Here is a 60,948-nt window from a genome sequence, read left to right as displayed (position 1 = left end):
TCTTGGAACCTTTTTGTTTTCTGTCTAAATTTAATTCTGGGCAGTTTAAACACCCTTGGTTTTATGCAAGTGTTGTCCCTTAGTTTAGCACCTCTTCCTTCTTGAAGTATTTTTGAACAAGAGCACATATCCTCCTTCCAGTCCTTGTTTACTGTGATGAAACAAACCATGCTCTCTTCATCTTCCCTTTGGCAGCCCTCCTTTGCATCTGTTTTAGTCTGAATATCTCTTTCTCTAACAGCAGTGACCAAAACTATAATTATATTCGACTGTTGCTGTCTGCGCCCTGTGCAAAAGAATTGGTATTTTCAGATTGCTACTGGAATTGCCACTGGCAGGAAATACCTTAAAATCAATGCCTCGCATTACAACATTTAGAAGTTTTATTTTCTTTCTTTTGCTAATGAATCATCTTCCAATTGAGATCCCCTTCTGCACAGATAATTAGAAACTAAGACATGGCGTAGGGGTGATTTCTTTTTGATATTGCACGAAGGGAGATTATTTTATGTCTTTACCTTTTCATTTCCTGGTCTGGTCTCTTTCCTCCTGCCCTTTAAAATCAGAGCAAGGACACTACATCAATTTTGCAAAGATTGACATTATCACTTCCTAAATTAAAGTATGAACTTCTTGATTATTTTTTTTCCAGCATGCAAACCTGTCACATTCAGATGTGAACATTCACCTGGGCAGACAGACTTTGCTGTCTTCTCTGACAATGAGTAACCTGGTATGGTTATGTAGTATCTTCTGACTTTTTATTTTCTTAATTTTAGATTCCAAATTCACTCCGATGCCTCATTTTTCAGGCTCACTCCCATTTCCCTGTCCATGGAATTTTCTGTGGTGCATCGATACACATACTGATTTTTGTAGCTGTGAATTTGCTGACTCAATTTGTTTGGAAACTGGATAAATGCACATCATTCCCACGGGGACTTCTTCAAAGCAGTAAGATTCCTTTAACTTGATTTTCTGCATTATATTATTATTCCTTCCATTGTTGTTATATTTGTATTCTTCAGGGGCATTTTTTTTTTCATTCTAGCCTGTTTTCTGCTTGCATTCATGCTGCCCTGAACTCCCATTATTCAAAATATTCATGATCCCTCCTAGATTCACCTGTTAATTATCACGTTCTTCAGCCCATTGATTATTTAGCATATCCTAGTATTTGACCCACAACCAAACCATCTGCTATCAATAACCCATCCCCCCTCAATTTAAAAGATTTTTTCCTTGTCTATCCAGTTCCAATTTCCTTATTTCATTTTCTTCTGTTTTAGAGTATCACGTGGGACTCCACACCTAATGCCTCAATAAACTTCCTGAAAATAATTTTACTTTATACTCTGTGCTGTAGCGAACACATCCGTGATAGTTGGGAATCCTCGCAAGTTGCTGATATTTTTAAAGTAACTGGAAACTAATTACAGTTAGAGTGATAAATCTGTTGTGCCTGCGCATTTTAAAGTGGTTTTGAAGGGAGCACAGACTCCTAATTAGTGCCTGATAGTGCAGCACTGTCAATGCTGAGGATCAAAGAGTTTATTTTGAAAGGATTCGATACATGCATCCTGTGAATTTATACAACATGGCCTAAAACAGTCTGAATTAATTACTCTGTAGCTAAACTCAATTCTAAGTGTATTTGTAAAAAAACCCTACACCTAGGAAAAAGTAGTTACAGCAATAAACAATAGAGGAAAAAGGATTTCCAACAAAAAAAAGAGTGTAATTGCAAATCCAGATCTTCCTCTGAAATAAGCACCTCCTTCCCTTTCCTCAAGACAGCAATATGTACAAAAATTGGCAGTTTTTTGCCTTTTAAAATGAACCAAATCTTTTCACAGAATGAACCTCATTTAAACACAGACACTTCTTGTCTGTCCTATGATATTGTTTCTAAGAATTCACTTGTACCTTCCTGTTGTTGAAAATGTCACTTTACTGATGTCCAGTATTGCCATTGCTTACCACACCCCTCTGCTTGACATAGGCAAGAAGTTGCACAGAAATGAGTAGTAAGATTGTAGCATGCTGTAAATAATACTTCGCAACTTGAACAACTTCGAGAGGATTCACATATGAAAGTTAAAAGATAAAAGGAAATGCATAATTTATTATTCAGGTATCAACTGCTAAATTTCTCTTGCCTAGAAACACGTGAAGTTTGGCATCCAAAACTGAAGCTTCTATAATAAGCTTCTCAACTCGCATAACATTTTCAAACAGTTCACTAGTTATTTCCTTTATCCTCTGACAGGAATAGCAGCTCAAATGAAGTCTGGGGGCTTGGGATTATTTTCAAATAATGAATGAACCAATGTGAAGTCATTCCAGTGAAAACAATAAGCAGCAAGTCCCCAGAATATCAGTTAATTTTGATAATTTAATATGCCATTTATAGTCATCTAAACATCTTACTGAATACGGTTATATACAAAAACATTGGAAATAATAAAAAAAGAACTTAGATGTTATCTTTCAAATGTAAAAGTGCAATTAACACAGGAAAAGTGTTTCCAAGATGTTACATTTCTTTATATTAACTGGCTGCATAAGAGCCTCAACAGGTATATTGCCTACTCTAAAGCGAAAGAAGATTTTATTTTTTGTTAATTTTGAACAAGCCTGGTAGTTGATGAATAAAGTCTCACTGCCACCATAATTATGGTACATACATTGAAAAATGTACAGCACAATTGTTTTCATAATTTTCATTTTTTACCAACTTTAACAAATTTAAGTAGAACAACATTAAGATCCCTAAAGTTCAAAAAATAATTAACACCATAAAACTTTATATCAAGTTAAGTGTGCACAAAACAGCCATCCTGAACTGCTTTCACCAGAACTCTACGGACAGCTTTCCAGAGATGTTATTTACCCACAATAAACATTCTTCCTTTACAGTACTGGAGGAGTTTTCTGGAATAGGATTTACATTTACAATCTTTCATGCATTACATATTCACAATTTGGAAATAAAGGGAAGGCCTTCATACATGTCAGCCTTTAACCTTATCCAATCATGAAATTTCTGCAAAGTCGATTTTTCTTGTGTTAATATTTTTGCAGCTTTTTTCAGTTTTTCTTCATTTCGTTCTAAATAGCGAATTCCATCTGTCTGCAGCTGATTGAGTTTCTCTTTCCGACTTTCATCCAGAGGTATGTCTTCATTCATAAGAGGGTTAAATCTGAAGTAAGTATCTGGTGGTAACAGTGCATCCAGCATGGTGTGAACTTCTGTATTTAAAACAAATGTACGAAACTGTTACATTTACAGGAGAGAGAGACAGTCCTACAATCTGAACACCAAGTGCTTTGGAGTGACACAATGATTTTAAGTATGTACTGCTTTGCTAAGTAAACATCTTTCCACCATTGTCTTATCAAAAAAAAAAAAAAACACAAAACATAAAAAACCACCTTTCTCATTAGAAGTTTGCAAACAACACTATACATGTTTTTTTCTCTGGAAAATGTTTATCTTGTATTCTAAGACAACCTCAGTTACGATAATCGAGAATGATAATTCTAAGAATCTTAAAAAAAATAATCACAGTACAAATGCACCTTAAGACACTAACCTTCTGTATCAGTTGCGCTGCTGATAACATTTGTGAGTTTGGCTTTCAGACTGGTGTATGTGACATTTGTCTTTCCTTCACTCTCATATCGACCAGTACCCAGCGATATCAGACACTGCAATGGAACATTTGGCCAAAGACACTTGCACTCGTGAACTGCCAGTGCAGAAGGATTATTTAGAAGCAAACCTCCATCCTGTAAATTAAAAGTAAAGGTTTAGCATTATATATAATACATAGTCATGAAAGAAATCACAATGATAAACTAAACTTGCAATAGCATTAATATACAAGACTATGTCAGTGAAATAGGCAGTGATTTCCAACTTCCGTGCAACTGTTCTGTTTGTGCTATGCAGCAGGTTTCCTGCGCTTCTGGAGCACCTCTCAGGTCTCTGGTCAGTTCTGCTGGTGTCAGTGTTGTGTGGAAGAGGTAGGTTGAAACAGTAGCATTCACTGGAAAATCTGAATGAAGTCATGAGTTCATCTTCAGAAGATCTTTAAGCTAAGACAGACAAGCTATAGAGAATTCTTTAAACAACCCAGAAGTCTGCATCTGAAAACATTTATTACTTCTATTACAAGGTTATATTCTGTAACAAAATTCAAACCTGCAGATCCTAAAATAAAAACAAATAAATGACAAGAGCTAAGGATGCTCTATAGGCACAGTAATTACATAGGATGCTATAGCCTAGATTTAAGACTTGGAAAAATGACAGAACAGTTTAGGTTAGAAGGGACCTATTGAGATCATCTAGTCCAACCCCGCTCCTCAAGCAGGGTCAGCTGGAGCATGTTGCTGAGGGCCACATCCAGTTGGGTTTTAAACATCTCCACAAATGGAGACTCCAAACCTCTCCAGCCAACCTGTTCCAGTGTTTGACCACCCTAAGTCTTCTTCTGTTCAGATGGAATTTAATGTATTTTAATTTATGCCATTGCCTGATGTCCTTTCAGAGGGTACTACTGGGAAGAATGTGGATCCCTTTTATTTGTACACATGGGTAAGATACCCCACATAAGCCATCTCTTCTCTAGGCTGAACATTCCCAGCTCTCTCGGTCTCTCCTCCTGTAAGAGATGCTCCAGTCCCTTCATCAGCTTTGTGGCCCCGCACTGAACTTGCTCCTGTATGCGCTCTATTTCTGTTGTACTGGGGAACTGGATACAGTACTCCAGATGCAGCCTCACCAGTGTGGCAAGTAAAGATCATCTCCCCTGACCTGCTTGCAGCACTGTTCTTAATGCAGCCCAGGATGCTGTTGGCCTTCTTTGCCACAAGAGTGCATTGCTGGTTCACGTTCAGCTTGTCCAGTAGGACCCCAAGGTCCCTCTGCCCAGCTGCTTTACAACCAGTCTGTCCCAGCATGGGTTGGTGCCTGGGGCTATTCCACTCCATACACAGGGTTGCGTTTCTCCTTTTTGAACTTCGTGAGAATTCTCCAGCCTGCTGAGGTCCCTCTGAGCAGAGGCACAACCACCTGATGTACTAGTGACTCCACCCAGGTAACGCATGATCTGCAAGCTTCCTGCAGGTGCACTCTGTTCCATCATCAAGGTCATTATTGAAGATGTTAAACCTTACTGCCACTGGTACCGGCCTCTGGGATACATCTCTGGTGACTTGCTTTCAACTGGCCTTTGAGACACAAACCTCTTGGCCTGGCCATTCAGCTCATCTGCATTCCACCTCACTGTCTACAGTGTTATGGGAAATGATGTCAAAGGCTTTTTTTTTTTTTTATCATTAAGGTAAACAATATCCAGTGCTCTCCTCTTGTCCATCAAGCTAGTCACTTCATCGTAGAAGGCTATCAGGTTGGTCAATCACGAGATGCCCTTTGTACAGCCATGCTGACTACTCATGAACATGCAGAGGATTTTGGTTTAAAAATTTCTGTAGTAAATAATAGCAGAGACCAAGATTTTTTTTTTTTAGCTATTCAAAAATCTATGCAAAAAAAACTTCAAAATATAGAAGAGAAAGAATATGGACTACTATAAGCATTATGCAAAAGCTCCCTGAACTCCCTACAGCCTATACCTGACAACCACATTACAAGAAAAGGAAATAAACAAATCAACTTAGCTCAAGAAGAGTTTGGAATAAAAACTGTTTTGGAGTCAATACACGCTTTACTGAAGCTCCTTTTAACTACAGCTGTGCTAGATAAGTAAAAACAGGATTACTGAGCTTTGATATTTTTTTTTAATTAAGCTTCCATTTCAAACTACAAAAAGATCTTTGAACTGCTTCTGGACTACTGTCCACTTTGCTCAAAACACTGCTAAAATGAATAGTCTTTTCAGTGCCTATTATCCTTATGTTTAAATTAGATTTGATGAAGAAAACTAAATACAAGGATGTTTTTGTCCTTGATAAAATTCCCCATGAATCTTAATCTGAAATCTTAATACTTATCTTTGTGGTGCTTACTTTCTTTGTATCCTAAATGAAAAAATGCTTACCAAATAATTTCCACTGATCTTGTCAATATAATTTAATTAAACATGATTTTTTCCACCATGGGGAAGATTAGAGTTATCAAAATACATGATGTAGTTAATACTAGATTACTGCATTTTTGTCAATTTGACAAATAGAAGACCAAAGGAATGTAAACTACACATATCAAATGTGCACTACGATGACATTACCAGCTTCATGCAACTATTTCCATACTTCAACATTCTCCAATTTAGGTTTGTTGGACTAACAGTAAATATCCACTCCTAGTACTTTTTGGACACCTTTAATATAATTAAAGCATTTATAAAGCTATATGTAATTTTTGGCAAGTTAGGACTCAATAAGGAAGTGATTTCTTTTTCTTCACCTGCAAACAGATTACAATTGATAATCAATATTGTGCTTCAAATCAGCTTAGTCTGTTAAACAAAGATGTTTATCACATTGCTTTTCTGCTTACAATGATCGACTACTGAAGCAGTAAATAATGTTACTATAAACTGGACTTCTCAGGAATCAATGAGGAAAATACTTCAATAATTTATCTCAGAAAGCTCCAGAAAGCTTAGAACAAATTATGTCACAGGAATGAAACCTTCATGTAAAAAATATTGCACAAGTTGTAAAATTGGTTTCAGTGATCTCACATGTAGGTGAATTGTGAGGAAAACTATAAACAAACAAAAAATCCAGGTATAAGTTTAAAAAAGTGACTTTTTTGATTCTGAATAATTGCTTGCTTTCTTGATCTTCATGAAATTGCACAAAAACTCTTCCCTGAGAAATAAATTGACTATCGATATTGAAAAATATTGACTATCAACATGAAAGATCTAATTCTTAAAAAAGTAATAATGCAAAGAAATCATGACATGTGATTCTTCATGTTCATCCTTGGGACACTGGAATCCAATTCCAAGTGAGTCAGTCTGCACTTTCGTATATAAGATACACTGAGATCACCGGGATTTTCACCAATCATTGCTTAGGAATTCCCCTGCGTTCAGCCTATCAATTTATTTTGGAGAACAACTGGATTTATTTGGTATCTTTACTTTTTTTTCCTGATTTCGTTTAAGTTATTCAATAGTTATATAATTTTATACGAAGTGATATAAATTATTTATAACTTACCAATTAAAGCATTTCTATTTTAAGTGCTTAGCTTTTTAAAGATCAGTTAACGAATGTGCAGTATAACCAAGAGACCGAGTGACTGCTAGTAGTATGCAACGTCCCTTGAATAACACAATAGCTTCCTCTTCCATTATTACTTTCTATGACCTTTCTTGCCACTTTGAAAAGTTTCATACAGTTAAATAGCCGGAGATAAGTGATAAAATAAATTGGCCTTGTTTATCTTGTCTATGGGTACAGAGGTGCCTGTTGGCCAAAATCTGATTCTTGTCTCTGTTTCCAGAAGGAAGTAATTCAGTCTGGGAGTTGATTCCATTTCAAATGCTATACTTTCTTGGTACTATCTCTCGTCTTTAATCTGCCTATTTTTCAAGCTTAGATTTAAGTGCTCTACTTAGTAGGATGGAAGAACTAGGATCTACACAAGACGCTTCTGCACCAGGGAGGAATGACAAACCAAGCATGGCAATCCAGAAGGAAGAAGTTTCACCGAGGCATTTAAATGTATTGATGAAGGACAGTCATGGCTGGGGAACCATAGTGATAGTTTAAATTACACTGTAAGCTTCAGATGCAATTCCAGTTCTAGAAAGCAATGCTTTGTGTGGCCCTAAACCTTTTCAGTTCCTAATAAATTTGGTTTCTTTTTGATAGAGTAAAGCATTTCCAAGTACTGTGGAGCCCCTTTTACCTACATTACTAGATAAGAGCCATACCACAGCAGTAATCTGTGTACATATAGAAAAAAACAATATGAACCGTTTATTAGACACAATACTATATTATCAACACACATTTGCATTAATTAATATTAATGACATGTTAGGTTAAAAGCATAACCTGTAGGTCAAGTGAAGTGATTATTCCCTTTTATTAAGTTCTCATGAGGTCACACTGGGAATACTGCATCCAGTTTTAGACACCCAGTTACAAGACACTGAGAAACTGGAATGTGGACAGCGAAGAACCACTAAGATGCTTTGGGGGCTGAACATAAGTGAGAAGATAGGCAGAAATATGGGTTTGCTCTGCCTGGAAAAAGAGAAAGCCAAGGAAGAATCTAATAGTCTTTTACTATTAAAAATGGGAGAATACACAGCCAGACTCTTTTTAAGAAGTGCAGAACAGAGCACAGATAGAGAAAGCTGTAGCATCTCCATTCTGGGATATTTTCAAAATTCAGCTGGGTGAGGCCCTGTCCTGAGAAAGCTGCCCTAACTGTGAAGTTTACCTGCTTTGGAACAGGAGGCTGGACAAGACTACTTCCTGGGTCCTCAACCTCTCGATTTTCCTGAAGTTCTATTCTACTTAAAGAAATAGTACACGAAACATTGTAAAGGCATGTTATTTTAGCTGTAAAATGAACCCATTTTAAAAGCCATTCTTACAAGAAATTGAACTTTGTCAGTACTATCAGAAGTCTTATAAAAACAATATATATGCAAATATGCTTTTCCCACTTGCTGCTCTTCGTTTGGAAATGAACTGAAACTTACAGGAACTCTTTAAATGACTGAAGTGCTGACCAACATCCCCAAAAATGTGCAATTATCTGAAGTTCTGACTATGTGCTAGGCAAACAGCCAGAGTAGAGCAGTGCCTCACTCTTTGTTCTCCCATTCTTAGATCGCCTGTCCTTGACTACATTTCACCGTCTTCTCTCGTTTCATTAGTTCTCAGTGTAATTGCAATCTTTTTCACTTCCCAAACATACATGAGTCACCCCTTCCCTTTGTGTTCTGTGCTGCTACGGTCAGTGCGCTGGCATCTCCTGTCCACTTCTTCGTGTTCTGAACTCTGCAAAACCAATCCACGCTTAAGGCAACTTCATTTGCTGGCAGCACACTGAGCACAAAGTGCCACAGCAAGCAAGTGCTGAAAAAGGGTTTATAATTTTCCTAATGACAGTTAGCAGTAGAGAAGGCTTTAAAAATAGAGTAAAAAATAATTGAGGAATATTTAAGAATAAAATCTTAAAACAGAGACATGTATAAACAAGCTTGTTTGTGCTAGCAAAGCAATAAAGTCACTCAGACATTACTTTCAGTCTTTTGCCAAAGGCTTTCCAAGTGGCAAACATACAATTGTTATGCTTTACTCAACCTTTAATCAAGTAATTCCTAAGTGAAGTTTATGAAATGTTTTCCCTGCCCCATACAGATTTTTCTAGAACTTGCCCAATGCAAACATAACCTTATTTTTAGGGCCTAGCGTTGGTCAGCTGGAGTCTAAAGCTATAAGCTAATATTTTCTACAAGTGTATTTAAAGTTACAAAATAGCCAGGGAAGGCTCCCTTGTCATTTGTCTACCAGATCTAATTATTTAAAGCCCCCAAAATTCACTTTTTGTAGGCATGTGCTCCATGGAAATCTCTTTGCTGAAGATACAAGGCTTACACGGTTCTAGTGATAAGAAAAATCCTGGTTAAATACTGTCAAATTTTCCTTATTTATTTCATAATCAGAAGGGAGGTCTCAAAGAAGGCAAGTGCTCCAGACCACCTGGAGCCTGGTAACACAGAACCTGTTGAAAATCCTGTCCCATATAAATAAGTATGGTGAAAGCACATAAAATCACCACTCAGATATTTTTTTCAATAATTTAAATCAGTTGTTAAACTGATGTTGAAAAAAGTTTGAACCATACTTTACCATGGACTTTAACTGAAGTTCAGAATACACTGCATGTTCATAAGCTATCATTACACTTCTTAATTGTGTCAGATTCAAGTTGTGCCTTGCAATTGCTCCGTGTAACATCCTGTGTGCTGAAGTTTTGCTTAAGTGATGTTAAGCTTTGTGGAGAAAATAATTTAGCATCGGGTGAAGGATATATGACTTAGGAAAGCCAAGTCTGATATTTGGAAGCTGAGTTTGTTGGCTCTCCATAGTAACCATTTCACCTCACTGCCTATGCAGACATGCTTTGCATTTTAGTTCACTTTTACAGACTTGCTCTGTTGTTTACTTTCATTGTATTTGTGGAAGAACTGGAGACAGAATTAGTACAAAGCCATCAGAGGGTAAGACAAGACAGGCAAAGATTCTCAACAGAGTTTTGACAAGTATTTTTCAAACTCTATGTTTAAAATCAACATAAAAATCATGAACAGGCACAGATTAAGGCTGGGGCTTGTTGTTTCAAATGAGGAGTTTGAAGAGTCTGAACTTTTGCAAGCGATTACTTGGCTGAAAAATTAAAATACATATTCCAAAAGCATTTTACATCTATTCCAAATGCAATAGATAAAAGCATTTTTATCTATTTTCCATAGATAAAAAGGTATGTCTTGCTGAGGCAATAGCAAATTCAGTATGTTTACATGAACAGCAGCAAACGTTCCCAGAGTAGAAAACAGGAGATAGAAACAGGAGGTTTGTTTGACTATTTGTAAGATCTCCCATACCGATATCTTCGAGATTCAGATCCCAGTCAGTCCTCTGAGTGCACTGGGCATCCAGTGCTGGCATGACACTAGACAGAGCTTCATGGCTTGCTTAGGCAAAGGTCACTGGGCTACCAAATAACAGTTCTCAACATATACACTGTGAAAAAGGAGAGTGTGTGTATCAGATTTAGCTGGACAATATGCCAGCTCCCACAGCATTCAGTACAAAATACTGAATACAAATACTTCTTGATACAAAAGTTCCATGATTACCCTGGTTTGTTAAACATTAATCTAATATCGCAAACTTTTTGTATTACGGCTTTCCTTTGGTGAGTAGTCAGTCATGGCACTACTGAGGATGACTCGCAGAAAGCACAGGACATCTTTATGTCCCTGCACAAACTATTTTGACCCTAAAAATATTGTTATAAGCAGCAAACAGTGCATTAGTAGCACTGTTTTCTTTCAATCTTGGTGGTAACAATGGAAGGCAGTGCCAATATTTCTAAGACATCTCTAAAATGTACAGCGTACCAGAACAATTTGTTTTAGGTTCCTTCTAATGGTGGGTCTGGTTTACTTTCATACATGAAAGATGAGTGAGACAACATTTTTTTTTAAATAAATCAGATTATCTCCTGTACAGCACACAATGACCTAACATTAGCTCTTTATACGAATATCTCACACACTTTATTTACAAAGAACCACCCTTGCCTCATAGCCATGCTAACAGAGATGCCACTACGTCATCCGTGTACAATTTATAATGTCTTCTGCATAATGCTGCTTCCTAACAGAGGCCTTGCTTGGTGATGGATGTTTAATGCACTCCACTTATTCACTGAATTTCTAACTATTTCAGAATGAACAGATTCCATTACTTAAGAAGAGGCAGAAATGTTCCCTTAAATTTCCTCAAATAAATGTCTTATTCCACTTGAATTGGCTAATAGAAAAAATCTTTAGAAGGTGCTCATACAGAAAATTAAAATTAAATGCATTTGCATTTACATTGTTAAATGGCTCTTTGACAATTAAAAAGAATTTAAAAACTTCATTTGTACTTTTACTACTCCAGTCGTAAAAAAAAAATACCCTAGATTGAGATCACATCACATAAAATATACAAGTGTCTAATAAAGATTGAAAGTTTATTGAAAAGGTTACTTTTCGATACAACCGTTCTCCCATACAGTATGTATTTTTCTAAAAATTATCAATGCCAGACTACACTGTTTGTATACAGACAAATGTCATGCTAAATGCTTCTGAGAGCTACCAGTACTATTGCCATCACTAAATATTTATTAATGTATCACACAGTTTTTCCCCCTACATTACCCATGTTTGCTCTTGACATTTCTTTGGAATAAATGGTTTTCTGAGGGAGACTACTAGGTGATTATCTTAAATTATTAACTCATCCCAGCTAGTCATTAATTCACAGAAAGTGACCAGCTGTGCTGAAGACATTATTGAATTAATGTTTTTGTGTCAGATAAAGAAAATGTACTTGCAGTGTACTGATGAAGATTTACTAGATATTGGCAGACATCATGAAAGAAGAAATAAAATAATCAGATATTTCATTAAAAGCATAAGCCATGTACCACATTCAATTGTACTAATTTAGCAATGTCACTAGGATAGTATGTATTTAAACTGGTTCCCAAACAATGAACAGAGGATCATACAACCGAAGAAGGAAAAAAAAAAAAAGCTGACCTGTGGTTGAATCTATACTAGCCTTAAACACATACCCCAGCTTGAGAAGCATAGGCAGTGTTCAAGATGAGTTTTACCTTTCTTTCATACTATAACTCCAAACTGAGATTGGGTTTCACAAAATTTTATTGCAGAAAACTATGGTAGATATTTATATTATAAATACCACTTTATTCTTTGCTGACTCAAACATTAGATTTCATTTCATTGCAACTGGAACAAAGCAGGTTCATAACTAAAGGATTTGATCCTGAACTGTACAAAATTTAAGAAAAGTGCACTAATTATTGGAGATAATTGAGATGGATCAGGATTTGGATATCAACTACTCAGTATTTGTATCCCCAATGAGGGAGAGAAGAGAGAAAGAACTGCAGGAAAGGTTCTGCACTCAAACAAAGGAATAACCCCTTTGAACAACAGAATCACAGAGAAATCCTATGGAGAGGGGAAAGAGAAGTATTGAGGGTCAGAAAATGAAAAGGAATGAAAGATTCATGTTAGAACTTGTAAAAACATCGAGAAGTTTTTATGAGTAATCTAAAGACAGAACAGGGAACAATTTTAAAGTGCCTATAATTCACACTATGCTGATTTATTTCAACTGTTCTTTTCTTGATTCATTTTTATAGAGATGGGCACATTGCAAAGGCTGGAGAGTGTTTGTAAGGGTCACTTTCCTTCCCTGTGCTGTGGAAGTACTATGTTCACTATTAATAAAGGGATGATACAATACTTTTTTAAATGAAGTTTTTTTTTGCAGCTAACCAACAGTTTCCTGAGTCCTGTAGGAATTTACTCCCTAAAATTAAGAAGTAAATGCCTGAATGATGAAATATGCCACGGATTCATTGAAGGCTTGATACCGAAATTGAATCAGAATTTTTAAATTACGAAAATCTTGTTTTATCAAGCACCTTACATACCAGACCACTGTAAAGTGATTAAAGAGACTACAGCGGAGAATAACCAGATGGGACAAGTCCACACGTGTGAGGAACTCTTTGGCTGGGGACTGCTTTCTATCAGAAGTACTTGACAGCTGGTCTGGGTCTCATCCTCTTCACCGTTTTCTCAGAAGTACGTAACCACTAATCAAGTCTGCTACTACAAAATAAGAGGCTTTGTAAATACAAAGGCTTTGGAATAAATACTGAATGATTCTGAGGTCTAGGAAAACCCAAATGAGATGACACATAATGAAAAGTGCTCATAAACACAAAGCTGTGCTCTTCAGAACTAAATTGGGATCTTAAATTGTAATTCTATGCTCTATCTTCCTTTGAAAAGAAGAATTTCATGACACAGCTAAAACTTCTCCTAGAATACAGTGTTCCAGCTGATCAAATTAGCTTCTCTAAATTTTGCTTCTAGTTTAGAAATGCTGATTTTGAATCTGGTGTATCATTCGACTTTTCACAGTATGTCTTAGGTCACGCCAAAACACACTGAACAGTCCAGTTTCAAGAAACATTACCCCAACTGCAGCAGGTGCAATGAAGGACTATGAGAATGATCAAGGGAACATAGAGCCTATTTTGCAAGACTGAGACAGCTTGGCATACATAGACTAGCAAAATAAAAAAAGGATAAGAGAACTTTCCATATACACATCAGAAGTGTAAATACTACTAAAAGAACAGTAAATTAATCTGGAAAACAGTACTGGCACAAGGAGAACTTGTGTACACTTGCTATGAACAGAGAGTGAAAACCAGAATTTTGCTGGCCATTTAAAGATGAAGAAATATCATTCTCTAAATAACTTTCTGCTAGGGCATCAACAGCAAAGACAGCTTTACATGTTTATGAACTACAGTCATCAAATGCAGTCCATATACTTGGCAACTATGACAAAGGGCTGGATTTGACCCAAGGGAAACTGTTTTGTTCTATACTCTTATCTTTTTTTTTTCCCTCCTGAGGAAATGCCAGCTGAAATAAATCTAAAGGGTTCTGAAGCCCCAAATCTAAAATATATATGCTACTAAAAACAACAGTGTTTATACATAAACAGTGTTTATACAAAAAAAAAAAAAGATAAAGATTGGAAGATAAACAATCTTTGAAGAGATTTCCAGACGGTTTGGGATTTGCAAAATTAGCACTACAGATTAATCCTTACAATGGAAGAGAAACTCAGCACAGGAAATAGGGCTCTGGGTACCCCACACAGCTAATGTTAAGGGGCTTGGTATTGACCAACTTCATGCGCATTTTCTACACTTTACAAATTATCACCATCACAGTGGTAAGACCTGCACCCATGACTATCAGAGGGCAGTATCCTAAACTACTCTATAGAAGGCAAATAACAGCGCATGGCAAGTTACAAAGCATGAAGTGATTGCTTGCAGTACACATCAGACTGCCATATATCATAAACAAACTCTCCGTAAGGAAAGAAGTTATCGTGTAAAAGAAGTTATCGTGTAACACTACCTTGTCAGGCTTTCCTTTCAGTGATTATCAGGAGGCTATTTCAGATGGAAATACGCCCCCCTTCAAGTCAGCATTAGATGAATATTCAGCCTGGCAAAGTAAAAATTACAAGTGATAAAAACTGACAGCAAGTTGTCCTGTATGATCTCCTAAGAAACGGTGGTCAGCAGCATCAGAACTATGAAGAGCAACCTAAATTGACTGGACAAGTTTCTGAACTGACTCAGCTCTTAGTATTTCATTATAACAGTCTCCTCTGATTTTATAAGGTTTAGGTACAGTCAATGTTAGCTGGTAAACTGTGTCAGTAAAGGTATATAGACTCACAAGTCTAAACAAAAATATTTAAACCTAATACAGCTTCTTTGGGAGTGACTGTATTTTCTTTAAAAAGCACTCTGAGAATTACATTTACAATAACAAAGTATCACTGAACCATGATAGAATAAAATTACAATGCTTCCAAGTTAAATGCCTAAACGAAATACCCTCTCAATTTTGTTTCACTAAACAAATCTTCCAAAACCAAGCCACTTAGCAAGTCCCTGCAGGGAATCCTGTGGGGAGTCTGCTCTGCAGAGTAACACTGGCACAGTAAACAGCATTTTCAAGAAGGCTGGCAAACTGCATCATCAGCATCCACCCTAAGAGCTGCTAACCAACCCTACAGAATCTGTAAGAGAAGAAGAATTGCATGTATCCATGTAGCTAACGCATTCCAGTAAATTCCTCCATCCTTAACCAGTAGGAGATACTACCTCAAAGGCTGTACGAAAATGTGTATGGCAACAAGTAGACAGAGAAACAAAGAAATACTTGTTTCTATCATTGTGAGAACAAGATACACCTATTAAACCACAGCCTGTGTAAGCTCTGGTGCATACTGATCACCGTGGCATATCCTAAGAATGAAAAGAACTCCAATGTGACCTATATTCTATGTCTTCTTAGAGCCTGGGAAGTACCCTTGAATCTAATTTTAAAAGCTACCATGTAAAACCAATTAGGGCAGGATCCACTAAGCGAATCACTTTTGAAGCCTCTCCTGTAACAAGCTACAAAGATGAAATGGCTTGGCAGATTTACCATCTCATAAAAGGAGGGGAGAAGATGAAAAAATGCAGCTTCTTATTTTTCAGACAAGGCGAAACTTGAAATTTTAGTTACATGTCATTGTATTGTGTGTGTGTGTGTATAAATATATATTTGTAGGTCATATTCTCACCATACATACTGTTACCCTTGTACTAAAGCTCCACTAACAGACTAGCTGCCTATTTGTTAACCACTTCAGTATTCGATTTGCTCGAAGGTCAGAAAACGCGATTGTTTGAACACTCCTGTAAGTCAACACCAGTGTTTCATTAAATGGAATTGCATTGCAGCAATGAAATCATGGGAACGCACCAAGAAAAAGTCGTTTGTGTTAAACTGAGTATATTTTATTATTAGAGAAATACATGTCTTTGTTAAATTCCTCCCCCTCCTCCTCATTGCCCTTTTAATTAATCCTGCAGTGCAAATTTAGTTTTTGCTGTAAAACCAAGTAAATGAAGTGTGCATAATGATTTTGTTAAATCTTAAAACTGCTCTATTAATTAATTGGCAATTTGCTCAGCATACCACAGTCTACTGAAGTGACACTATTGAATAGCTAAAAAGGAAATGCTTTTTACACTACAGAAGAAAAGGGGAATCTAAGAAACATCATCCCTCTGTGAGAAGTAGGGAAAAAAATGACTTGTTTTAATGGGACTGGGGAGAGGTTTAGACTCCCTCAATACTTCTTAAGTAGATTTTAATATAAAAAAGGCTGACATGTGGCAATACAGCTTCAATACTGTGACATCATGACTTGGTCTCTCTTGACTTGCACGGTTTCTGGAGAAGCATGTTACAGGGATTAAATCCCTTTGAATACTAATGTGTTCCTCTTTTGAACCACAAAGAATATTAATCCTCCTCCCCTCATCTACCAACAGCTGCACTGGTTTTCCTTCTTGACAGGGTGGAACAAGATAGCATGGCATGATTGACCTGAATGTAAATATTGCTATTTGTTTTTCGAACTGCTTACTTGTTGTGGAAATTTAACTAATTTGCCATCAGGTTCTCAACAGCATGAACAAGAAGACAGTTTAGGCACCTAGAAATGCATTTCTTAGCAATTAGATCCAAAACAGTTATAGAAATAATTAACTTATTAATAAATTAACACTGAATTCTGTCAAACATTTAGAGTGGCTGATACAGGACGTCAGACTGGAATGTTCCCAGAGAAAGGGCATGCATGTGCGTACACAAATACGCATGCATGTATAAATATATATAGGTATGGGAACATCAGCGTTAAAGTGAACAGCCACAGTTCAGCTCAGGCATGATTCCAGCATATCTGGCTGGTTACTAGTTCTTAGTTGATGCATCTCAACTCTACACAACTCTTACGCATCCTCTTTGTGCAGTTTCAGGAAGGACACCAATTTCAACAAAAGCTAGATAACATAAAAGAGAATATGCAGACTTACCATAAAAAATAATCCACTTAGTTCCCATTATCAAAGTAAGTATTTTCATACATTTCAAGAGTCAGGTCAACTGCCACAGTGCCTTTCATTCATATATAAACATACAATTGAGTGATAAGTCAATACAAAGCTTGGCATCCATATAAAATCCTTTAGAGTCCCAAACTTCAAAGTAAGAAACCCCATCATATTTACCATTCTGGGTTTTCACAGACTTTTACCAGTATTTTTACCTTCCTCTATTCTTTAAAACATGTAGAAATATCATCATGGCAGAAGTAGATTATATATAGATTAATAAGGAACTAGCATAGTTTATATTCAGAAGAGATTACACTGATGAATTAATGCAAGTTTCCAATCCATTAAAAAATCCACAGAAGTACCATCACCTTTCTGACACCATAGTACAGCATGGAATCCTCTGGCATACAATTAATGCACACTATGATGATGCACGTTACAAGAGTCATGGTACCATTCAGAATGCCTAACACAGGTATGCTTCCTTTATTTCTGTAGTGCAAAAAAAGTATTTCCACATGACCTATTGAACGTACACATAATCCTTTCAATTCATCTTGGGTTCTTATTAGAGATAAAACCCTTGGTTAACTTATATTTTCTATTGAGGTACCATTAAATCCAAGAACATAAGTGTAACAGTCTGCTAAAGGCATGGAAGCTCTTCCCCCAGGGTAAAAACAGTAATTCAAGGTACCTTGATTGTGCGCTGGTGGAAATGAAATTTGAGATACAAATCTGCACACAAACTGTTATGTGGCAAGTTGTAGTAAAGCACCTTGCTAGCCTGTCCCCCATTAAAAAACAAGCACATCCCATGTGCTAAGAAAAATGCAATCTGAGGAAACAAACCCAGGAAGGCATGGAAGATGACATCCTTTGGACTCTACAAGAATTCAAACGCATTAAAATATCATGCTCAGGTGGAAGATAGATTTTTCAGATGATACTAAATAGAAAATTTAGCATATAGTTCTACTACAATAAGCAGGTTTAATACTGAAATCATACTCAGTTCTCTATAGTTTAAAAGGTCAACACCTCAAGAATACAAAACCTTGGGAACTCATAGGTGTGAATTTTGTAGAATTAATCTAATCATGTCCTAAGTCCTTGTTTTCTAGCAATTAAAATACATCAAATAGCGTTTTAACAAAAGAACATCAAGCTTGTGAAACAGTGTTGGGAAGGCTTGGAATGGCTTTGTCCAGAATCTCGAGTAAGAAAAAGTGAACTAGATGTCCTTCTACCTCTGTGTACCTAAGAATACCGTACCTGTCCTCTACTAACATTAGTCATAACTTGATGTTCTCTGGTGTAGTAAATTGGACTTAAAGTGAATACAGGTGGTATCAAATATCCACTTCATTGCATTTCACAAGTTTGGCAATTCAAAAAAAAAAAATTAAAGCAAGTAGTTATCTAAGCAATCTGTAGAAGTTAAACATCATACTGTTTAGTGGCTCTTCATATAGCAGCACACACAAACTTTGATGTGCTCTCAATTCAAAGAAAGAGGAGGCAGAAGGGTGAGAAGAGAAAGAAAAGTGCCTCACATAGCTTAACCCTGACCCATTCCAGCAGTTAAGGAGCAGCTTGGAACAACTCCAAAGACTAAAGCAGCTCCCTTTCTAGTTCTGCTTGGACAGATGGAAGATAACCATATTTCAGGGTTTCAGAGTATCTGATAACCATGTTTGAGGGTGTGAAACTCCCTGTTTAGCTTTACAAAAATAAAACAACTTATTTGCTTTTTTCAAAGCCAGTTTTGATTAAAATGCTCTAAACAAGGTGGAAAAAAGAGAAAGAAAAGGGCTCTAAACAGAACGGAAAAAGAGAAGATAAAGAAAATGGAAGTGCTCTCAATCTGGTTGTCGTAGTAGAACTATCCTGCCCTTCATGGGAACCCTTGTCCCACAAGTTGTATGGACTTTTTACATAGCTGAATGCAATTATTCCATCTCCTTCTGGAGGTTCAATCAACATATAGCTTAACTTTTGAAATTACTGTTTTCAAACATGGTATTTAATGAGTATTTAATGTTTTTGGAATGCACACACAAAATTGCCAACATATGAACAGTTTCCATTAATTAACATTTAAAACTAGACAAATTCATCAAATCTAAGTAATTTAAGAAAACTACATTACATAGTAAAAAGCTGTCTTATATGAAAAGAAACATACAAAGGCCTACAATAAACTCTCTTGTTATCCTTTCCAAAAGCCTCAGCAACTGCAACAATGTATGGAACAAAGAGAAACTGAGCACTGGAAAAAAAATATATATAAATAACATGTTGGATACCCTCAAACCTTAGTATGATGTATGACTATTAAATACATGCCTCATGCTACTTATGAGTCTAAAAGCAGTGTCCTACACCTTAAAGTATTTTTACCCTCTCATCTGGCGATTTAGCTCTCTTGCTTTATCAGTCTAGGCAGAAAATATGCAGACTTGCTATCACTTTCTTAAGAAGACAATTGTAGACAAGTTTTGCAGAACTGTTCTCCCAGGTATGCTGATTTTTTCAGGTTAAATTCTACCTGGTTTGCTTTTGTATCAGCTCTTCTGTTTATTGACTGTTAATATAATGAAACTTTTATTTACATTCCTTATTTATCTGCTAAACTTTAGTAATACTTATGCACACTATGTTAATGAGATTACAAAACCTTTTAATGAACACCATGAGAAATTGTGGATGTGATACAGGTACACTTATTACTGAAAATATGCTAATATTGCTTCCCATTAATGCTAAAGCCATCATATGAATTAGTATGATAGGAATGTAATGGATGTTTTCTTTAGATTTAAGTGATAGAATCCTACGCTGTCTTTGTCAAAGGTCTGGGGTTCAGTCATCTATTACAGTCCTTTCTGCCACAGACCTGAAATTATCTTTTCGCAAATAAACACTAATATTTTTAAATAAGTTATGTATTGTAAAAACAATTCCTTTAAACTCAGACTTATGGAACAATCAAGGGGCACTGGAGGACAAGAACAGAAAGATTAAAAAAACATCTAGTAAGTAAAGTTAATTTGCTTCACTCTTCACCACTCAGGGTCACCAACACGAGCTATAATAAAGTAATGTGAGGAATGTTTTAACAATTCGTGTCCATAAAGAACAGTCCTGTCTGCCTCTGGGCCCTGCACTGGCAATTTAATTCTTGAACCACAGATGCAGTGTGTCCCAGTCTCCCCCTCATTCTAGTCAATTTATCAAGTCTTCAGAAAATACTCCTCCCATTCACTATTAACAGGAGACACTGCTTTATCCTCAAGGGAATTTCTTTTGCAATTGTCTTATGATTTTAATCTAACTGCCAGAGCATCTCCTACTTTTTGCTGTTAAACTCAGAATCAGCGTAGAGCTTTAACTATCAGTACAAAAGGAATTAGAAGTAGCTCATAAGCAGAAGTTCACTAATAAAAGGAACACTGAAACACACAACTTGAATTTTTCACACCTTACAGTATCGTTAGATAGTAAGCCATACCATCTGTTTAGTGAAATAACGCTCAATGAAATACCAGTTGTAAGCAGGAAGTCAGAGGCATTTACAACCCATATAAAGTTTCCTTCCAGGCAGAAAAGAAAGGAACAGCAGAAGAACTTAAGTTCACATTAATAGCATTAAGATTTTTAAGCCAATACCCTTCTAGTTCTATAAGAGCTATGCAAATCAAAAGTTTCCTTTCTTACTCCTAACCCGCCCTAGATTTTCTTTCTGCTATGAAGGTATTTGCTTAGTTCTGATTCAGAAACTCAGGCAACTTTCTTTTCCAGAAATAATACTGGAAAATATTTACTAAAGGATGAGATTTCAACTTACCTGATGAAGATCATTGCCCAAGACATATTCCTGGAAGTAACCTGGTGCAGCAGATGATGCTCTGATGGCCTGCCATAATTTATATTGACAGCCTCCAATATAATGAGACTTAACCCCAGGAAAGTGATTGTAGTTTCTAAAAACAAATGCTTTGAGTGGTGTTCCTCTGTTTACAATGGTGCTTACTGCTGCTACCTAGGGAGTCAGAAGGAACAAAACTGAGTTATATTACATAATAATATGATAATGACAATTTCAGAAACTATGAAATTCAATTTATAAATTTAATGAGTCTCTGGAATCCTTTGTACATATTTTATTAACTTTTTTACAATACTTATTTAAAATTTAAGAACTTAAAAAAAAACAATCTCCCTAAAGAGAAAGCTTTTTTAAACCTAATATTGTTTCCACTATTTTGTTTCTACTAGTATCTATCCACTGACATTTAAACAAAAGCTAGTGTCATATATGCAATTAAAAAAAGTTCCACCTTCATGAGTAGCAGTTAATGCTAACACTAGAAAACAAAGCCATTCTTTGTTTGCTAGATACACATAAAAAAATAATCCCTGCATATTTATTTTGTTGAATTACTATTTCAAACTCCACGTAATTCAAACTGCTCTAAAAGAAAAATCCTAATGGAAGTGAAAAGCGCACTAGAAGTAGGCCTGTACAATTCTCACACAGTAACGAGCAAACAGTAACTTAGATATGAAATACATATGTAAGAAACATCAATCAATTACTTTCTCCTAGGAAACAATTACTTACCATTGCAACCTCTGTTAAAGGATTGCAGGAAAAATCTCTTCCAAAGGGGGAAAAAAATCTTTGAAAGACTTTCTTTCAAGTTTTTTTGTAAGGACATGTAAACATCATTAAGCCACATACATAAGTTTAAGTGAAAGGCCACAACTGCATTTCCATAAAATGCATGACTGCAGAATTCAGCACATTTTACAGATATAAATGCATGAGGTGGGAGTACCTATAATTATGGGTGAGTGTTAGAATTTGCAAGACCTTTTTGTGAGGATGTACCCAGACTGCCTGGCCCTGTTTAGAACAATACTCTATAGCAGACAAGTGGGTGTTCAATTCTATTTTGTGTACTGTTTTACTGAATATTTTTTTGTATGTGAAACATTACTCAACAACGCTAGCAGCTGATACTGTGATATCGCTGTATCCATTTCCATTATTCAGCTACGTAAGTAAATCATTTAATACACAGCAAGTTCACCTCCTTAAAAAAAGGAAAACAAAAGTATAACTTCTAAATAAAAATGAGAAGGAAAATGAGTGCATGATTTATATTATATCATTTGATGGAGAAAAAAGTTTCCTGTTTTGTCAAAAGAAAAGCCTGGTTCTCATCACCACAGAAGGAAACACTTTGATAAGTTTTCTATTAAGTTTTCCAAACCGATGCCTTTTTTTTTTTTTTTGGTAACACCCATATTCCCCGTTTCTTGAAGTGAAAGTGTAACTTGTAAAATGCTGGGCATCTTTTGGAAAAATCCATCTCTTCCTGAATTTAACAGCATCACAGAACACACAACCGTGTATTTTGACTTTACTGGCCCTGCAAAGAGTGCCAGCACTACAAAGTGATTACTGTGAATAACTAGTTTCAACTCTATTTATATTCATGTTTTATTACTGAAGAACATGGAAGGAAGCCAAAGATCCCAGTTCAAAGATAACTTTCAAGTCAACATAGAATAACTTCTCTCTCAGAAAGTTACATACCACTCCAGCCTTTCCATGTCCTTGTTTTAGGCATGGAGTAGGAACGCGATCAGTCAAGCACATGTTTCTATGTTTAGAAAAATGTGAATGTCTTCCATTTAACAGTAAAGCATTGAATATACTGCTATGACACCAAAACACCTGTTAATTGCAGATTGTTCTGAAATGTGCTATTATATTTCCCTTCTTTCTTCACACCCTATCCTTCACCAAAAATACCAATGCTTTCTCATCTTTCACTCTTGTGCTGCTGAATATAAAACCCCTCCAACTAAATGGTGCCTTTCAGATGATACAGAAAGAATAGAGAACTTAAGGCCTGCAAATGTGAATGGAGAAAACCTGGTAGTCCAGATAAACTGAAAAGAGACTCCTTCCTGTTACTACACAGTAAGATACTGCATTTGACATCATCTCCAGATCTCCATTTGATCTCCAGATACTAGAATTTTCTTGTATCCAAAACCAAATTTTGCACAACTTCAAGAGGCTGACCTAAGTACTCCTCTGCTTACAAACCTGAAACATACTCTATCTTACAGTGTTACCTAAAACCATGAGAAACTGCTAAAGAAATTAAAGTGTCTAGTTAATTTTTGTTCTTTGTAAGCACAGGTTATCTTATACAGATGCTTGCAGAGCTTATCAATACCCTTAGTATTTATCCAATATTCTTCTAGTGATAATACTCGAATCCTGTTAAGTACTTGTGAAGCATACAGGTTGTATTGACCTCAGAACATTGTACGTACCTTCGGACATTTGGAATTTCTTGCCGTTTCAATCAAAAGATTTGAGCCCATTTTTTCTCTGCAAATAAATGTAAAAAATTGAAAGTGCTCCATCAGCTTAGCATGAACAAAAGACATACATTTTTATAACCCCCAACTTCTCTAAGAATTTTGCATTTAGAAGAAACAATGCTTGGATTTCACTTTAATAATCAGAATTCCACAACAAATTTCAAGAGTTAATGAAGTTAACTTCAGTTAACCAGTACTTCATACCTACTAGGCTGTCGGAAGTAAGTCTGAAGAGTGACTGAAGTCTTGATTCAGTTACTCACTTCACTACATACTTAAACAAAAAATCAGTGCATTTTTGTATTACTCAACTACTTTGAAAGGACAGTAAAGTACTTCGCAGCATTTAAGAATCCAAAAATCAATAACCTCATTAGGCAGTTTTACAGGAATGAAACTCTCCTGAACTGTTTTACATTATGCAAAGATAGAAGATATGCACTGTTCTGCATGATTTAGAAGAAAGTTGTAAGCTTATTTTCCATGATAATAATTCGATATACATTTAGTATTCGTTTTTCAGGTGGAATTTTTTCCTATTCAGTTTTCTAATCACTAATTAAAAGGTAGCCCTCCTGCATAATGCAGGACACTGGAGAATATCAGCATACTAGTTAATCTCATAGCAGCATCTATTTCAACTTCCATTTGCTTAGAATCAAGATATAAAAGCCTATAGAGCGGGTGCTCATCCATAACAATTCAGGAGGCTTTCATTTAAAACAGCAAGTTGTTTGTTTTGTTTTTTTTTTCTCAGTATGAGAAAAATTTCTCCAGTTGTTTGTCAAGATAGTATGAGAGGAAAAAATGTGAAAAGACAAAAGAAAACAAAAACTGGAACTATACACCAGATTCTCCTTGTAAATGCAATTCAATACAGCATTACATAGACTGATGTACAGATTATACAGTAGGTATAATTTTCTTCACAAAGTAATTAAAATAACTGATTAAAACCATTCTTCAAATTGTAACAGCAGGAGCCAATAAGAAACGTTAAAGTAAGTTACAATAATATCTAAGACAATCAATTCCCTAATATACTGAATAAGAAGTTAAACAAAATTAGTTGTAATTTTCAGAAATGGAATTTATGATGTACCCCATGAATGAATTCAATATTAGCCTTAGCCTAATGCAACACTAGCTGAATTATTTTCAGCAAGAATACTTCCCCTGGAAGTAATCCCATCAAATGCTAAATGTAAGTTGCATGTCTATACATTGGAAATTTATACTCTATTTCAGGCAACACTGACAAACCTAACTACCATTTAAACAGGAAAAAAAAAAACACCTCAGCATTGCTAAGACTTATATTTAAAGAAAATACAAAGTAGTTTTCCCATGCAATTACTTAAAGTTAGATCTGAGCTTATTTCCATAAAGAGATGCTGTAAGACCTTTCAAGTTCTTTCTTAGTTCTAGGCTGTGAGGAAACCTGCATGAAATCCTACTGTTTCAGTGAAGTGTTGTGTAGGTATAGCATCTCCATTCAACACTGCAGAACTGGGTCAAAGAAGAGTAATTTGTTAATCACTAGATTTTATTTTTAATCTATGAATAATATAATTGCCTCACTTTTGTCCACTGTCCATGAATAGAGTCCTTTACCTCCCTCATGTTATATGCAGCTACAAAGAATAAGAGCATTTTAATTAAAGGCATATGAAATACTTCCACACGAGGTAATCCTGGTCTTTGTAAGACTGTTCCAGTTGGGCAGGGGAAGAAAAAGAAGTATTTATTTGCCTTGCCTCTTTTCTGGAAGAAAGAGGACCTCCAGATATCTTAGAAGAAAAGATACATGATATTGGTATCATTAACATTTAACTTTCCTAAAAATTTGTAAAATCACAAAGAAAAAGTGCTTGGAAGCCTATCTTCACTTCAACAAACCATCAATATTCTTAAACCTCAGGCAGCAGAAGTCACTGTAATTTCCAGAAGAAACACTTTCAATCCCATAAAACGCATTAACCACATTTCCAAATAAACCTGTCACTTCTTATCCAGAGAAGCTTTTTACCGTTTTACATTTGCTCTCAGAGTAAGTTGTTTCTGTTCTTTCAGAATCATTGTTAGCTTCCACTAAAAATTATAAATAACTGAGCTATTGTCATGGCTCTGGCCAGGATGGAGTTAATTTTCTTTGTAGAGGCTCACACAATATTGCTTTGGATTTTTGATGAAAACACTGGTGATAACACACCAATGTTTTTAATTGTTGCAGAGCAGGGCTTACACAGAGCCAAGGACTTTGCAGCTTCTTGTGTTGCCCTGCCAGTGAGGAGGCTGGGGGTGCACAAGGGACAGAACCAGGACAGCTGACCCAAACTGGCTATAGGAACATCCCATACCATGTGGTACCATGCTCAGCAATAAAAGCTGGAGTAAATAAGGAGGGAGACAGGGACATTCAGAGTGATGGTGTTTGTCTTTCCAAGAAACCATTACGTGTGATGAGCCCTGCTTTCCTGGAAGTGGCTGAACACCTGCCTGCTGATGGGAAGCAGCAAATAAATTCCTTGCTTTGCTTTCTTGCACAGCTTTTGCTTTACCTAGGAAACTGTCTTTATCTCAACCCAGGAGTTCTTTCACTTTTAACTTTCTGAATCTCCCCCCATCATTCCTGGGGAGACCACACAACAAGTGGCTGTGTGGTGCTGACCTGCCTGCCAGGGTTAAACCACAGCAACTATCAACATGACTACAAATGAATAAAAGTAATAGAATTTTTAATAAGCATTAGCAATTTCTTCCACTGATTTTTTCCCCCCCCCATATATTTATTAACACACCTGTATACATATCTCTGAACAACTATCTTCTCATTGCTAACTCTAACAAATTGGATATTTTTTCACTGCAGTCCTTACAGCTCTTTTCGCTTTTCAAAGGAAGGGGAAGGAGGCAAGAAAACTCAATAGAGCATCTAAAATTAAAAATGCCTACTACAGCACATTATTTCAGTTCTTGCTATGTCTCCTTAAAAAATAAAAAGGCACAGCATGTGGCTAGTAAAATCTGTAGCAGATTTGTAATGAGTCAGATGAAGCAGAGTTGGCAAACAGACAGGAATATAATCAGAAATCAGTGCACTAAAGCTTGCTTTATTCCCCAGAAACAGAAACCATTACATTAAAGGCTTTAAATGTTTTGGTAAATAGAAAACAGTTATTTCAGAAGAATGAGAATATAGGCTAATCTTTTTTCTTTGTTTTAAGAATTTGCTTACCATGGAAACAATAACAAAAATGAAAGCTCTCAAACTTGCATTAAAAATCAGGTTAAAAATAATTTATTTTTACTTACTTGAGCATTTTTTCCCAGATATCGCTGTCATAAAAGGCATGGCTCCAACCCATTTTGACTGTTCCAACAATTACATTCTGCTTAAAAACGTCTGATCCTAACTTGCGATACAGTTCTTCACAATCATCCAGAGGAATATGGAACAACCCCAACATAAAAGCTAATATAGCTCCTGAAAAGAAGTATTTTGAAGTGTTAAATATAACATGGAATAAGATTACAATGATGGATTACCATTAACATAGTTCATAGGTTAGCAGAACATCTATCTTGAAAAGGGAAGATTAACTGACATTTATATCACCAAATTACTGTTCAAATATCATAAACCGTGCTTTAGAAGGACCTATCTTTCATAAACAGAACGTAGAGAAATTGACAAATGACATTATTTTGTTTTGCAGATTTCATCATTGCAAAAACATACATGGCTGATAGGAAATTAATTCCACTGCTTTATTTGGAAAGAGAAATGAGGAAGAATAATCTATGCTGTAGTATTTAAAAGTATTTGGAGCATTGCTTGCAATCTTCCAAACTCCTTGATTGACTGAAGAAAAAATCTAGGAAAATTCTTTAAGACAACAGGAATTTTGCCTGTTCTTGAATACATTTGGTGGCAACCATTTACAATCAATCACTCAGAGAGACCTTGCAGAGGGATCTAGATAGTTAGGAGCATTGAATGATCATCAACAGCATGAAGTTCAACAAAGGAAAATGCTGGGTTCTGCACCTGAGACACAGCAATGCCAGACACAGACACAGGCTGGGAGATGAGTGGCTGGCGAGCAGCTCAGCAGAAAGGGATCTGGGGGTGCTGGTCGACAGCAGGCTCAATGTGAGCCAGCAGTGTGTCCTGGCAGCCAAGTGGGTAAATCTCATTTTATGATGCTTTAAGCACAGCATGACCAGCCAGTCCATGAGGTGATTCTCCCTTACAAGTAGCATTAACATGGCCCCACCTTGAAGACTGCATATAGTTCTGGTCTCCACAATATAAAAAGTATGTTAAGGGTCTTGAAAGCATCCAGAGGAGAGCACCAAAGGTGGTAAAAGGGCTGCAAGGCTGTGAGGAGAGGCTGAAAACACTTGGGTTGTCTACTCTAGAGGCTGAGGCGTCCTCGTTGCCCTACAACTTGCTGAGGAGGGGAAGCGCAGAGGCAGGTGTCGGTCTTTTTGCCCTCATAATCAACAATGGGATATGCAGGAATGGCACAAAGCTGCGCCAGAGGAGGTTCAGACTAGGCATTAGGAAAATTTCTTACCATGAGGGTGGTCAGACACTGTAATGGGCTTCCTAGAGAGGTGGTTGCTGCCCTAAGCCTGTCTTAAGTGTTCAAGAGACATTTGGAGAATGCTCTCAATAATAGGCTTTAACTTCTGGTTTAGCCCTGAAGTGTTCAGGCAGAGGCACTGGATCTTTGAAGGTCCCTTCCAAAAGATTTTTTCTATTCATACATACTGCCATCTAGTGTGTGCCTAAAAAAGGCATGACCTACCTCTGTAGGAACAAAATTTCCAAAAAGCAAGACTGCAGAATATCATTAAAAAGACTTTTGAAATTTACAATCAATACATTGCTAAAATTCTTAGGAATGTTAAACCGAAAGGGGTGTATACAACCTCTGAATCTAATTGTGCAACGCTGAGATATAACTAAAGTATTAAGAAAAAATAGGACTAAGGTCTTTCAAATTTGGAAATGAATGCAATACATTTGAATAAAGTTCAATCCAAAAGTAAATTCTTGAAATGGATTAAGAATAAAACACACATGCAGAAAGAACTACATACAGCCACAGATGGCTTTAAAGGAAACACCACTTCCAAGCTTCTTCCCTTCTCAGACCCCCCAATCATGATAGCAGTGTCAATGTATCAACAGTCTCCCAATTCTTAAGTGTAGCACACATCCTTAATTTAACCTGGGGCTACCTGTCACATTAAAGTTGTGTCAAGAGAAACTTACTTGACTGCCATATCACAAAATTCAACTCAGACCAAACATCTATCAGCAAAGTTTTCCAAAATAATGCAAGCTCTCTGCTACCTTATTAGTCCTCTTTAGTCTCTAGCACTAATTCTACAATATCATGTACTTACTATTTTCATGAATAGTTTCAAACTGAAGGGCAAACTTCATGCCAAATACAAGCTCATTGTCCTCACCACCACCTGAGAAAGAGCACCAAAACCCTCACTCTGTGTCAGCACACAAGTGGCAGTACGTATTATCAGAGTCAGGTTACATGATAAAGGGCTTTGCTGAAACCTGCTGCATGGTAACAAGACACTCACAGGAGAGCAAGCTTAAAATCAGAGTCCAGGCTCTATCTGATGGCCTAGTGAAAGAGCAGCTCACACTCTCAGTCTCGACTGTCAACACTTCAGGGAAAAAAAAAAAAAAATTAAAGCCTGGGAGTCTAAGAAGCATATCTTGAAGGACATGGGTCACTAATAAGACACAAGACAGATAAGAATATAACCTGAAAGAAGTAGTATTTCTTCCTTATTCAGCACTAATAAGAGTTCAACTGAAATGCTCTATGTTGACTTGTACTATGTTCTTCAAAAAACAAATGGACAAACTGAAAAAAAATCCACAAAAAAAAAGCACAACCACACATCAAGGAAGTCTGTTGACAAGGAAAGCCTGAATAAACTGGGTATAACAAAAGCCTTCATATACATAAGAGGCTAATGCAAAGAGAAAGAAAAACAATGTCCCTGGGGAGTCGGGACAAGAAGAAACATTTGAACTGCAACAGTAGATTGACATTACATTTGGAAGTTTTGTTGTCTAAAGACAGCAGAGCACAAGTTTTCTGAAGACATCTGTTATGATTCAGAGTCTGACAACTGTCAGCAGTGAAACATTCATAGCTGATCCATCCCCTGGGAAATGAGATAGCCTAAGGTCAATGTCAGCTCTATAATACCATGACTTGACTTATTTATGAGTTTTTCCTGAAACTAGATTTCTGTCAGAAAGGTGTTTAAAAAGCATTTCAAAACTGGAAAGAAAATATGAGGAAAAAAAGACTTTAATATAGAGACATGCCAACTTTGTTCCAGGAGGCTCCTAACTTGCAAATCACCAATGGCTGGGAGAACGCATAGGGGAACCAGCCCTATGTTTTTCTTGTGAATTCTACATTGCACAGGATTGACGTTAACTTTTCCTCCATAGAACAACATTCAGTGGCTCTCTCTGTTTCACAGGCTCGTGGATTTTCTGGTGCTTCCCTACCCAGGTATTGTGCTCAGCAGTAAGTGACCTAAGCGTGCAGGGCTCATTACAGCATCATTTCAGCGATCTTTCTGTGTGGCTGCCACATTTACAACCTATGACCAACAGCGTAGAGAAGTACAGAGAAACTAACTACAAAGGTTGATGTTGAAGTCACAGCACACTGATTTCTTAACCTCAAAGGCAAAACAGGTAAAGGATTATAAGAGACGTGAAAAGCACAGCAGAAAAAAAAAAAAAAGAACTGTAATGCACAAGGGGTATAGCATTTATCACTTAATACACCACTTCTGTAAACCATCATTCATCCAGCTGCAAGCTTCTGCAAATCCTATCGGTACACGAGCTGTCAACACAAACTGCAGTGGTAACGTACACAGCTAGCACGTGCTGACAAACATGCACATCCTCTCCCAGCCAGGTACTGTCACCTATTGCATGTGGGACTGGTGCAGACAAACTTGCTTGTAGAAACAAAGCTTAACAGAAAGAGTTAAGTATTAGCAGTTACAAACCCCAAGATCTGGTGAGAAGGACTCAGAATAAAGTTAGTTCTAATCAGTAGTGGGATTGAATTGAGTAAGAACACCGGGCTTCTCTAGCAAAGATAAAACATTTTTATCGTGATTGAAGATGACAGTTTCACTAACAGAACTTTTCTAATACCTTCCAAAAGAAACAACCCATCACACTGCTAAATAAGTTTATTAAGAATTTTTTCAGACTGTCAAAAAAAAGTAAACCAGGCAACGATAGCGTGTCTGCAAACAAATTCTGTCTAGCAGTCCTAACCATTCACCCCTTCTCTACTATTTTGAACCTACTAAACACATCTTTGGAAACATGGACAATGTATTTACCCACAGTGATCTGCATTTAATACATTTTAGAACTGAATTGTACTGGAGAATAAGTATATTGAAAAAGAATTTGGATTTCAAAAGGAAACTGAGTTATTGAACTAGAGCATACCTCATGTTTTAAAACAGTAATTTGCTGCCACTGGTCTAGCATAACATCTAAAAAGCAATGATAGTCTTCCTAAAATAAACTTATGTTTACAGTTTCCTGCTTCCGAAGGAGAAGCAACTTATCATTGAGTCACAGAGTAATTAAGGCTGGGAGGGACCTCTAGAGATTGTCCAGTCCAAACTCCTGGTTAAACAGGAGTTTCAACTAGAGCAGGTTGCTCAGGACTTGTTCATCCAAGTTTTGAGCGACTCCAAGGATGGATATTCCAGTCTGTTCAGGCAACTCTTCCCATCCTTGCAAGGAAAATGCAATTCCATGTACCTAATCATTGTTTCCTGTACTGCAGCTTGTGCCTGCTGGCTTTTTTCCTACCACTGTGCACCTTCAAGTATAGGCTAGCTTCTCTGTATTTTCACGTTAGCTGAAACAGCAATATGGCCTCCCTTAGCCTTCTCTTCTTAAGGCTGAGCAAACCCAGTTCTTCCAGCCTCTCCTCACACATTGTGACCTCCAGACCACCAACCGTCTAGGTGTGCCTGTCAGACACAATCAGGATGTCAACATCTGCAAATGGGGAGCCGAAAGAAAACATAAAGGGGCCAGAGACCTTTAATCTGCTAGGTACATCACAAGCTAATATGTGATTGGCTTTTTTTGCTGCAAGGACACACTGATGATTCATGTTCAACCAGTTCCCAACAGACCAGGTCTTTTTCTGCTGAGCTGTTTTCTAGCCAGTCAGCCCACAGCACGTATACTAGATGAGGCTATTCCACCCTAGATGGATGACTCTGTGTTTGCCTTTGCTGAACCTCAGGCAGTTCCTGTTAAACCATTTATCCAGCCTATGAAGGCTGATCTGGGCAGTGTCCATCACTGTATTGACCCCCTAATATGGTATCATCCATGGTCTTCATACAAATGTACTCTGTGCCATTGTCGAGGTCATTAATAAAGACAGGAAACATTACTGACCCACTATTAATCCACAGGGAATATCACATTTTTCTGTAAATGCCATAAACATTTTAAGACATTTGTAACTGTGCAAAAAATTGAGGTTTTATATTCACTGAAAAAATGACAAATCAGTTTGAAGTTTCAATCAAAAGCAAGCAGTATGTCATGAATAACCCAATGTTTTTACTTACAAGAAAAAAAACAACTTTAAAATTACACCTGTACTTTCCCAACTTACACTCAAAGTCAGAAACCTGGCAAATATTGCAAAATCTACATTTATCTTCAGATGTTCTTGCTATATTTATAGCAGAATTCCAACTTGAGGATTAACAGTTACCTGTGCTTACACCACAAATGTAGTCAAAAAGATGATGAACTGGCTTTCCAGTAAGTTCTTCTAGTTTCCGCAGTGTTTGAAGTGCAACTAAACCCCTGAAACACACAAAAAAAAACATACATATAATGGCAGTTTTATCTTATGCAGGTTTAATTATGCATCCCTTTGATTAATCAGAACTGATAACTGCAATAACAAGAAGCCTGAATATTTCAGGGAATAAAAAAGTATTGGTATCAATACTTTCCAGGCCTACACTAAAGAGAAAAAGAGCTGTGTATGGCTAAAGCTGCATCAAACCAAGCACCACCTTGCCAACACATCCTGCTGAAATCAGCCCCTCCTTGCTACAAATTATTTCCCTTAATACAAGTTTAAACTTGTAAACTTTTCCACAAGCACTTACAGTTTAAATATTATGATAATTATACATTGTATTAACATACTAGCCCCATATGTTTAAGATACTGCTATCTAGTGCAAACACCAGGTTTACAAAAAATTACAACTAACAAGAAAATCATATAATGCTTGAAGGCAACTCTACTTCATAATTATTTGTTGGCAGGATGCCAGCACGAAGAAGGCAAATTGAAAAGAAAAGTCCTTATAATATCACTGACCTAGAAATCTAACAGAAACATTACAACTTTATTTATACATGTAGGCAAGCATTCACATTTTTATTGAAAAGTAAACAGGCAAACATGCTTTATACTTCTGCCATAAGCATAATTATAATCAACTGCATTTACTTATTTGCCCAACGTTGAGTTCTACAGCTCACATGAGCCTGCACTTTTAAGTGAAATTATGTGACAGAAAACATTTTTGATCCTGTGCTGTTATCTGTGAACTATCTTTCTTTCTACTTTGTAGTCTACACTGAACTTTCAGAAACATCCAAGCTGACATTGTCACATGCTTACTCCTTACTGAAGGCAACTGATTTTGATGTAAATAAACACCATGGAGAAACAAAGTCAGCAAAACTATTTCTGCTATGACTTCATACTCCACTCTATCAACAAAAAGTTGTGAACCAGTAAACATTTGACAAGAAAATTTCTTCAAATGTGCCTGAAAACATAGCTTTTAATAAATATCAGATTTTAAACACTGCATATGCTTTCGCTGCTACTCTTTACAAATTGTGGTAGGTGAATAAATTCATGCAAAACTAGAGCACAAGTAACAGAGGACATGTGATACGTCCATTTAATAAAAGCAGATGTTGGTAGTAGGTAAAGAAATATAAACAAAAAGCTCTGCGAGAAGGGCTTTCACCATTAGCCTATTCATTCTTTCATGTGACTAGTCCTGCTAAGGCACATTGTCCTCTAGAAGGGTACAAGAACAGGTTTTGTCTTATTAAGCTGACATAAACATTAAAGTACAAAATACTACCAGCAATTCCTGCCAATTTTGAATTATGGAGATGAGCACTAAGTAAAATGACCATTTAATTTACTCATTTCCAAAACAAGAAAGGGTCAGTCCAAGAACCACTGATGCATGTAGCCAACAAAGTAATTTCAGAGTCCCAGGACTATTAATCCATGGAAATTTAAGTAAAAATGAATACAGAAGTAAGTACCTATGACTTGAATAGTCAAATGTAACAGAACCGTAAATCAGACTTTGCATGTTTAGGCACAAAACTGTCAAAGAGAAACTGAAATTCTATTTACAGTTACACTATGAAGAGATATACGAGCATATATTAAAAACAAGTTTTACCTTGTTCCTCCTCCATCAATAGCAAGGACTCGAATTCCCCAGCCTTTCACAGGGTCTGTATATCCAATTATTGCTAAAGTCTCTCTAACAGCAGCCTGAAGACTTTCGTCATTTGCTTGTCTCAGTCGCAGGAGGCATGGAATTACTTTTTCCTATAGTTATGATAAAAGATGTTTGTAGTTATCGAAATGCTTATACCAAAGGAATTCACACTCATATTCACTAGTTTCACATTTTAGAATTAAAGTAGTATATGAGTTACAAGAAAACTTCTTTAAGCCTGTATTTACCCATCTCTATATCTACCAAGGGGAAGAAATGACTCCAATATTATGTTGTACATCCCTTTTTGTTAAAAATAACCAGCTCTCACAACTCATCAATCAAGCTGAAATTAAAATCCTTCTAATAACTATAAAAGCTAAGCTTACTGTTGTTTTATTTTTTTTTAGTTATTTAACCAGCAGTTTAGTTTTGTGGACATTAATGTCACATTTCCCAAATAGAAACTCCAGTATTGAGCACATGAAGTACAACTCAAAGCACAGATTTTAATTATTAAATATCACACTGATTCAAAGTAGGAAGTGCCTTCAAAGTATATTAATATCAAAACAAAACTTAAAATTCTTCACACTGACTGTTAAATTTGGAATTATTATCACAAAGATATATTATAATCAACATGGGAGTAGTGAGTGCACTCTCTCATAATAAAATATTTCACAACTATTCATGTGCACGTCTGACCAGTGCCCAGCCAGGGTAATTCTCCTGGCCTGAACTCCATCCAGCAATTTTACAATCCATGTCACCCAACTGTCACATCTTGTGGAAAAACACATGGAACTGACAAACACCTGATTGGGCTAGAACAGCCTACCACCCACCTCCTGTCCTCACTGCATGCAGGAAAGACAACGAACAGAACTAGATTACGTAAAGTTCTTTGATTTCTACACTCCACTCCTGTCCTTTCTTTGAAGGGAGCATGCAAAGAAGCATCAAAACTGTTACACATATGTAGATCAACCGTACAGTACATTCCCGTCTGGTCAATTGCGAAAGAGAACACAGCGTACGACCTTCATCTACCACTAGAATAAGCTATATTATCTACCCACATGACAATGCTGTATGCTTCTAAATTAAACACAGCAATCTTAACAGCCTTAGGCTAGACTACTGATAGTTTGCATAATGAATCTACTTGAACCAGCTAAATAAAAAGCTAAAAGATATTCACACCATAATCTTTACAAGAAGAAAATATGCCTAGCCCACAAAAGCACAGAAGAAAGTTTTATGTCATTCTATAAGAATACCTCTGTCAGATATTTATTGCTTGTCTAAGCATAAAGATTATTTGCACCTTAATTGCAACTCCTCTGCTCTCTGGAAATTCCAGAAGATGATAAGTCAGTTCTTCAACCCTGCTGATACAGATTCTTCGATTAGAGGATCTTCGTAGGGCTTGAACTAAAGCTCGAGTCCTGTTATCAATACTCACTCGTGCAATGATCTAAAACAGATAAGAGTTATACAAAGAACATAAAGCTACTCTAAAATATGTATACAATTTATCAAGACTAATTCCAAAAGGTTATTTTAAGATTTCACAGAAGTCCTGGACAGCATGTCGTACAAGCATGTCTTAAACAGAAGCAGGCCTTGTTTACAAGGAAATAAATAAAGAATTCTTAGAACAACCAGACACCAAACAAACTGGCGTCAGGATTTCTGACTGGGAGAATTGTCAGGGCAACTCCAAAATGATTGGACCACGAAACAGTATGTTACTGTCACTGCAGCCAAAAAAAAACAACTAGAGCTACAATGTATATAAATATGAACTATATGTATATACATGTAAATACATCTATACAGACACATTCTTACATAAAATATACCTATGCACAGAAATAATATATGTAAAAACAGTAAACAAAGACTTGCCTTTTCTCTCTGAATGGACAGATGCTTTTCCCGGTCTTCTGCTGTCTTAGTCTCTTTTGCTTTGTCTTCCTCATCCTTCTCAGACCCTTCTTGCTCTATCTGTTTACTCTTTTCTGGTGCAGCAACTTTTGTTTCCGACCTTAACTTGGGCACCAACCCACCAATGTAACTGTCTACAAAAGCTTGTACGCTGTTACTGGGATAAGAAAGAAAGTTTGCAATACTTTTCTTAGTGGAAATTGGAAGAGCAGTACTTGTCTTTTCAGCATCCTGAGTCTCTGTTTCAGGAGACACAGTAGCTGTTGAAGTCACTGTCTTTTCTTCAGTAATTACAGTATTTTCTGATGAACCAAGCTTATTTGTCACTTCACTTTTAGAGTCCTGTAACAAAGCATTCCTCTTTTTATCTTGATCCATAACGGAATTATTACTGAAGTACCAGTTGATATGGTCAGCTACAAAGTTGTAAGTCTCTCCAAAACTTGTAGAAAGGTAGCTTATGTGAAAAAGTTGGGTTTTAGAGGCTGAATCTTCTGGAGTATCTTGATGAGCTCCACTTGAGTTTTTTAGCATAGACTCCAAGCTTTCGTTTGCATCAGTGCATTTCCTGGCAGCTAGGCCTCTGTTGCAATCCTCCTGAGTTCTGGCATCTGAAATTTGTTTACCATTTTCCAGACTGGCACTGAGGTTATTTTCATCTGCATTACTTTTAGTTGTTTTTCCTAGAGTACCTGAGTGTGACTTTAACCGAGCTATCCGCGACACCAGTTCACTGTGAGTGCCAGACACAGCCTTTGAAACAGACTCTATGGTATTCTTAATTCGTGACATGCGATTGTTCACTTTTGTAAGTCCTTTGGAAGAAGAAGTCAACAGTTTAGAAACTCTGTAGTATAAGAAGTCATGGCTGTAAATGTGCTTGTTATACCAAAATGTCCTGCTTCTGGCCCATTTACACTGAGGCTCGCTTGTATGGAAAACTCTAAGATGAACTCCATGATTTATCCTCCAGAAGGCTTTAGGTCTATACAAACACAGGTACTTGGTTCTTTGCTTCCACCAAAGACTTTTTGGGTTAATCACAAAGAACAAATATGTATCTAAAGACAAATGAACTGTCATTACTTATAAATAATTACACCTTTCCTACGTTGCTTGTCTGCTTCATTCCAGAAAATATATTTCAATAAATAAGTCCCATATCATGGTGTTACCTGGAAAAAAAAAACAAAAACAAAATAAAACAGAAACTAAACAATGGCAACTCCAAACCAGCAACAAGTTAGACTGCAATCTTATAGTTGTTTAAAGTAGGTACAGCTTATTCATTGCTCCAATAAAGACAGATAAACATTGAAATTACGTAATCTTGTGATACCGAGTGCTCAGGACATTCGGTAGTGTCATTCCAGCTATTTAATTTTAACGCAATCTCCCTAAAAGGCCAGTTTATGTTCATTTTGAGGAATCACAGAATCATTAAGGTTGGAAAAGACCTTCAAGATGCAACAGCTGTCAAAACCACTTATTAGCATATAGTAACATGCCTCATTGGTCCTCCCAGTAAGCAGAAAGCTAAAAATCACTTGGTGGCACAGAGCAAACTGCTCGACAGCCCTCCCAACGAGCTGCACCTCTCCTTGGCACCTTACCTCGTGCCAAGAGACTGCCTTCCAAGCGGAGATGACATTACACTGCCATGAAGGACTCCTCCGAGGGCGAGCGGGCACTGGTTCTCTGCACGACCCTTCGGTACAGAACCGCAGTTAGGATGGACGAGGCCTTTACCCTCCTCAGAGCCCCCTCATGCCCCTCAGAGCCCCCTCAGGCCCCAGCCCCACACCCCGTTGCCCACCTCAGCCCCAGCCCAGCCCGGCGCTCCCTCACCCACGTTGTCCCGGGCTGCTATACACCCCCGGGGCGGGCAGCGGGGTTTATTTATTTATTGTTTTCACCCCTCCCCTCGCAGCGAGGCCGGACCCGCCGGGCTCCTGCCAGGCCCGGCCCCCTGCCCCCCGCCGGCCGCCCCCCACCGCGGCAGCGCAGGAAGCAGCTGGGCCGCGCCGCTGCGCATGCGCCGTGCGCAGCCCGCCGGAAGCGGCTGAGGCCAGGGTGGGCGGGGCGGTGCCAGGCGGGGAAAGGGCAGGGCGGTGGCGGGGAGGGGTGGTGCGCATGCGCGGGGCGGCGACGTGCGGGGCGGCACGGCCGTCACGGGCGGTGGGGGGGGCGTCGTGAGGGGAGGGGGCGCTGTAGCGGGGCTCCGCCCGGGGTGCCCGGAGCTAATGGCGGTGGTAGGGGAGGGCGGTGAATGCCTGGGGTGGGTCGTGGGGTCCTTGCCCTGGTCGTCAGAGAGGCAGCGGTTCTTATAGGGATCTGGATTCCAGTCGCCTGTCTCTGCTCTTACTGATTAGAAAGAATAAAGTGAATTTCCTTTCCTGGTGTTTTCTTTCCCCGGGAGAATTTGTGTCACTTGTGTGTTACAGTTAGTGTCAGAATCAAATGGATTGAACTTCCTCCATCACATCATCCTCCAGCTCCTGAATACTGGATGAATCACAGAATATCCCAAGTTGGAAGGGACCCAGAAAGATCATCAAGTCCAACTCCTGGCTCCACACAGGACCACCCAAAAATCAGACCCTATGTCTGAGAGCACTGTCCAAACACTTCTTTAAGCTCCAGCAGGCTCGGTGCTGTGCCCACTGCCCTGGGCAGCCTGTCCCAGTGCCCGATCACCGTCTGGGTGCAGACCCTTTCCCTAAGCCCCAGCCTGACCCTCCCCTGTCCCAGCTCCATGCCGTTCCCTCGGGTCCTGTCGCTGTCTCCAGAGAGCAGAGCTCAGCAACTGCCCCTATGTTTGCGGGGGATTATAGCACACTGAATAATTTGTAGTTTTGACCCCTTTTTTTGCCCCCTCTCAGATTTTTATGAATCTTAAAGAGTACCAGGGCAAGACACAGAGGCAGTTCTCCCAAAGCACTTCACCTCAGTGAAGTGCTCAGTGGCTCTGAGAGCTGCTTGTTGGCTCTGAGAGCTGCTTGTTGTCCAGAATCTCCATGGCACAGCACACCAACAGGTCGCACCCAATTACTCAGATCTCTCCAAGGTCTTCTTCAGGTAGCTGCTTTCTGGACTGTGTCAGTCTTCTGCAGGTGTGGTCTGCACTCCCTGTCCATAGATGAATACCTATCTGTATTATTTAGTGATGGCCTACTGCTGGCAAATGTTTTTAAGACCTGTGGGCTATTCTTTAGTTTGTTGTGTGATTTCACTATATATTGTAAGGTTTGTTTTTAAACCAAATGAATCATTGAATCATCTAGGTTGGGAATGACTTAAAGGTCATCGAGTCTAACTCTCAGCCTGACCTACTGAGTCCCATCACTAAACCATGTCCCTCAGCACTGCATCCATCCATCTAAGGATAGGGGCTCCACCAATTCCCCGGGCAGCCTTTCCCAGTGCTTGACCACCCTCTCCACTAAGAATTTTTTTCCTGACACTTGTCACTTGAGAAAAGAGACTGACACCCTCCTCACTGCAACCTGCTTTCAGGTAGTTGTAATGCAGGTAGCAGGTAGCCCATTGTTTTGTGAGTTTCTTTAGGTAAAGGCCACTTATTGCTATGAGAACACACAGTACTGGTAGATTTTAGGCTATGGTACAAGAGTAGTTTCTTTGCCAGGGGTGTTAGGCTAAGCAGCTTCCCTTGCTGCACCTGCCGTTCTGCATGCCCCAGGACTCCTCCTTGTTTGTCTGCCTGGTGAATCAGGGTGGATCTTGTACCATGGCTTAAGAAGCAGTTGCCCATCTAAAGCAAGAGTCTGAGCTGGCATTTAGTAGGATAAATTGCATTCTTATGGTAACAAAGAATTACGCAAAACAAGATCAACAACTTCAGTAAGAAGCAAGTTTGGCCACAGGCTGCCCGTGCATATCCTGCCTTTCTTTGACTGGCAAATTATGTGGTTTATAATGCGGTCCCTTTTACCTTTACATAGCTCTGAACAGTCACCTTTTTCCCATAAGGTCTTTGTAAAATTCCTTTCTGTGCTTGCTCAGGCGTTCATTTTACCACAGAGATATGTACAACATGTATATACCACTGTGATTCATACCTGTCCTAAGGAAAAGATTCAGGGATTTCACATTTCAAGTCTAATTGCAAACCCAGACATTCTTGCCACACAGGTCTCCCTGAGGATGGCTGTACCTGTCTGATCTGATGTGTTCAGAGGCCTGTGATTCATCAGGTTTGCAAAACAACCACACAAATCAGCAAAAGAACTAAGAAAACACTGGACAAAAAGGCATACATTCATGTATTCCCATGTACAAATTCTGCGTCCACACCTTCTCAAACAGTTTGAGAGCTTAGACTTTTCTTTGCTGTGGAGGGGACCTTAAGAAGAGTTGATTTCAATTCATTTATCTAAAAGATAGACAGCTCCACTAGGCTAATTTTGTGAGTTCTTCTTATAGTTAAAGGAGAGTTGATTCATCCCATTTGACTAACTGCCTGCTTTTTAGGTAAGAAAGGTGAGTCTATCTGAAGCATGCAAGTGGCTATCTCCACTTACAGTACTTTTTATATAATAAGTAAATGAACACATTTATCACATTTTAAGATGTATTTTAATTTTAATAGGATGTACATTAGCTATTTAAAAATTACTTTTGCTTCAATACTTTCTATGAAAAGCCTCAAAGAAGGATTTGTTGTGATTATCAAAATTTTGTTTGCTGATCTCTATTAGATTGCATTCCCAATGCTTAAACTTTGTCAGAATGGTCGCTTAAATTGTGACTGTTTCCAGTTTAGGATAATACTTAAAGTAGTTTGATTTTAATTAGTGCTGTTCCTGTAATTTATTTCTATGTTTTTTTAAATAAAGTTTTCAAAATGTTTTCCCAATGTATATGCTCATGCATGTTTTTGTAGATAAGATGCAAACTGTAAATCAAATTATAGCTCAAAAATTGTGGTAAATCTTCCTGCTTTAATGAAAGAAGAATTGTTCTTTGATGTATGTGATTTCTGACATTTCAAAGCCAGACTATTGTGTCCATTCTGTGCCCATTTATAGTTACACTATACTTTTAAATTTCAAGAATTATTTATAGCATTCACAATTATATGTATGCCTTGGACTGCTGGTTGTGAAGAAAGTCATCATGCATTGCATCGTGAGGCAGTTGGATAAGAAATGGGTATTTACCAGAAGTAATTGCTCCAAACTTTGTCTTTCTAGGGTTCTCTTTTCTGATCTACGATATATGAAAGTTTTCTGTTTCCTTACAGTCTCCTTCACTATAAAAGGTGGAACAGATACACTGAAATGAATACATTCTGGAATTCCTTACAAAATTAAATTTTACTCTTCATTGCTATTTGACGGGCATTTACATAGGTAACCTGAGACTATCTCAAGGATATAAAAAGGGTCTGATTTTTACCCCAGATGGAGCTCTCCCTCTCCCTCTCCCTCTCCCTCTCCCTCTCCCTCTCCCTCTCCCTCTCCCTCTCCCTCTCCCTCTCCCTCTCCCTCTCCCTCTCCCTCTCCCTCTCCCTCTCCCTCTCCCTCTCCCTCTCCCTCTCCCTCTCCCTCTCCCTCTCCCTCTCCCTCTCTCTCCCTTTCCCTCTCCTCCATCTTCACCTATCTCCCTCCTCCAGTGCTGCACTTCTTTCTTATCCTAAGCAAGTTGAAGCTTCACTGAACCATTGGATTGACTCCTAACTCTTGGACTGATTCCTCAACTCCATGACACTCCACATCCTGTGGCATGGATCAGCACCAAAGTGAGGCTCTGCCCATTACTTTGGACCCCTATTATATGCCATTTGGGCATATACAGACTTTTTTTTTTAATCACTTGCTGAGTCGATTATGGATGGTATCCTGGAAATGCAGCACAATCATCTAAGACACTCAAACAAACTGAAAAAAAAAATATCCCAAGGATTTCAAAGCACTAGGACAAATTAACATAAATTGTTAGAGTAGTATTCTACTAGTAATGGTATCCAAGATAACTGCTTAAATGTAACATCTTAATTAAGCCTTAGGGAAAATGCAGTTTTTTGTTTTCATCAACGTAGCATGACAGGCAGAAGCTGTGTAGTGCTCCAGTTTTTTCAGCTTTCTAAATGCAGAACACAGGCATTCTGCTTTTAAACACTAGATGGCAGACAAAAATGAGAAAACATTTCCCCTTTTTTTTGGAGATACAATATTGAAAAAATAATTTGTGACTTGACTGAACATACACTGAGAGTTCTCAAAATAATAAGAACAAAGACTATGGGACACAGATACTTATGACAGCTTGGACACTTCCTGCAGCCTTTCATTTGGATATATTTTTTTTTGGCACAAATACTGCAAAAAATCAAGTGGAACATTTCTACATTATTTTCTTATTGCTTTTTTATCTCAGTTACATCCCTTCAATATTTTTATCTTTTCAAAGAATGACAAAAAAATCTTGAAACCTTAAGAAGGCTTAAACAACTCAACCAGAAGAGAAACTTTCAGAGACAACTGTCCCTGCCAGGTGGTCTCATGGTTGTGTAATTGCCTTCAGTGTATTCAGGAAGAAGGCAATATAAAACCTTATATAAAACCTAGTATTTTTAATCTTACATAATTTTTCTAAACTAAATAGGCTGCTTTGCTCCTTATTGAATCTCAGAAAGTAATACAGAAGTGACATTTATTAAGGAGGCAGCTCAATTTCATGGAAATTGCTGTCATAAATACCATGTCATCAGTTCACCTATCAGCCAGTTAATATTTTGGGCTGTTACCCCATTCCTCTCCCAGATGTATCTTCCAAAAGAAGTGTTTGGCAATTCCTTTAGCACGAGGATCAGAGTCCCTGAGAGTACGTCCATGCTCAACCATTTGTCAAAATGTAAATTAATCTAGCTGTAGCACCACATGAGTGCAACTGCTCGCAGGCTGTGGGCTGCTGTCTGCACCATGGAGACAGCATTTGCTCTCTGTGCATGCACCAGGTTCTGTTAGCTAAGGTGAGAGTCCCAGATTGCTGTACAGGAACCTGTATTGCATTGCCTGTTATGCATAGATGGGTGGTTCATTTGTAGGTCTGGTAACCAGTACAGGCTTCATCGTGGTGTGCATGTACAGTACTAGAGCTGTGACAGGTCACACCAAGTCAAACCTGATCTTTCCCTCTTCGTGCTGCTGCTGTAGCTGCACAGGTTCCATGCCAGCCTAGCTGCCTTCAGTGATGCAGCGTGCAGTGCATGCAACCAAATAAACTATAATCAGAGAAGACTTCAGTTATTCTCATTGTGTCTTTCCTATTGGGGTTGTTCCAAATGAGAACAGTAAATGTACTGGAGCAGAAGGTAAGTGCAAAACTAAACATGGTTTTTCTGCCTCACATTTAGGAAGTCACCTACAAGGATGGCCATAGCTTCTGGTCTTGGTTCTTCAGATTCTTAAACAATAAATTTTGGTATAAAATGCACATACAAGACCAAACACCAGCATGGCCTTCCCGTTCCCATCAGAGTGTTTTAGCCACAAGGCTGTAGAGTTGTGTCCCTTTTTCATAGAATTATGGAATAGTTTGAGTTGGAAGGGACTGTTAAAGATTCTCTCTGGTTTCCAAGGTTTCTTCTTGGTTCCATGAACCTTCCATTCTTTTCTGCATAGTCATCTAGTTTCAACAAGAGGTGAAGAAAGCATTTTATGTTCCACATTGCAAATAAAACAATAAACAAGAAATTATCTTAGGGAATCAGAAGTATGTATTTAAGCCTTTTCAGGCTGAAAATAGCACTGAACCTATTCTCTTGCATCACCTGGACAAGTATTCTATTCAGGATAGTGTTAGACTAGATATTGTCAGTGCCCTTATTCCTTTTCCTCTTTTCTCCTATTCCTGCCATTCCTCCTCTCTCTACCCAGGGATCTTCATTTTTTTACCCCATTTAAAGGAATTGGATGAGTCCCAGTGTGCTCCTTGAAGGAATAGTTGTAAGACACCTTTAGAATTACAGCCTCTGTGTTTTCAGTAGGTAAAGATACTAGACTCTTGTTGGGAGTTAAGACTCTAGATTATAGTTTGGATATAGGATTTCAGCTATGCCTCCTCCTGTTCATTTTCGTACTTTGCTACTTCCAAGCAGTTTCCTGCTTCCCACACAATATAAGGAGTTTGGATCCCTAAATCAGGGTTTGCAATTCTATTGATATATAAAGTTCTTTATAGTTTATAGCCATCTCTGATTTCCTGTGTCTCCACAGCTCATAGTCAATGGTCTCTGGCCTTGACCAGAGCTTTTGTGCATTCTACAAATCAAGCCGCTAAAAATAAGAATGCAGTAATCAAATAATTATATTGTAATTATGAATAATGCAGGAGATTACTTAGAATTTGTAATTCAGTCCCATGCTAGAGGTCATATTACAAATCCTTTGCAGCCCACTGTGATTACTATAATAGTTGCTCTGTTATTTTTCAGCACTCGAGAACTGATAGAAGTGAATTTCATTACTGCAGCATCTGGTTGAGAGATTGTGTAAGTGTCAGACAACACTCTTGGCATGAATGTAAGAGGTCAAAGCACACAGTCTCTTTAGGTACACTGGAATTAATTCACTGTCCTCATTGTTTGCTATTGCTGATTCAGTATTGTCTGAATCAGACAATGAGAAACAGACTCACTGCTATTTATTTTTAATTCAAACATTGAAATGTCTGACCTTTGCACCAGGCCACGAAGTACTATACCGGGTTCCATCTTAGCATTTCTCCCTTTGTTCAAAAGATCTGTTTATAACTTCTCATCTATGGAAGAAGTACTTTGTCAGTCTTCTTCAAAACCATTCCATCTGTAAACCAGAGCTCCTTCTCCTGAAGTTACACATTATTTCTCCATTTTTCTTAGCTCTGTCGAGAGCCTCAGTAAGGTTCCTGTGGGTATCCGTATCTGTCAATTGTTTTCCACAGCACTGGTGGCAGGTGAGCTGGCAGGCCATTTAGTATCTTAATGAAGAATCCAGACTGTCTGGAATGCAGCAAATGAAAAAGATAGGTTTTGGAAGAAGCCTACGTACCTAATTTATAATGATTTATTTATGTCTCAACTTAAAGTAGCCTGATGAAAGTTGTCGAAATACTAGTAAAAGCTTAGTATTGTACCACTAAACACTATTTATTGAAGTTGCACAAATTTTTACAGCTGCTATGAGAAGAAGGTGTTATTTAGAGAATGATCTACAAGCTGTGGAAAACAATTCTACCACAGCAATTCAATTACGTGAATTAAGCAAACCGGTTATAGTCTTCAGGCCAAGTGGGACTCACACTGCTGTCAGTAACAGCTTTGAAATCAGAAACATGCACAAAGGATGAGGTCAGCACTGTGAATAATAAAGTTTAAAGTTTTTTTGAAACAGGTTAAAAAGTTATTCTTTCGAACATAATGTCCTCAGGGATTAAAAAGAGGCACGTAGTAATTTACGTAGTTAGTGTTACTGTTCTGTGACGAGTACCTACAATATACGAGTTACAAGTCAGAGGAGGTCAATACCTATTGTTTTTTCTCCAGCTTTAATGCCCATGGCAAATTTCTACTGCACTTAGTTTAGGAGAGTCTTGGTCCAAAATATTGCCTAAGAGTAATAATAGTAATTTGATGTGTTTCAGTCCAACATTTTGAGGATTTAAAGACTTTTTTTTTTTTTTTTTTTTTGTTATGTAGCTTTTGGTCTTACTGAAGTAACTCTTCTTTCCTTTAAATGCAGCATTAGCACACTCATCTGAACACAGTTTCACAAATGAAAGGCATCCAGGCTGTGTATAGGGGAGCAGCTTTTGCACACACATACATTTATAGGCACACACGTGCACACATGCACACGAAACATAAGCATGTGCACAACTAAGAGCCTGGTCCACTTTGAAGGGTTTGAATTTCAATTTCACCATATAAACAAGTTTAGCAGGACAAAATATTTTCCTATGTTCACTACAATGTTAATTTGAAAATTTAAGGTAGTTTGTAGTCTATCTGGATTGAAAATTGATGAGATTTTGGGTTGTTCAGATGTATTTTCTAATAGTCTTTTGGCTTTCCTAAAAGTTCTGCTTCTTGCTCAAAAGTTCTTTTGTCCAAATCAAAGCTTAATTCTTTCTGAGGAATAGAGTTATTGACACTATTCCTCATTTTGTGTCTTATCGTGTTGTGACAAGCGTTAGCAGCTGCCTGTATTGCATAACTGAATGCATTCTTTCTGCAATATTGTTTTCAGTATATTTTTCTCTGTCTTTAGTTGGCACCTTTGATTTCTCTGTTGCGTTTGAGGCTGCTTTACTTCCATAGTCCCTCTCTAATAACTTCCTGACTATGTAGGGCTGGAGTGAATCATTATGCCTGGTCCAAAGAACCTTGTGTGTTATGTAAGTATTAAATTAGTGGTGTTTTTCTTTGTTTGGTTGGTTGGTTTTGTTTGGTTTTCACTTGTTTGTTTTAAAAAGAAACCAGAACTGTAACAATACAGCAGCAAAATGGTGTACAAAATTTTAGTCTGGTAAAGATGACTTAAAATGAAGTAATTTATATGCTAGAAAGAATCTAGAAATAAACCATGTTTTAATATTGAAAAATATTAATTTACCTTGTTCTAAACACATCCATACTACAGGCTAAATCCTTGAACAGTACTTATGCAATTTTCACTCATCTTGTAAGTGAAAGAATCCATGTGCTAGAAATTGTACTACTTCCAAAAGGAGTTTCTTTTTTTTTTTTTTTTTTTTTGCTACTAGTATACATTTATACATTTACACTACTTAATGCATTTTCTAGAATGTATTCTCTGTCACTACAGCAATTTCATGCAACACTATGCTAAATCTGTTTATGTCCCCTGTATTACTAAGTAAATGTTTTATATAAAAATATATTAAGAAGTCAATATTTTTACTATATTTTTGATAACTGAATCTTTCACTGCACACTTGTCTTTTCCACCTTACATGATCTAAGGCAGTTGTTTTTTAGATTTGGAGGTTTTAAAAGAAATGGAATCACATCATCACTTAGGAAATCAGTTTTGATTTCTCCAAAATCCTTTGGTGATGTAGCCAACTACGCAAAAATTTACGTTTCTTATGTAATTGTTCTTTGTGATTTAATGAGTACAGTAGTATCTAGTAGCTCTTTAGATTTACAGAATATCACAGGGAAAAGAGCCATACCTGTATTTCTTAAATCAAAAGCAGACAACGGTGTTTTCCACTTGATCTTTTCTTAAATAGGAAGTTTTTATAACTTGTTTATGGATTCCAGAATAAAAGAGTGCAATCCTATAATATTCAGAAGTTGTATTTAATAAATAATGTCTGCCATGAGATGAAACAGCTGATGATCTTTAGAAGGCTTTTGCTGTTGTTGTTGTTGCTTTTAACACTGAAATGCATGTAATTCTACGTCAGCATATATTTCGTGCCTGGCTTGGCAAAGAATATCTGCAATACATTGAGCAATTCATGCAGTTTTTGGAAGACAGATATTATTTATTCTGGCAAAGATGTTTTTCAGGAGTGAGCTTATACCAGCCTATAAATGCTTTAAGAACAGCTACAGAATTAATGGAACAAAATTCTTCTCAATGGTGGCAGATGATGCAACAGCAGCCAATGAATGAGTCTCTGAATGAGCATTATGAAATAATTCTTCACCAAGAGCACTGGAAGAAGCTTCCCGTAGAGGTAGATTTTCTGTACTTAATGGAATTCAAGACTTGACTGAAAACTGTGTCGGACCTGAACGAGTGATAGGGCCACTTCAATAGGTAGTTATACTCTGGAGGAAGACCTCAGGATGTCCCTTCCAACCAATATTTCTGTAATTCTATGATTTTATGATTAAGGTACTCAGGCTAATACAATCAGTATTGTAGCCATAGGAGAAGTTATGGCTGAGGTTTGCCTAATGCTACCTTTGAAAATATCTTCTTGAAAACCAAAGTGTCTTGAAGTCATTACCCAGCTACAGGTACAGAAAAAAAATGTTTACCTGACTTAACATCTTATATAGCCTCAATAAATTAGGATGGATTACCTGACAGTACCACAGATATAAAGTATCAAATGCTAGAGGAAAGATAAAGGAAGGAATGATTGTTTGAATAATGTTGGAATTTTGCAAATCACAGAAATAACAGAACAGTGGGCTATATATCATTTCCAAGATAAATTTGAGAACCAATACACTGAAGAAAGTCCATGAAAAGATTTTAGAAGTTAATTTTTTCCACAGTCCTTACACAATGGTAGGGTAAATTCTATGCTAGATGAATCTTGGGCAATGTCACTAAGGAAACTTAAAGGGTACTCGATACCTATGTTTAAGCACTTAGCTGAAGGCTTGATATGTTTTTTGTCTGTGATGGGAGTTGAGAAACATAGCTCACATGTAATCTGTAGGTCAGAGGAAGTAGTTATTCACCTTTAATTAACACTTTTTATTCTGTGCCTTGAATACTGCCACCAGTTTTGGAGTCCCAGTACAGGAAAGATGCCGATGAGTTTGAGTGAGCTTGGCATAGGGCCATGAAGATGTTTGGAGGTCTGGAAAACGTAACTTGTTAGGGGAGGCTGAGTGTGCTGGGCTTGTTCTCTGCATGGGGGTGAGGAGGAGAGAGGTGATGCTGGCTCCTCTCTTGAGTAAAGCCCAACAGTAATGGATGTGGTCAAATAGCTGTTTTAGTAAGGTAGGATAAAAGAGACTACAGGTAGCAAGTAAATCTTAACTCTTAGTCCCTTCAGATGTTGGGAATCCCTCTTTTGTGTAGTATCAGAGAGCTCTTCCCCCAGCATGCTGCACACATCCTGTCTGTGAAGAGGTCCCTCCTCTCCTTCATGCCATGGAGCCTCATATTTTATGTAGCAAATAATCATATATCTTCTGACAGTCTGGAACATCGTCTGCATCATACCATTCACCACTAAAGCATGGGCCTTAAGTGCAGGGCCCAGTAGAGCATATAAGGAAAGATTTTCCACAGTGACAATAATTGTTCAGAACAGGCTACTCAGGGAGGTTGTGGGATCTGTGCTCTTGGAGGTTTTTAAGACCTGATTGAACTGGTCTGAATTCAGTGTTGACCCTGCTTCGAGCAGGAGGTTGGACAAGAGGCCCGGGAGGCCTTCCAGTCTGAAGGACACACTTCAGACGTGTGATTCTGGAGTTCTAAGCAGACACCTCATTTAAGTGCATTAATCTGTGAGCTGAATCCCTCCAAACAAGCTAGCTGACAAACATTAGATGAGAGCCCATACTGAGAAAATCAGCAGAAGTTAATTAAAATGTGTCTTCCCAGACTACTGAAAGTAAATAATTTAGGGAAAGAATTTAACTTGGACAGATATGGTTGGGAATGAAGCAAAGCTGGGCAACGGGAGAAGGAACTATCGGAGTAAAAGAACAGCTAAGACTGCTTAAACACTTTCATCTGTTATTCTGTTTTCCTTTTCTCAGAGAGTTATATTCCCAGAGTGGAATCAATTTCAGTATAACATTATCCTAAATGTCAGCTAGCATGGATGAAAAAACTGGAAAGGGCACAATTATAAAGTTATGAAACCATTAACATATATTGAACTAATTATATGCAAGATGGAGTGGAGTCTTACATCACTAGGACAGTTTGTCCGAGGAGCACCACCTCCCTTTCTATAAACACAGCAAAGGCCGACGTGTTGCAGTGTGCTTGCCCTTCAGCCCATGTCCACATACTGACACCCATTACAGCACATGTGCTGCCCAGACGGTGTGTGCTGTGGCTGTGTGCACACCTCTGAAGAGCTGCGTGTTCCCAGGGATCTTGTTCTAGGTGTAGGTGATAAAGCACATTTGCTCGAAATACATCTACCCATACACTAAGCCCTGTGAAAATCATACAGATTTGATTCTGGTACTGTATGCTGGTTAGTCTTTTGATACTATCCCAGAAGTGACTCGTGTTTCATACCGTAGTCTTTTTACGTATGATTCCTTCATCATCTTTCAGATCACAAAGTGTAAATTTAACTTCCATGCCTGACCCTGGGCTTAGTTTTTATTCAGCATGTTCCTGCTTCAACCCACTTAGTCCCAGCACTGCCTGGATGTAGATGTTTACCCTGTCTGCTGCTAGAAGAACAAAGATCACACCTGGCTTTTTGTTAACTCATGGAGTGAGGATGCCAGGGTAAATGATTTTGAAGCACACACCTGAAATTTTGTTTCCATCTGAAGCCAGAGTTGGAGATCAGCCAGCCTGCTCTGCAGCACAGTGTCTGCAACCAGAATAATTGCCAGGGATTCTTGGGCTGTGGCCAACTCAGTTATTCTCCTGGAAGTTACCGAGTGGAGGGAGTGTGAGGGTAAGTGCAAGAACATTTGTTCCCTTACTCTCTTGCCATGCTGTTCTCTGCTAATTGGGATGGATTACAGGCCGGGGGGGGAACTAAAAAGAAACAACCTTAGCAATCCGAGTTTGTTACAAACCGGCCTCCAGTTATGAAAAAATAATAATAATAAATCAAGTATATTAGATTAAGTTGTTACGATTCATAGCCTTTGCAACATGGTCATTAAAAAAAGCTGTTGTAGACTCACGCAGCTGCAGCAGTGTTCAGATAGATTTGGGATAAGGATTGTAATAGCTGCCGTCAGTGGCGAAGTTTACCAAAGCTGTTCTGCTTGTCTGTTGCCTGCTCTCATACTCTTACTCTTGCTTGAGATATTAACATCAGTCCCGTGCTGGGATGGAAGGGGCAAAAAGACAGAGAGAAAAGGGATCTCACTGCTCTTATAAACCTTTGTAGTTCAGCATCCTGTTTATGAATTTTGCCCTACCCTTGTTGATATGTGAACACATTCGGTTTCAAGATGTCTATTCAGCTTTCAGCTGCTTTTATAACATAGTCATGATCACAAAGATAAATCAGTGTAGATGTATAGTGTACTATACATACAGCGTGTATACTTTTAACCTTATCAGTTTCCTCTTCAGAAGAACTTCAAATTACCAGTCCCCTGACCTTATCCAAAAGGATATGAGTGCTCTAGCTTCAGACAAGGTTGCGAACCAATATGTGTTATCTTTCATATTGAATTAATTCATTTTATTAAATCCATCTTTTTGTGATTAAGAGGACAGACTGAGGGAAGAACAAATGAAATTAAATCAAAATTGTTATTCTTATCTGCCACTACCAATATGCAAAAGTTACACTGGAAGATCGAAGAACAATGGAATTCTTGTGGTCATGATATGCCTTACTCCACAAAGATAAAAAGGATCAGATAGTGAAAAATGACCTCTCAGCCTTTAGCACTAGTAGTATAGAGACCCTAGGAAACTGTTTCCTTGTACAAACCTTTTCCTCAGTTGGATTTCCCACTGAATTTTACTTATTTTCCTATTAAATTCTCAGTAGACTCACAGTCCCAGTAAAAGTAATTTATTTCACGTGTTATTTCTCATTTTGCAGAGAAAAAAAAAACACAAAACATCCATGCTTAACCCCTTTCTTGAAATAATAAGATTATTTTTAGGGCAGTTAAAGGTTTTTTTTTTATTATTATTATTATTTTTTCTTCCCCCTCACAATAAGGTGACTTAGATACCCCTCCTCCAAAAGGAAAAAAAAAAAAAAAAAAGCTATGGAAAAATATATCTCTTTGTCTGTGCTGCATTTAGGATGTGGTCTTGCCCCAGGAGCCCAGAGAAGTGCAGTTACGATGCATCTGAGCTCAGGGGCCCAACTTTCCGTCTACGTCCAAACATTCCTTCTGATTAAGCTGAAGCACACACTCCTGGGTTGCGTAAAAAATATCCGAGCGAACTCTCATGAGTAATATCATTTGAGCATGATTTTGGCCGCAGCTATTTACAAGTTCGGCTTTTGACTGAAGTGAGTAATTTAATTATGTCGAGCCTGTGAAGTTCTCCTTTTATTTATGTATTTCACCCAATTGTGTGGCTCGCGTTGCTATTGGCTCGGGTCCCTGCAGCCTACCAGATGACTCTGGAGTTACATAAGGCTCGACTCGGAGCCTATATAAAGCCTTTTTGCACTCCAGCAAAGGCAGAATTTTATCGAGACACAAGTCCAGTGCTTTGGTTCACACAAGCAGGAAGAGATTCGCTCGAAGATATCCTGAAACCTGAACCTGTGCTGGTTTATTCGCCAGCCAGCACTTCACAGCTGTCAACCTGAGTCGCAAGTAGCAGCTACTGTGAGTAGCTTCCGTGCACTATGAAGAATTTTTCATTTCCTATGCAGGATAGCACACATCAGACTGAAAGTCCTTCTACTCACAGATTCCTGAGTTTGACAAATAAGTCAGATCCTGTTGGAAGACCAGAGAGAGATGAGCAATTAGCTCAAGTAGAGATTGCTGTACTGGGGGTGATATTTCTGACAGCGTCTGTGGGCAATTTTATTCTCATTTTGGTGCTGTGGAGAAGAAGAAAGAAGCTCTCTAGGATGTATGTATTCATGCTTCACCTCAGCATAGCTGACTTAGTGGTAGCCTTTTTTCAGGTACTGCCTCAGCTTATATGGGATATTACAGATGTTTTCATAGGGCCAGATTTCTTGTGCAGAATTATCAAGTATCTACAATTGCTGGGCATGTTTGCCTCCACTTACATGATAGTGGTCATGACAGTGGACAGATATCAAGCAGTTTGCTACCCTATGGTCACTTTCCAAAAGAAGAGAGCTCTGTGGAACATTCCCATTTGCACCAGCTGGTCTATATCCTTGATTCTTAGCCTACCACAGGTATTTATCTTTTCTAAGACTGAGATATCTCCAGGCATCTTTGAATGTTGGGCTGAATTTATTCAACCATGGGGCCCTAGGGCATACGTGACTTGGATTTTTGTAGTTATATTCTTCATTCCCTCAGCTGTCCTTATCACATGCCAGGTTAAGATTTGCAAAATAATCAAAAGAAATATATATGTGAAAAAACAGAATGAATATGAAGTAACAAATCAGAAGCAAGTCCTGCCATCCCGAGCAAGCAGTGTGAACTGTATTTCAAAGGCTATGATCAAGACTGTAAAAATGACAGTGGTGACAGTTGTTGCGTATGTTCTCTGCTGGTCACCTTTCTTCATTGCACAGCTGTGGTCTGTGTGGTTCCCAAGTGTCATTACTGAAGGTAAGATACTCTCCATCCTCATTAATAATTTCATAGCAGGCTAGCACATAGCTTTACATGTGGACTTTGTTTTTGTGTAAAAGTTACCTGTGATCATTTGGGTATGATTAAAAATAAATTACTGTATTATTTATCTACTGTATCGAATTAGATACAGAGAACTTCATATATTATGTGATGAAAACATAATGTAAGTAAGTGTGTTTTGTGTGGTGAATGATTCTGTGATTAACAAACAGCAGTGAAAGTAATGCTCTGACAAGGGTTTAGTTCAGACTTTTGGAGGTTTCAGATGGTATAGCAGCAGTATTTGGGGCTCTTGAGATGAAAAGAAGTAGCTAATTATTCAATGTAATAAAATAAATATTTTTATTTAATGTATAGAACAGTGGTGTTCTAAGAAATCTGATTTTTTTTTGAATATTGAAATCATGTTGATGAGTCTCTGTAGTACAGTACAAGACAATTCAAAGTCATGAAACAGCTCTTTATATATATATATATATATATATATATATATATATATAAAAGCCTAGTGGATATATCAAAGAACATCATGCTGGAAACAAGATTAATCATGTCAAACTTATACTTGCCTCTTTGTGGAAGGCAGGCTCTCTGTAGGTGAGATTGTTTAAGTTCACCTATTGAAAATTTAAAGATATTAGCCTAAAATATATAAATAATAGCTCTGTCTGATAAAAAAAATCTGATCTTTGTTTTAAGAATTCTTTCTGTCAGTGTGAATTTGAGTATTACCCTACATATAGTTATATCAATGTATGTGTTTGTCTGTGTCTGTGTAGCAGGTTAGCAATAGCTTTTAAATGTAATGCAGCTATCAAAAAAGAGCTATATAGAACTATTTAACTCTGAAATGCATACAGTGCAATGTGCTTTATACCCTAGACAGTTACAAATGGCATTGAAAAACTGGTATTTTCCCAGTATTACTGTAACATTAATATATGAGCAGGTACACCAGAAAGCAGCAGATTGTGAAAATGTTACTTACTTGTATGAATGCTTTATTTACTGTTATTCCTTTAACTACTTCATTCCAGGTTCAGCATTCACCATTATCATGCTTCTTGGGAATTTAAATAGTTGTACCAACCCGTGGATTTACATGTATTTTTGTGGCCACATCCCATATTGCACAAATAAGCAGCTCGAGAACACCTCAGCTCAAGAAGAGTCGGTGATCACAGGAAGCATTCATCTTGTAGACAGAGACCCTGAGGAAAACATTACTTCTGCATAAATGTTGAATGTTTTTTCTTGTTTTGTTACATTTGCCATGTTTGCAGGACATATCAATATTTTACCATTGTATCTTGTTTTGTGGATAAGGAAGCTGGAAAATTGCCTTTTGTTGTATAAATGTATTTTTCTGCAGTTCTGTAGCATATGCAGAAGTTTCTGTGTTGTGCAAACTTGAATCAATACTTCCATCACCACTGTGTTATCAAAATGAATTCTTGCAAAGACTGAGAAAGATACGTTAAATATTTCAGATATTTTGTGTCATAAACTACTTCTGTGATTCTGGGTTTTTAAGTAGCAATTTTCTATAACTTAACCCAACAAATTGAGACATAGTTGGAAAGGAATCTGACATAATTAGACTTGAATATGTTTTAAAATTGTACTTTGAATTGTTTGTGATTCCAATGTGATTGGGGGACAGCTTGACAAATCTTGAGAAATAAGCAGAAAGTCTTTTTTTTTTTTTTTTTTTAATACCTGTTTTTATTAACTCCTTATACACATGTATAAAATTCTGAGCAGCTTACTGTCCTTTTATAAAAAAGATTTCAGTTTCCTTGTGACACTGACCACCTACTTCAGTGTCTGATGCTGTTGTGAATCACAGAAGGTCAGCAGCACAGTGACGTTCCAGGTTTGTGGCTTCCTATTACAAAGCCATCAACACGGGATTTTATCTCCCATGCATTTCTTGATGTGCAAGCAGTTAGCTGAAACTCTCCACACATATACATATGTATAAATGCCTTAAATAAAAATATGCACTAGGAGTGTACACTCCCATTTGGCATTCTGTGTATTTTTATGCAGGTTGTATTCAGATCTATTTGTTCTGGCATGTGATTTTTTGACAGAATGTGCTCAGAACCCCTTCAGGTTCAAATTCAATCATTTCACCTTTCTGGTAAAAATAAATCTGCATATCTTTATTTCAAAACACCATTTGCTTGCTAGTGTGTGGGTGTTTATGCAGGTAGCTATTTATTCCCCTCCCAATGTCTACAATGTAATCAGAGCAGAAAGGAAGGAATATTAGCAAGGTTCTTTCAGGTGAGACCAGAGCTGCATGCACAGAGATTCTTGGTGATGCTTGCATATCATCTGCCCACATTATATCAATGCTATATCAGTGCTATTCAAGCATCATTTTTATGACTACTAGCATTCTCAATCTTGTATTTAAAAGGAAAAGCAAAAGATTTTTTTAATAGCCTTTAAGTTGTACTCAAACTAATACTGCGTAAATACTGATTGAAATGTGAGAAACAGCAATGTATAATAATAGTTACACTTCAGGTTAATGTGTGCTGATATGATTGAATATCCTCTCATTTCTATTTCCCACATAGGCCAGAAAGCGGTACTGCTGTTCTTTAGGGTGGAAAAAGCTGGTATATCCTAGTCCAGATGGCTAGAAAAATCTCCAGCAAGAAGGAAGAGAAAGAGGCTGGGTGAAGATAGCGCCAGAGTCAGACAGGAATGGGATGAATCTGTATAAAGACTCTGTTATAATTTATTTTTTTTTTTTTATTCACCATTCCGCCCCCCCCTTTAATTAATGTTTACTAATTCTACCCCTCAACATGGTCCCAGTTAGATCAATTACCAAACTTAAGTCACAGTTTCCTTATTTGGGGTACCAAGGTCCAAAATTTAGTCCATACTACTGATGGGATATTTGTTGCATTAAACCATTCCCTTTCCAAGACTTTATTTCAAATAAGCTCTCAGATATGTTGTTCCGGTTGACTTAATCCAGTGGTTAAATAGAAATGCTTCAAGGAATGACCTGTGTTCTAGTTCCACTGAATTTGCAGCAAAATTCATTGAAAGCCTCAAAAGGTATATATTTTCATGGAAACAGGTATTCGGATTATGTGCAAATAGTCATCCAGATCCAGAACTGACATAAGTCACAGTACTATCCACAGACTGCCATGGAGCCATTTCAGTTTACACCAGCCTATCTGGTTTCTGAAAGTGAAAAAATGTAACTTCTGCTGCTTACATTTCTGTGTTGCTCATATAGTTGTTATTGGATTTATAAATATTTTGGTAGAGCTTGATTTCTCAAATAACTAGCTCAATGTGTTCTACAAAACTCTTAGAGCAATATTAGACGTCAACATTTCAGTTATCTTGATCATGTACTGAATGAAATGCCACAACTTCTTTAAAACAATCAATGAAGGATCACTGTCTGTAATACTTAAAACAATGATATTTTAGGCCTTCAAGTGCTTTATTTCTCATTTTTTAAATCTTTTTCCCCCCTTCACCCCCTCTCCCCTCCCAAGGATCAGTCCAGCTGCTAAGAATAAAAACAAAGGTTATTGTACCATAGTGTCAAACTACAGGATATAAACACTTCTACATTTATTCCATCAAGATGTATTTGAACAGCAGGTATTCCTGCTTATTTATTTATTTATTTATAGCGAAGTGTATTGGGCTGCATTTTCTGGATCCTGATCATTATCCACTCCTTTCCTATTTGTCTATGCTTGGGGGAAGATAAACTAAAATAAGCTCTACAAGGAAGAACCCCTCAGAAGACACAGGCTGCCCCCATGGCTTGCCTTGCCATGATGGAAATTCCATAGTGATAGCTTTTTTTTTTTTTTTTTTTCCCCATTTATTTTTCCCCTGATTAAGTTATTTCTTTAGTTTTTAAAGAAGAAGACATTTTAAAATATCAAAAAAAAATCCTTTTGCAAATTTTTGCACAAATATTTTCTTAGGAGTTATATTTTGATTGTCTTGTGCTCTCATTTTTCTTTGTGTTTTGATTCTTTAGCTGGACTGTATCTTTTCTAATTCAATGTCACAGATTTCCAATAAGCATCACAGTGTCTCATTATGAGGGATGACTCTGAGACATACCTGTAGTCTGGCCAGGATGTTTAATCCATACAGGAGAATCAGAGACTTGAATATACAAGTCTCTGCAGGCACAGTGGAAGCACATGCAAATGAAAAAAGCCAGTTATCAGATGAAAGCATTCCTCATCAATGCTTAGATTACAATTTCTTGTGTAAATAATTTCCAAAAGAGAAATGCAAAGTTTGCAAGTTCATACCCTTGACGTAAATTGCTATGTTGTTGATACATGCAGTGCGGTATAGCTTCTGGTTATCTATTTTTTATTTTGTTGTTGTTTTGTTTTATTTTTTAACTTGTCAGGGTTTTGCTACCAATGAGGAAAGGCACAGTTCAGTAAAATACTCAAGTTCATTCCTAAGAATGATTGTGTTTTGTTACACAGGTAACAAGAATCCAAGACAATGTGATCTATCAATTATGTGTGCATTTACTACAGGAAAAAAACAAACAAACAAACAACAAAAAAACACACAACAGCATATTTTGCTGTCTTCATGGTATATTATGATAATTCTATTATTCTACAGAACCACTGCTGTGTTTTCATTGCCTGTCTCAGTTCAGATACTTAGATACTTGTAAGTGGTGAATACTGAAGTCAGAGGTTTTGGACATTAATATTTATCTTTAATCTTGCAATAAAATGATGCTGACAAATTTTCAGGGTGGTGCCAAAGCAATGTCCTGCCAATTTCACTTTGATCGCGTAGTTCTGACAATAACAGCTGATTGTCAGGTCAAATAAAGTTTTCCTTTCTCCGTGTTACTGAGGGAAGACTGGCGGCTTAATGTGCAGACCCAAGCTAGAATTGGCAGAGTTTGTTATGTGAGGCAGACGTGGCATGCAGACATGGCTGTATTGGCTAGTTCCCAGACACATGGCTGGGATAAAAGTATCCTGAGGAACAGGCACAAGTTAGCTATTCTTGGCTGAATAGCATCATGAGCAGACAAAGGGAAAGGAAGAAGATCCAGTTATTCAGTTCTTAAAATCCAATTAGTGTTGGATTATTCAAAATAAAGCAAACAAACAAAAAAGAATAAGCGAGTAAGCCACTTTCTGTTGTCTTCATAAGCTAAGAATTTGGCCCTGAATAGCCTGGGTATCTACGGAAAGCATACACGATTGCAAACCAGACGAATCAGACATGCAGTGAAATGGGATTGCAAAGGAAAAAACTTAAAATGGTAATTGTACGAGAGTAAGTGGTCACAGATTTATTTACTACTGTATTGGCTGATCCATACAGATTTGAACCAAAGACAAATTGCACTGTTAGAAAATCAGAGGTAAAACCTGACATAATCTATGCTATGACACCAAAATTCCAGCTGACATCCTAAAACTCTCCTCCCTGGTTGAATGTGTGCCAACCACAGGCTTCTCTGTGCCCTCATAGTCTCAGGCAGGGCCTCCTGAGATATGCAGTACTGTGCCCAAACTCTACCTGCCTGAATCTCTTGTAAAGGTGCTTGGGCTGCTTTCACTTGACATCTCTGAAACAAAATGATAAACACTGCATCTTATTTTTGGGTTTGTACGAGGCTTCTGCTGTTGCCACTTGAGGGCTTTCTGAGGGTCAATTCACTAAGAAAGCAAATTCTGGTCATCTTTATAAGTTCTCTGTAAAATCTATATTAATTTGTGCTTCATTTTTACAGGAACAAAAGAGATAATGGGCTCTGAGTGAAACCAAGCAAGCACTAACACCCCCTCCCCTCCTGCTTTTTTTTACTTCCAGCACAGCAGACGAAAGCATATGCCTTCTACCATTAAGTGACAGCAACTAGCCTATTCTATCATCCAGTCCATAATGAACTTTGGATGTAATGAAACTCTAAAACTTCTTGAATTTCCATCCAAGTGTTGCCCTAGAGATGCAGTGCAAACATGCCCAAGTGCTATAGTAGTCATCAAATGCTTTTTATATCATGTGTGACACTCTGAAAGAGCTTCAGAATTGGGGATTTATGCTTCTTGCATCCCTTGTTCTGCACTCAGTAGCACTTATGATTAATATTTAAAATTGTACATTACTCATATTTGAGCAGCAAATCTAAATTCTGATGCAACAACCCAGGAATCAGTGGGACCTTGTGGAGGAAACATTTCAATACGGTCCTGAAAAGAAGTTTTGGGAAAAAAAAAAAAAATTGTCCTGAAGCTCTATGGAATTTTTGGCTGGGAAAATAGGTGCTATTAATGACAGGATGCATCACCGTGTATCCCAGTAACTATTTTTCAAGAGAACTGATGTAGTAACAGAGAGAAATAAGAGATATGAGAAAGATCTGATATGATTGTAATCATCAGCATCAGCATCAGCATTATCATAACTATTATTTAAATGAAATCAGCATATAACCTACATTCAGTTTTAAATAAAATACAGACTTGACAGGTACAACATACTTAGAGCAGTTCAGAAGCTGCAGTAGTATGGAATACATTATTTCAATCACAAACACAACTTTTATTTCTGATGTTGCTACTTTATTTCGATAATAAAGCATGGATAGTTTATTCTGTTCCAAGATTGATGTTCTAGCCATTGAATTCCATGAAGCTACACAAAGAGAAGTTTTGTCACAAAACACTAAAAATTTTCTCCATGTTTTTATACTTGGTCATGTATACATTCAACCAAAATTGTTGCTTATAGATGCTGGTCTTGCATTCCTTAGCTTATTTTTGAGTTCAGTTTTTATCTATATCATCACCTTTGAAGGGAGACTAGGAATAAATTATCTGCTAGCTATCACAGTCTCCTGGAAGTGTTTGCCCATGTCTCTAAGTGTGTTAATAGATGTCTGGCCTCAGATGATTTAATGCTAAGTGGCTCCAGCTTTTGACTTACTGATGGGAAAAATTGTACTTCATCATAGAGAATACAAGCCTTCTGGCAAGCAGTCATGATGTGAACACGCTGCTTATTGATACATTTAATACAAATTCCAGTCTGCTGGTGATGTGATTCATATTCCCAATCCTCTGTTGACAAGATTGATACAATCTCATGTTCCGAGGTGGCATGTGTTCAGCTGTAACTATCTGTTCACAAAAAATATTAGCAAAACCTCAGGAAAGAAATCCACATTTTCTTCTCAGCACCTGGGTGTCTTGGAGTTTATTGCATTTGCTGTAGAAGAAGAGATTAAAAACTCCACCATAACATTTGAGCTTGATATGTTTTTCCATTCCCACAGAGTAGTAATACTGGATTGTATGACACGCACACGTAGTCTGTATTAAAGGAATGAGATGATGGAAAATCTAACACTTAGAGCTCCAGAAGTGCCTGAATGTCAGTATGCACAGGCT

General features: G+C 37.6%; 2 protein-coding genes across 9 annotated transcripts; one reads left to right on the top strand and one right to left on the bottom strand.

The window, feature by feature from the left end:
* Positions 1 to 2,375: 2,375 nt before the first annotated feature.
* Positions 2,376 to 38,345, bottom strand: PNPLA8 (patatin like domain 8, phospholipase A2). 8 transcript variants are annotated; one of them, XM_027457261.3, is made up of 11 exons: positions 38,123 to 38,344; positions 37,920 to 38,014; positions 36,268 to 37,481; positions 35,684 to 35,833; positions 34,312 to 34,463; positions 32,572 to 32,666; positions 27,047 to 27,218; positions 23,681 to 23,738; positions 21,171 to 21,365; positions 3,597 to 3,792; positions 2,376 to 3,252 (listed from the first exon to the last, which is right to left on the bottom strand). In XM_027457261.3, exons 3-11 carry the CDS (start codon positions 37,387 to 37,389, stop codon positions 2,978 to 2,980), a joined length of 2,415 nt encoding a protein of 804 aa, XP_027313062.2. In that variant the 5' UTR covers positions 37,390 to 37,481; positions 37,920 to 38,014; positions 38,123 to 38,344; the 3' UTR covers positions 2,376 to 2,977. The 8 variants fall into 8 exon arrangements, with proteins under 8 accessions (XP_027313062.2, XP_027313058.2, XP_038040990.1 ...); XM_027457257.3 differs by having other exon boundaries at positions 38,155 to 38,344; XM_038185062.2 differs by having other exon boundaries at positions 38,159 to 38,344.
* A 13,641-nt stretch (positions 38,346 to 51,986) lies between these two features.
* Positions 51,987 to 57,970, top strand: LOC101796234 (arg8-vasotocin receptor-like). Its single transcript, XM_005019029.6, has 2 exons — positions 51,987 to 53,473; positions 54,538 to 57,970. The coding sequence occupies exons 1-2, from the start codon at positions 52,558 to 52,560 to the stop codon at positions 54,735 to 54,737; spliced, it is 1,116 nt and encodes a 371-aa protein (XP_005019086.2). The 5' UTR covers positions 51,987 to 52,557; the 3' UTR covers positions 54,738 to 57,970.
* The last annotated feature ends 2,978 nt before the right edge of the window (positions 57,971 to 60,948 follow it).

This window comes from Anas platyrhynchos, chromosome 1 (genome assembly GCF_047663525.1).
Source record: "Anas platyrhynchos isolate ZD024472 breed Pekin duck chromosome 1, IASCAAS_PekinDuck_T2T, whole genome shotgun sequence".
NCBI classification, from domain to species: Eukaryota; Metazoa; Chordata; class Aves; order Anseriformes; family Anatidae; genus Anas; species Anas platyrhynchos.
Note: the sequence above shows the minus strand (reverse complement) of the source record. Positions and strands in the feature narration are given on the sequence as shown.

What these genes read in the sequence shown, in the direction of transcription:
- PNPLA8 (XM_027457261.3), bottom strand. Translation starts at nt 37,389, where the DNA reads ATGACAGTTCATTTGTCTTTAGATACATATTTGTTCTTTGTGATTAAC. An exon ending in ATTGATGGAGGAGGAACAAG is followed by an intron (nt 32,667 to 34,311) that starts GTAAAACTTGTT and finishes TGTGTGTTTCAG; the next exon opens with GGGTTTAGTTGCACTTCAAA. An exon ending in CATTTGTGGTGTAAGCACAG is followed by an intron (nt 27,219 to 32,571) that starts GTAACTGTTAAT and finishes ACTTCTTTTCAG; the next exon opens with GAGCTATATTAGCTTTTATG.
- LOC101796234 (XM_005019029.6), top strand. Translation starts at nt 52,558, where the DNA reads ATGAAGAATTTTTCATTTCCTATGCAGGATAGCACACATCAGACTGAA. An exon ending in CCCAAGTGTCATTACTGAAG is followed by an intron (nt 53,474 to 54,537) that starts GTAAGATACTCT and finishes ACTTCATTCCAG; the next exon opens with GTTCAGCATTCACCATTATC.